This window comes from Hydractinia symbiolongicarpus, chromosome 15 (genome assembly GCF_029227915.1).
Source record: "Hydractinia symbiolongicarpus strain clone_291-10 chromosome 15, HSymV2.1, whole genome shotgun sequence".
Taxonomy (NCBI): domain Eukaryota; kingdom Metazoa; phylum Cnidaria; class Hydrozoa; order Anthoathecata; family Hydractiniidae; genus Hydractinia; species Hydractinia symbiolongicarpus.
Window position 1 is genome coordinate 9,921,186 of NC_079889.1, and position 72,089 is coordinate 9,993,274.

The 72,089-nt window shown below is 33.8% G+C and overlaps 4 protein-coding genes across 17 annotated transcripts in view; 2 read left to right on the forward strand and 2 right to left on the reverse strand.

Annotated features, from left to right (window-relative positions):
* The first annotated feature begins 1,509 nt into the window (after positions 1 to 1,509).
* LOC130629045 (neuropeptide Y receptor type 5-like) lies at positions 1,510 to 9,286 on the forward strand. Of its 5 annotated transcripts, none has more exons than XM_057442138.1 (3): positions 2,422 to 6,092; positions 6,295 to 6,413; positions 7,635 to 9,286. In XM_057442138.1, the coding sequence occupies exon 3, from the start codon at positions 7,648 to 7,650 to the stop codon at positions 8,974 to 8,976; it is 1,329 nt and encodes a 442-aa protein (XP_057298121.1). In that variant the 5' UTR covers positions 2,422 to 6,092; positions 6,295 to 6,413; positions 7,635 to 7,647; the 3' UTR covers positions 8,977 to 9,286. The 5 variants fall into 5 exon arrangements, with proteins under 5 accessions (XP_057298124.1, XP_057298125.1, XP_057298121.1 ...); XM_057442140.1 differs by having other exon boundaries at positions 6,308 to 6,413; XM_057442141.1 differs by lacking the exons at positions 2,422 to 6,092; positions 6,295 to 6,413 and adding an exon at positions 1,510 to 1,659.
* Positions 9,287 to 12,239: 2,953 nt separating this feature from the next.
* On the forward strand, positions 12,240 to 24,263 carry LOC130628793 (vesicular integral-membrane protein VIP36-like). Its single transcript, XM_057441802.1, has 9 exons — positions 12,240 to 12,441; positions 16,987 to 17,099; positions 17,519 to 17,633; positions 19,101 to 19,183; positions 20,086 to 20,181; positions 21,121 to 21,192; positions 21,348 to 21,462; positions 22,053 to 22,169; positions 22,746 to 24,263. The coding sequence occupies exons 1-9, from the start codon at positions 12,282 to 12,284 to the stop codon at positions 22,892 to 22,894; spliced, it is 1,020 nt and encodes a 339-aa protein (XP_057297785.1). The 5' UTR covers positions 12,240 to 12,281; the 3' UTR covers positions 22,895 to 24,263.
* Positions 24,264 to 25,338: 1,075 nt separating this feature from the next.
* Positions 25,339 to 46,076, reverse strand: LOC130628792 (uncharacterized). Its single transcript, XM_057441801.1, has 21 exons — positions 44,799 to 46,076; positions 43,936 to 44,137; positions 43,460 to 43,788; positions 42,030 to 43,125; positions 41,311 to 41,461; positions 40,015 to 40,319; positions 39,180 to 39,263; positions 38,176 to 38,457; positions 37,600 to 37,749; positions 36,387 to 36,623; positions 34,791 to 35,026; positions 34,351 to 34,530; positions 33,400 to 33,523; positions 32,826 to 32,972; positions 32,232 to 32,410; positions 31,443 to 31,988; positions 29,973 to 30,207; positions 29,452 to 29,649; positions 28,617 to 28,685; positions 26,919 to 27,145; positions 25,339 to 25,904 (listed from the first exon to the last, which is right to left on the reverse strand). The coding sequence occupies exons 2-21, from the start codon at positions 44,093 to 44,095 to the stop codon at positions 25,779 to 25,781; spliced, it is 5,061 nt and encodes a 1,686-aa protein (XP_057297784.1). The 5' UTR covers positions 44,096 to 44,137; positions 44,799 to 46,076; the 3' UTR covers positions 25,339 to 25,778.
* Positions 46,077 to 68,894: 22,818 nt separating this feature from the next.
* LOC130628912 (uncharacterized) overlaps positions 68,895 to 72,089 on the reverse strand; it is an 8,264-nt gene continuing 5,069 nt past the window's right edge. The window contains exons 4-8 of one of the 10 annotated variants that reach the window (XR_008981877.1): positions 71,948 to 71,986; positions 71,615 to 71,757; positions 71,275 to 71,459; positions 70,213 to 70,444; positions 68,895 to 69,245 (exon numbers count right to left, since the gene is read on the reverse strand). Coding sequence is in view for 4 of the 10 variants with exons in the window: in XM_057441968.1 (XP_057297951.1) it covers positions 69,234 to 69,245; positions 70,474 to 70,546; positions 71,615 to 71,757; positions 71,948 to 71,986 (267 nt within the window). In the remaining 6 variants the exon portion in view is untranslated. Of the gene's footprint in view, positions 69,246 to 70,212; positions 70,445 to 70,473; positions 71,460 to 71,614; positions 71,758 to 71,947; positions 71,987 to 72,089 lie in introns of all 10 variants that reach the window. The other 9 variants (XR_008981876.1, XR_008981875.1, XR_008981878.1 and 6 more) reach the window with 9 other exon arrangements.

A 72,089-nucleotide genomic window follows, 5' to 3' on the forward strand; every position in this document is an offset into this window, starting at 1 on the left:
AAACCCAAAAAACCCGGAGAACGAGGTTGATCTGGCTATGTCTAAAGGTGCGGGAGTCGGATGTAATTTCATTACCCAGCTATCTTAAATTCCGCCATTTACTGTAGTGATATACCCGCTTGCTAAGTAAATCTAATTAGCATTCCTACTAAACATTGCTCCTTGGTGATTTCTTCTAATGTGTGTTTTTTGTCCTATGTCATCCGCAACTTCGCACCTGGGACTGTTTCTCTCCTTTTCTATACTGAAGACGGCCTTGGTGACTAGGTTGATGTCACTTTTAATTAGCTCAACTTAGACTTGTAAAATTACAACCTTGATCCCACGGCCTGTAGCGTTTTTGATATGAAGATGAAACGCGTACGTTTCATCCTCTCATATCAAAAATGCGACAGGCCCTGGGATCCAGGTTGGTAAAATTATACATTTTTACTTTAGGATTGTTTTTTAAAAGCTAAGAACAGGAACAAGTTTTCAATTTGACTGTCCATTAAAAGCCTAGCGTAAGCATACTGGTGGCATATGCTGATTGTGATCGGAACTGATCTTTCTGGCATTTTAACCAACCGGTTCATGCAAATTCTTACCAGTTTAGCGAAAATTTAATTCCGCGAAAGGTTGACTTTTGCACATTTTACTAAAACTAGTCGTTAGCCCGTGGGAAAATCCACTGGTTCGCCCGTCCTTTTTATACTGCACTGCGTGCGTCTCGCTACCTGCGCAGCTAAGCTACCATTTTGCGTGACAGACGGACGGACGGACGTATACGGGCATTATAATATAGATGAATTTTTGTGCGTAGATTCCAGAAGGCACGAATTCTATCGAATTTGCGAGAAGAACTTATCTTGCGTGTTTGCTTAGTGCATGCACAGCTAGTACAAGTATGCGTACTCAGACCAGTCGGTAAATTACACGAAAAAAGTGAAAGGAACTGCTTTCACGTTGAACACTTTTCAGTATATAAGATTATTGAATGGTGTCCCATAGTTAAATAATATACAAGTTTGCCCGTCCTTTATATACTGCACTTCGTTTTTCCGTAACAGGATGCGTCTTTCGCGAACACACAGACAGACGACAGCTATTATTAAAAAGATTAAAGTTTGAGGTACAGCTGTCCTTGACCCTGTGAGCGAGATTAGTTACTCAAATTCATGTTTGCTGCGCAATAACCTTTTTTTGGCACGATAAAGGCATGTTTGTACCGTGATTAAGGCATGTTTGCACCGTGATTAAAGCATATTCATACCGTCACCGAAGCATGTTTGCACCGACATTGAAGTATGTTTGTGTGGAGATGGAGTAATCGTAAAAGTTTACATGCTTGCTCAAAATAATTAATTATTTTGTAATTTAAAGGCGGATCTCCCATTGGATAACAAAAACGTTTTTGTCTAAATAGATAGTTATGATTAGTCGAAATTTGCACGTTGCTATGCAACCTCTGAAATCAAAGACAAAAAATTAAGTCGTTTAATGAGTATTTAGTTTTTGTTGCCCTCCATGCGTGTTGTAATTATACTTGAAGAGAAAAACGCTTACAGAAGCAATTAATCATATAAAATCAATGGCTTGCTTTTTTATTCTTCAGCGCAGTTAAACCAAAACTTCTACTTAGTTAAGTTCCTGTAAGCTTATTACTAATGTCTTCACAAGGTAGGCCATTTTAATAAGCAATGTAGATTTTTAATACTTTTATTTTTTGTTCACTAATTCCAGGAAAAAGTGCGAACAAACTTTTAGTCGCGTTAAAGTTAAGGGATCTGGCGGCAGTAAGTTTGTCCCCAGGATTACTTTGCCCGTGTGCCGATATCACGGAGTTGGAAATATTTTTTCTTTCCCGACTTTCTCGGGTTAGTGAAAAGGAGAAGTGAGCTGGAAAAAAGGCTGCAGTAACGACAATTTGTATGGGAATATGTTATTGCATGTTGTGTCTGCTAATTTCAAACAGTTATTTTTGGAAAATATGAAAGTGCCGAGGGACCTGATCCCCAAGCTAAAGAGCTTAAGGAAAGCGATTTAACTTCAAGCTTATGCTCAATCTCGGCCCTAGGGGCGAATGACTTTTTCTATCGATATGGTATCCTAATAAAGAAAACAGTCAGCACTAAAGCCTTTCTTTCTAAATAAAGACAAGTTCGTCACCATCTTTCTTATCATTTATTCATTACTTTCACCTTCCAAGTAACTTGCGAAGTAGGAGGGCTTTGTCTTTTGTGACACAAAAACACCCACAGGAGGAGGGAATTTATAAGCATTTTAAGCAATTGGAAACACAACAACAATGTTTTCGATATTTTTCGCAATGAAGAATTATTTTTTGCTTCGTGTAATGAAAGTATTTTATATGACGATTACCGTAAGTTTTTTCGTTATTTATATATATTTTTACAAAACTTATATAGAATGAATACTTTATGTTTTTTATACAAGTTATTGTTTTTTTATCAGAAACTAATTTATAAGACACCAGTCGTCTTCAAAAACAACCTTCATTAGAGTTGCAGAACTACAGAAAGTGAAAGACTGGACGAATATCAAATAACTACTTAAAGTGGACGGCTTTAACTGTAAGACATTTTAGATCACAAAGAAATAGGGAAAACTGCATTATTATATCTTTTCTTGTACATATGCTGATGAAAATCTCCTGTTGAGTTAAAATCACACTTGATTGATGATTCCTCTTGCAGATGATCCCGTTAGAAATAAAAAAAACTTGCTCAGAGAGTGGTTTTAGTACATTGACGATAGAGTCTCTGAAACATGTAATCGTTGGCTGCTTTGTTTGATTTCTGCTAAAATAAAAGCCTAGATCTACATTGGCATCGTGCACGCTACAAAAATTTCCATAATCAAGTTCTAAAGTTGAGAATTGGGTAGTAGCGAATTAGCCACTTTAGGAAATTCATATAGAACTCTATAAGTCGCTAATTTGCAAATCAATGATTTATAGGTAGCAAATTTATCACATAGACACTAGCAAATTATTTTACAAAATCGTCTCTTTGCCAGATTTTTAGCTTATTAATAATCTTGTTTTATTTCTATGCCTTTTGGAAACACGGATCTTGTTGCGAACTTTATTCCAAGGATTATTGAAGGAAATCAAAATTCTTTAAAACAAATAAACAAACAAACAAAAATGGTGTATCTTTTACCATGTTTAAAAGAGATAAGATTTTGTTAATTTAGCGACAAGACCAAATTTAGGACGCCAAACGTCCAAAGTGAGGTGTTATCAGAGACTGGTCTCGTTTCAGTATTGGAAACGGAAAACATATGCAAGCATAATGATTTGTTTGAACAAATTTTTATGCTTAACTTTCTGACAGATTTAATTTTGATTAAAATGTTTTGCGAAATATGTATCGCTCCAATGACGTTTTTGAAGTCACAAATCAGTTTTGCAGTTGTGTGCATCTCACATTTTAGCTCACCAGACTAGCTCACCAGCGGATTTTCCTGACCGATTAAGATGGATATTTGATAAAATGTTGCATCGAAAAGTAATTACGTGAAAGCGATGTCAAAAAATAACTCACGACATGAGAACTCATCACGAACAAGCTGTTTTTATATTTAACTTTAGCCAGGTGACCAGATTAGGCAAAAAATTAGGTTAATTTTTTTTTCTTGCTATTGACCGGCTGGTAGCTTTGTGGTAGAGTGTTCGCTTCCAGTGCGGGAGGTCTTGGGTTCAAATCCGGGCCGATTCATGCCAGAAACTATGACAGTGTGAATCTATCATTCTGCTTAGCGCTCAGCATGAGAATAGGATTAATATCTTAGACGGCTCTCTAGTTAAGCGATTACCATGCTTGCACGACCTTTGTAGCTCAAATGGAAGCTTTAAATGCGCTAGGATCCCCTTCGCAAGTCCCTCGTTGATAGCAGTACCAATAGGAACTGAAGAGGCTATCCTGGGTAAACAATTTCAATTTAATAATAATTTTTCCGCGCAAAAGTTTCTTCTTAATGTAATCAACATTTTAAGTAACCTCGATCCCAGAACTTTTTTTTCCTTTTGTTATAAAGAACGGCGAGAAAGAAAACGATTTGGTTCAATGTAACCATAACCGCTGAAAATGTTTTTTTTTTTTGCTCCAGCCTAAATTGATTTCATAAAAATCCCTACTTGACTCTCCTTTTTTGGCTTAAAGATCGCGTTTCTCTAAACCTTCATTAAAAACTGGCGAACCATAACTAACTTGAACAAGCTTATTTTTTTTCTGCGTCTATTTTTCAATATCTCAGATATTTTCCTATTACTGTCTACTCTGCTTTTTGACATCAACATCTGGCTGGCCACATTTTTTTATAATTACAAAAAGACAACTGTTGAGAAAAAACGACACTTTTGATGTAACTTGTATTGTGGCTGTATTTAAATGTATTCGCCATGAAAAGTACGTTGGCGCTAGATATTTTTTCCTTTTTCGATGATAAGAAAACAAGGTGAAAGAATTTAACATTGCGTAACAAACCCAAGATAATGCTCTATTTCTTTTATATATGTTTTCCTGTAAAATCAGTTGTTGTGCTAACCACAGACTGCTACAGATTATGTAGTAGCTTCAATAAAAGGTCCAGTTTAAGTCGGTAAACTCTTTTTTATTTATAAATTCTTGTAGTATTTTTAAGATAATCTTTTTTTTTTAAATTTTTGAAGTTAAGAAATTAGGTCAACATACCTGTTAAGTAAACAGGTGTATTTAAAATAAACTTCAATTTCTGATGACGTCACAAGAAAGTGCAAACATCAGCAAAAATTTAATGTAATTATTTGGTTTCTTTATGGCATACTGTGCAAAGTTTGGCTCTTTTTCGGAAGGATGGTTGGAATTGAAAAACTTAATTCCAACCAAATAACACGCGAGTATTAAATTAAAATATTATTTCGATCAATTCGAGTCCTTAAATTTCCTCGCTTTTTTCACAAACATTTTAAAACCCACTTCAGTATTCTAACATTTTTTAGCAACAGAACGTATGTTATAAATTAACTGTTCACCCAATCTTCGCTAGATCTTTATCTGTTCAATAATTAATGTGTTATATTGAAGATTTTTTTATATCTAACACCTTCATCTTTCACTATAGTTACATTTTCTTGCATAACTGGGAACACAAAAATTCTTCACACCACTGCTGTAGATTCAGTAAAGATGTGAAACCCAGCATGATTAATGCTATTCAATATAAGTAGAAAAACATTTGGCAAATGCTTTAGGAAAATTTTGCTGTTGCTTTTCATGCTGCTCTTGTTGTTGTATGTGTTCCACGTTCGTTAATAAAACAGTCGCCTCCGTCATCGTCGTCGTTGTCAGCGGTGACGTTGTTATAAACTTGGTCGTCGTTGTCCATGGCATCATTATTATTATTATTTTTATTATTATTATTATTATTCTGAATATTTATACAGGATATAACCACTTCAGTTTTGGAAACACTGTTATCAACGTGGGTCCTGTGTTCAGAATGTATACATCAGGTATACACCGGCATTGCCTAGCCACTTTCCCTCACATGGCATGGTTGACCCGTAGCTGTGGTAAAGACACTTGCTAAACATGCCCGTGTTGTGGACTGAGCCATTGACCTTGTGATTGCAAAGCAAACTCCATAACCACAAGACCACACGCTATGGTGGCAATCAAACAAACAGAAAGTTCTCTTTAAAATTATAAAAAAGAAGTAAAGGCATGGAAATGAACTTGTTGAAATAAAAGGGCGTTTCCGCCGTATGTATTTAGCTAAGTCTATTATTGCAAAGTTTTTGTTTAGTTAAGGCAATTTCCACGCCAATAGTTTTATTAACAGTGGTTAATAAAAGCATAAAGCTTAAAATGTTGGATCAATTGATTAATCTAATCAAAAGAGTCGGCTTAGTTTAAGTTCAGTTTCGAATCTCGCCATCTTTCTTTCTTATTCTCTTTATTCGCCATCTTTTCTTCTCTCGTTTTGATTGATAGCGGCTTAAGATATATTACATAATGACATTCTCTGACAGGTTGCTTTTCATATTACAAACAAAGTCGGAGCAAGATGTACAGAATGTAGTGGTACACAGATGTGTGTTGGAAAATGTATGAATTTCTTAACTAACAATATTTCAACAGTCAACGGAAAGAAAAAGTTATTATTAACTGAATGATCTGCATTACGGATGTTATTATAATTTAAATTGGAGTTTTTGACCTTTAAGAGACACAGTGACGCCACCTTTTAGTGTAACTTGGGTTATATTTTCTGTGCAGTGAAACTCGAAGGTTTAATCGCATTTTGTAGTTAAAATATTTAGGTTTCAACAGTTCAAATGCGTGGTTTAAATGGATATGCTACCGAGTAACTTGTACTAAACTTTATTATCCGTCGATATGCTTTAATTTGTAATTTTGAGTTATAAAGTAAGTAAATATTTTCTTCTATCTTCTACATTTTAAGGAGATGTATACCAACCAGTAAGTAAATAAAATGCAGACCAGAGCCAAGAACATAATTTTTTATTTTGCAGAGACTTCTTTACTGGCATTAATCACGTCATCATCTAAATTTCTTTGACAAGCGTGTGTGTATCACGTTGTTCTGTCATAGTTTCAACTCATGCGAATTTGAAGCGCAGGTTCTCTCGATCGTGGTCATTGGGTCAGTTTTAGTATAAAAAGGTCAACAAGCGCAAACAAATTACTTAGTTCGAAGCCGAAAGGATGTTACCTTTTTTGTTATAAAGTCCCAAAATGTTTTTGCCCCAATTTACTGTTCTTCGTCACATTGCTTGTAATTATAGGCATAAATTTAACAGTGAATGTCTGTCTGATTTTATTTGTGTAATATTAAACATGATTTTTTAGAAGAGGATCCACCAGGTAGGCGTGAACCACCTCATTAATTCAGGTCATGCAATTTTTAACGCTAGAATCCCTTTATTTAAGGTTGTAAAAATGTGCTCTTAGAATAAGCAAAAGACGATATAAAAAAGATTTGAATGAGTATGTTATGTTCGTAGAGAAAAATACAGATAAAAACAATTAAAATCAAAAATCATATACTGAAATAAATAAAATAAACATTGTGGATTTTTATCACTTTTTTATATATAAATCAAACGTAGCGAGGAAACAAATCAATGACTTGAGTTTAAATAAGAAATTAGCACAAGAAAATAAATTTCACATGCAAAACCATAATTATTTACGAGTAAATAATTTCTTTTCGATCATTTTTTGTTAACACGGTGATAATTCCCCGTATTGTGTGTTTTCTCTCTCTTTTTCGTGTTTACTTGATTGACGTCGATGTAAATCCAAGGTAATTGGCGTCTGCATATTTAATTGAAAATAGAAGGATTATACGGTTTAGACATTTCACAAGGCGATCAGGGAGGGTGAATGACAGATAACTGATTTCACACGACATCATTTTTACTCATTCATTTTTATCCAGGGTGTTATTATAAACGCGCATTACTTTAAAGTATCTTTTCCAAATAAGGACATTCTGAATAATGTAATGTTTTATACTGCTACTTAATTCCATGTAAATAAAAAACATTACATTGTATAAATTTACCTTTGTGGTAAGTATGACTATTCAGAACTGAGTAAACCTAGTTTTTTGCTATTTTATAGGTGCAGAATAGCAATGAATAACAACACAACAAGTCTGGAGGTGCCTCTGCTGGAAAACCTTCTTATTCGTCACATATGTCAATATTTTGTTCTGGTGACAAGCATCATTGGAAACAGCTTGCTTATGTTGGTGTTAATATACCTCCGTGGTGTAAAAAAACTTGTTGATAAGTTAATTTTTAATTTAGCATTTTGTAACTTACTTTTGGTGTTAATTTCCATACCTCCTGGCTTAATATCCGATCTGCGTCCGGACTATCCGTTTGGTTTAATCGGGTGTAAACTTATAGATCCGATTTCTACATACTCGATAAACACAGGTACGTTCACGCTACTTGCCATTGCTTTCGAAAGATGGAAAGTTGTGTCGCGACCATTCAATGTACTTGAAAGTAAAAAAAAAGTTTTTGTTATGTTTTTCTTCATTCACATTTTGGGAGCTATCAGTGTATATCCGTATGTTCAAACGTTAAAGTACACGGAAGAAAATGGACTTTTAAATTGTCAGGAGCAATGGGACATAACGACAAGCCGAATATACACGGTCGTTTTGTTTGTGCTGCAGTACGGCTTCCCCGTACCTATAATGTTAGTATTTTACGGAATGGCGTGGAGAGAAATTAAAACTTCTAATGACAGAGTTTTTAGTTCATTTGCGTCGAATACCAGTAGTAATGAAGCTTCTAAAAAGTCTCAAAGTAAGAGTAATGTGTATTTGCCGGAAGAAGTTGAAACGTTGCAAGCGATATCTCCTGAAATGCCTAGTGTTGTTTTAGAAGAAAATGAAAGTGAGACGAGCAAAAATAATGGCGGTACCAGTCCTTTAACAGAGGCTAAAAAGAAGAGGGATGCGTACGGGTCAAAGAAATCGTTCAAGCGTGATAGGTCAGCATCACAACGGTTTATCTTGTCTGCTTCGTCTACTGTTAATAGCATTCGCAGTAACATAGGAAGCCTGAAATCCTCCTTTGATAGCTATACCTCTTCCATAAAAAGGTATGAAAATAATTGTCAAACTGAGGCTCTGCGAAGAAGATTTTCGCAAAGTCGAGATTTATTGAAAATGTTCTCCGTTGTGGTGATGGTTTTTGTGGTCTTCATGCTGCCTAATCAAGTGCTTTGGCTAATTATTGACTTTGACAGTAATGGCAACGAGTATTTCAACCCTTTAGTAAGGGACATTGTGTATATTTTGACGTATGCAAATTGCGTCCTAAACCCATGGATATATGGTCGCATGAATCGACACTTTCGCAAAGATTTTAAAACGTTGTTTGCTAAGTTGAAATGCGAAAAGAAGGAAATAAATATTCGAAGAAGATTGCGCAAAGTGAGGGTATAAGAACTACTGGCACAATCAAACTTGTTTAAAGCCCGTACTGGTAATGCGGGATAAAGAGAATTGTTTGTTATATAAACATCTCCGCCTATAGGATGTGGAGTATATTCAAAATTATATTTGTTTTTGCGTTGACTTCTAGGAAACTAACGGCCCTAAAATAGATAAGTAGACCGTGTGATTACATTTTAAGTTGCAGGAGGTGTCATTCAATTTTTACGAATCCGATGAAGAAATGAGAATGCTGAAGATAAATGTTGTATATTTTAATTAGTAGAAGAAGCACTTATTTTAATATATTTTAATTTCTCAATTATTGGCTTATTCACAAATGATGTTAACGTTTTTTTCTAGATATTTCACACCCCTCCCCCGTTCGCCAATATATGATAACTTTTGTTATAACCCCTCTTTCTAAGTTGCCGCCATCTATTGAAAAGAAGGCGTTGTCGACAGTGAGCCAAAAATGCTTTGGAAAGAAAAGCCAAAAATAGCAGCATAGAAGGGTTTCCACACGCTACTGAGTGTAAGCGTTTCCGTAAGAAACTTTTGGTTAATTAGGAAGAAAAATGTTTAAAAATTGTGACGGTTGTCGTCAACAGTAGACGGGATTTGTAAACAATCTCTATTGACTGATATTGTAGGTCATTTTCTTGCTAGGTCTGGATAATGTATTCGCTATTAAAAGTGTCCGCTACAATAAGTGTGCGTTACAGAGATTACTTAATAAATGTTCGATCATAATGCAGCAAGGAGCCGAAAAATATGTCTACTGTGGTACTGAGAAAAGTTGAGTGAAAATGATGAAAAATGTTTTGATAGTGACAAATGTTTTTCCCAACTACTTTTTCCTCAGCCCAGACCAGCCTCCAACTATACTGTCACTGCTCACTCTTACTTGTTGCGCATGTGTTGATTTAGTCAAAGTCAAAGTCGATTTAAATTAGTTAGTCAATTTAAATAATTTTTTTATAAACTAATGTAAAATTGACTGTAAACAAAAGAAAAAAAAAAGTAAAAAAGTAAAACATTTATCCGTAAGGACATTGTTGTCCCCAGATCTGTTTGAAATAAAACCTTGAAAATATCCTAGGAAGCTTTTGGTTCAGAATGGTCCGATACAACACAGTATTATAGAAAAAGGAGGTATGGGGAAGAAGGAAGGGAGAGGATCGTTGCCAGGTAATTTAGAGGCTCTTGTTTCTAAAATTTCTTTCTCGGAGAAAACGATGACTTGTCTTTATATTTAGCTGCACCCTTTCTTCTTTAAACACAAAAAGTCCAAAAAAGAAGCGTTAATATCAATAGATGAGTTTCGGTGTGACGTAAATGCCTTGACTTTACATCGAAAGCTATGGATATGCGGCGCGCAATCATATGAATTAAAATGCAAACTATACCGATGGTCAAAGAAATAATCCCGAAACAAACCTGTTCATGAAGGGAAAAGAAAAAGCTGAAAAAAGCAAGATCAGTAGCTTTTTCTAATTTTCCTCTATGATTCTAGCTGCCACTTTACTCCACTCCACTCCATGCCACTCGGTGCATGCGCATGCATATCATAGTTTTGTCAACAACCCGTTTCTAGTCTATAAAAAAGCAAGTTAAAGTTTCTATACTTCGCATCTTCCCAATATAATGCTTTGCTACGTCTTGTGGCAAAACAAAAACAAAACAAACAAAAAAACAAACAACCAACAAAAAAACAAACAAACAGAGACAAAGACAGAATCATAACGCTACCTTTCTTAAAAATTCTCCTAATGGACCTGCATTTCGCATCATTTTTCAAAGAAATAAGCATGGTATGTCATTATAATACAATTGATGAGTGTTTTTACACCTATGAAAAAAAGTCCAACGTAATAAAGGAAAATCTTAAACACGTTTGTAATGGTTCTTACTAAGTGCGCAGTAAATTTTGTACGTAAACGAGTAGCATAAATTTTTTTCGATAGCAGTACATAACAAATCAAGGACGAAATGCTTCTTCGTAGGCAAAATATGGCTCTCTGAAACGAAAATTTTGCACAATCAGCAGTGCACCAAGCGTAACTACTTCTTTTATGCTATAAGTTGCAAATTTTCAACTGTTTTTAACATTCCAACGAAAACATGTTTAAAAAAAAAAAAGCAAAGTAAGTCTAATTTGAAAGAATCACATCACGTAAGTGTAAAACTTTTTTTCCGTTCCGTTTCCTGTGAAAGTAGAATCGAGATCAACTTTTTCTTTGCGTTCTGTGCGGAAATAACAGGTAGAATTTTCTTTTTAAAGGGAAAACAGCCTCTACAACCACCTTCATGGAAGCACTGTCACAATTTGAGTTTTACCTGTATCTCTTTTTAACTGCATATTCTCCCTATTGTGCGGCTCAAAGTATGCATTACCAGTTTCAAGCGCTTAAGAAAGTAATTCTGATGAATTAGTACCACAGGTCTGGTCGCAACCAGTGGTGACACAGGCGCTCTGCAACGATTGTGCTTCCTACCGGGATGTTCCAAGATCTTAATAGTTCTAAGAAAACAACTTTTGGTGCATTAAAAGTTAGTAGAGATAATTCCTGAATTATTGCATAAGTGGAACGTATCAAGCGAATTATACTAAAAAAAGATGCAAAACTTTACTGGCAACTGGTGGTTAACCAATTTATATGGTCATATACTATTCCCCTTCGAAAGCACGTTCAAGTAATATTTTACGAACTTGCTTTATCTTTCTATAGACAACATTCATGACACACAAAATCAGTACAGCAAGTGTCTATTTCTTGCAGCCATTTGTAAAAATTATTCTTTCAGCCGACGGTTGGAAATGTGAAAGAAAAGTTATTCTAAATTGCAACGGTACCTCGATTATCAACAGATACACACGCCGCTCTTAATAATTTAATACTTTGTCTACTTAACGTCATAAGTTTTTGAATCCCTCCTACAGACTTGGGAGAATCGCAGGTAGCACTGTTCTGCCTGACTACGAAGTCACTTTAAAAAAAATATCTGAAATCAAGCTGTGAAATAATGCAGAATAAAAGACAAAACCAGAGGAATAGTGGAGATCAGATAAGAACGTGTTCTTTTAAATTCATAAAAAAATAGAATAAAATCATAGATTTTCAGTCAGAGAATGTTTGGCTGCTCCAAAAACACGCGCGACTACCCCAGCGCAAAAGGCGGAAAGCATGTCGCGGCTAAATCAAATACAGCGTGGAGGCTACGTAGTGGATTGTTCTTAGTCTCGGTTACCCCTATTAAGCAACTAACGTTTGTTTCATAATGTGAAGCCGATCAAGACAAACATTTATTTCAACATGGCGCCTACCGCAAGTTGGCATGTTTTCTTCATTTTGCATGTATTTATTTTTTTTTTTTTGTATTGTACTGTTATATCAAACGAAACAGATGAAGGTGCTGATAGCGAACCTGCTGGTTACATGAGAAGGGAATTTTCCGTGATAAAACCCTTCGTTGGTAAGTAATCAATATGGAAAGGGTTGCTGAGATGAGAAAGATAGCTAGAAATGTGCATATTTTTACATGACTTGCCTCACAAGTATCGAGGGATATACCCTGTCTATGTACCCTGGAGTTCCAGGAGTATTTAATGCTTATTTTAAGCTACGTAAAGCCAGGTAGGGTCCACACTCTGCCCAACTCTCTGCAACTACTCTCAACTGGCACACACCAGTGTGTCAGTCAGGGATAACTGCAAATTAGTCTACAATAGCCTATTTAGTCAATTTATCTCTCCTAATTTTTGCTCTCCTTGTTTTTGCTGCCTATCGCTGTTCTGTCGCATAGTCGCAATGATTTTATTAGCTAAAAACATTCTATAGAACCTCCTTTTAAAAGGAGGTTCTATAGTCTGTAGCTAGTAGCGCGGCGTTGGCGCAAGGTTGGAAAGATGGTATGCTTTCGCCAGAAATATATTTTTTTAATTTTGTGTGTTTTGTTTGAGGAAATAATTCGAAATCCATAACACAAATGTATAACATATTTCTATATTAAAAAAGTAGAAAAGTAGATCGTTTTAATACTTTTTAATTCAGTAAAATTAAAACAATACAAAAAAAGTTTCAATAACTTAAAAAATGATAAAAATACAAAATTTCAAAAAAAAATTGTGGAAGTCCTAACTAGTCTATGGAAAATCTCCTAACTAAGCTACTATCCTAATTTGGCGTGACAGCCTAATTTGCGGTTATCCCTGACTGAGTGTGCTTTCTGCCCCAATATTTCCACCCCTCACCTGGCTGGAGTTAACCCAAGCCTATGGTAGCAATCACTCACCCATATTGCTCCCAAGTTTTATCAAACCCCTGTCTAGTTTTAACTGCTAAGCTACAGCGCCACAAGATGGAGTCCCCTAGTGTACATTAGTACAATTTAGCCACTTTTTACGAAAAAAATAGTATTTATCTTGTGCTTTGGGTTTCGCCACTCTGTTGTGTCTTATTTTGGAGATTAAACATAGCCGGACATCAACAAAGTTAAATCCTAACCACCCGTGTAACACAAATGGCCTCAAAGAATGGAACCCAGGGTGGTACAATTTCGCCAGCATAGGTACAATTTCGCCAGCTAGGTTTTTAGCTGCGAAGAAAAACAAGATATTCTAGGTAATCTATGTAACTTGGCTTAATACTTAATTCTCTAAGTCCCTTGTGACGTGCCTAGACTAAAAAATTGGGGTTACAAAGTAAATCTGCTTAGATCTATCAAAATGAAGTCTGGCAAAGTTGTACCACAGTCGAGAAGAAAAAAAGGATCAGCGAATCACAAGGCTGGAAAAGATACGGTGTAGCCGTCCACGCAAGTCTGCTTCGCTTATCCAAACCTTGTATTTATTAAAGATAATCCATAGAAGAGTTGTAAATTAATAAAAGTGTAAACGCCGGACTGTGGCATGCGCACATAATTTATTTCTTCCTGGTGAAATTGTACCTATGGCGAAATAGTACCTCTGTACGCTATAGTTTCGCAAGCAAAAAATTTTAGGTTCCACTTTCAGTCAAATCATATATATAAGAACTAAGTTTCTACGTGCTTCATTTGGTTTTATTTCCACCAAAGCAAAATATGTATAATTTTATGAAATAAGCTTAGGGCCTTTACATTACCAATTCCACAGTCTGTTGCACACAATATTCCAAGCCAGTGAGATATTGTGTTTAGAAACAAGAAGGGTATCCAGCATCAGTGTACAGTTTGTCAAGTTACAGAAACGGAAATTATGGGGAAATAATTTGTATATCAGAAAATTAAGTAAGAAATACCGAATGATAACTATACACAAATTTGATATAGCGTATATATATATACCGACCAAATTATGTGAACGAGAAATTATGTGAAAAAGGTACCTGGTAATGTTTCAAGCAGCTACTAGCTCCATCTGAGACAAGTCGCCAAGTATTGCAACTATTTTAATCATAAAATATATATATATAGTTTTAAGAAATAATTCCAGTGGATCTCACATCAGAAAAAACACATCACGAAATTAGGATGCAAATCATGAAAGTATAGGACGTTTTAGTCGAGTTTTCTTTCGTTCTACCCTGTGCAAAAGGCCCACTTTATATACCAGCATTTTTGCAAGGTTTTTTCTAGGAATGGCTTGTAGTCTTGTAATTACGCTATATATTCAATGATTCCCAGTATGTTTTAACGAATGCACAAAAGGTGCTCATCAGAATTTAATAATAAAATATGTATATAGATGTTAATGTACAAAAAAATTCCCAATAAAAAAATAATTTCTGTTTTTTTAATTGACTCGAAAGGGTTAAAAAAGTAGATTTCTTAACATCTAACATGGCAATATGTAATTTATCAGGCCCTACAATATGGCTACAATTGTCCACAAATAATATGGCTCTCCACTGCCCTGTACTGCCTTTCAATTGAATAAGCTATGTAATTTAGCCATTCCTAATCAAAGTAGAATTATCTTGCTTACTATGTAGCAGGGCACGCGCACACACCCTCACACACACAAAAAAATTGTGTGCAATTTTGTCTTTAATATTTTTTTAGTCTTCAATCCATGTCCAACGTTTTTTGCCTTCCATACGTCAAATATAGTTTACTGTGTCAACTTTGATTAGACTAAAATTATAAGTAGGTATATATGGTGGTACATACACAATCCTAATCCAACACAATGCAACACACTAAAACAATGAGAAAAAGGGACCCTAACACTAAATTAATTTGCACTAGCTTTTCTCATCGCTTAGGATTGCTCACACAGTTCAATTTAAATGGGCGATTTAGCCACACATGAGCTCATGGGGATAAATCTTTGTAACCAGGCCTGCTGTAGTATATGGAGCTAGCTAGCTAGAAAATCTGTCCGAAAGAATTTTTCCATGTATGCCAGTCTTTGTCATATAAACATTAAAGGCGAGTGACGAGCCATGCACATAAGCTTTAATTTATGAAGGCAAGACGTGTGATTTACAGCACGTCTAAACTATCAAGGCGTGCGATCTCAAAGAAGATAATGCGGGTAAAGATAAATTGTTCATCTTCTTTTATCAGCTGTGGAGATAACTGGGAGGACACAACAAGAACTCATGATACACTTTCTTCACAGCCCGTTAGCATTTTTTTATGTTGGCAATAAAACTGTCGACGTGAGATACATTTTAACTGATTTATGTCAGCAATATTTTTATGTGGTTAAATTTTTAAGCTGGCAATAATCTAAGAAACATTTCTATTGCCAGTCTTCTTTCTTTAACTTTTAAACCTCCATCTAAAACAGCATTTCTCTTGCCGTTCTTTCTTCTTAAACTTTTAAAACGCGATCTAAAAGAGCATTTCTGTCGCCGTTCTTTCTTCTTAAACTTGTTTAAGTCGCTGCTTTTCGTTTAAAAACTTTTGAAATGCAATCTAAAAAAACATGCCGCTTTTCGTTTTTAAACTTTTAAAATGAAATGTAAAAAAGCATTTCTATCGCCGTAGACAAGCAAAAACTACGAATATGCTTTTTTAACTTGATGAAACCTGAAACAAACAAATTAACTTTAATGAACTTTTTTAAAAAGAAAAAGAATTATTAGCTATAAAAATCTTGGAGCTCGCGAAAATAATCATTTACGAAAAATAATATTTAAAAAAATAATATTTAACTTGCGATCGCACGCCTTATATGACAAGGCCTGATACTATGCAGCAGTCTTTGTAGCCATATGCTATCTAAGTTCTAATATTGTTCTAAAAGTTGGTATTTTTATGCTAGCTAGCTTTAGGTGTGAGTGAGAATTGAATGATTGAGAATTTAAAAAAATAGTGATATATATACTAGCTACTATATGTACTCTTTCTTCGGTTTCTTGAAAATGCCCTTCCAGCAATTGCAACCAGTGACTTATGGCTTAGATTAATTTAAGTTTAGTTTAAGGTGCTATATGCATGCGAAGATAAGATTACGTGATAAAAGGTGGCCTTGAATCATGTATAGCTAAAACTATTGACGGACTTGGGCTCAATTGGAAGTCCCTGCTAGGACATCTTTACAAAACGCTTGTCATCTTTAATCAAACATTTGGGGGAAAATGACCAGATTAAATTACTGGGCAACCCGGTGTTCAAAAAATTACCAACTCAGCTCTCTTTTGCTCCTCTCCTCTTCGCAATTATGCAAATGAATTCCATTCAGTTGCATAATTGTATCGTGATTTATCTATTTTAATTTTCCTTGTGACGGTGGTACAATTTCAGAATTCTTTTTCTCTATTTTGGTCCGTGCTATCACAGGGTTTACTAACTCTATAGAACATTTAGTATTTGCTAGCTTTACTCGGCCTTTGCTTACATAAGCACTAGGTTTATTTGTGCCAAATTGTATGTCACAAACAGAACATCTTCATCCACACTCTCATATGGCTGTTCAAAGATAAAAACATGCCAGAACCAAAATTCACAAAATATATTTTCACTTTTTCCTAAGAAATTCATTACTGTACCCATTGTTTTAATCTGTGATTGCTTTTTGATATGTTGTAGGAGGTAGCTCAATGCAATTTTGGGAGATTATTGGCCACACCCTTGTATCGGATGACCATATACGTTTGACCGCTGACGAACAAAGTAGATCTGGTGCAATATGGAATATTATGGTAAGTTATGAAATGTTTTGGATTGATGTAAATAGAGTAATCCGCTTTACGTAACTGCATGTATATAATATTTGGTTATACTGCTACTGCAAGTATTAGATTGATCATGACATGTGGGGTATAAAACATTCTCTAAGATCATAGTCTTAGTCCATCAACCTGTTAAAAGCACTCTTAGAAAAAGCATTCCTTCCTCGCCCCTCCCTGCAAGAATGAAGGGTTGTCAAACATATTTTTAAAAATAAATTTCCGTGAGTTTTTGGACTTTTAAAGAGGGATTGGAAGAGGGGTCAGTCAACTTCCAAGGACACCATGGCGAGCAAACCAGAATCGATTATTTAAAAGAAATAAGTTGTGAACAAAACAACAAAAAAACAAGTATAATATATTCCTCATTCTTTTACGCAATTCCATTTAAGCCCTGCTTCACAAGAGATTGGGAAATCCATTTACATTTTAAAGTACATGGTCATAGTGCTAGATTGTTTGGTGATGGCTTTGGATTTTGGTATACGAAAGATAGGAGTGAGCAAGGTTTGTTAATCTTTTTTTTTGTGTGATTTTTTTATTATTAGTTTTCTTCTTGGAATTACTTTTGTATTTATTATTTCACAATTATTTCCCTAATATATTTAACATACGCAGAAGTGCCTTAAATATGCAAAGCATATAAAAAAAGTAAATTGATGACATTTTTAAAAATTCTGTATGATTCAGGAAGTAATTCATATATCTTCAGACTCTATCAAAATTGTTTATCACAAGAACAGAAAACTGAATTGTGACTCAGAATGATAATGTTGCATGATAAAACAAAAAAGTTGTTGTACGAAATAGTTTTTGCACTGATTCCCCGTTCCCCCTATACGACTTTCTTGCAATGCATTCTGGTAGTTGTATTCAACTTTTCGCAAAAAACATAAACATGGCTGGCGCAGTAGGGGAAAACAAAATTATGCAGCATGAACAAATTTTTAAATTCCACCGCTATAAACAGTTTTTTGAAAGCTCAAAAAACTTTCCTATTTCAAGTGAAAGCTCTTTATTTGAAATTACTGGTTAGCACATCAAGAAATAAGACTGGAAATCCTAGAGTTGGAATAACATGTTGTGTGCCACTCTGCTACAACAATTCCAAAAGAAATCCAAAGTTTTTTATATAAAGGACCCTGTGTTGCGAAAAAAGTAGCTCATCAAAATCAGCAGAAAGGATTTTAAACCTGCTGCATCACATCGTGTATGTTCAGATATTTCGTTGATGGCAAGAAAACATACAGGAATAATGTTCCCACTATAGTTCCAAAAAACATTAAACCGAAGGAATTAACATCAAAAAAACCCAGAAATAGTTCTGGGGTCAAACGTATTATCTTTTCTCCCATACGCAATGTTGTAGCAGATGCTCCAGAAAAAAACTTTCAGTTGAAGAGGAGCGTGAAATGTATAAGCTCTGATTGAGATTTTATTATCTCCATAAGAAAATGAAAGCATTTGATTAAAACACTTATTTACAGATTTTATTCTTTTCGGGAAAGTTTTTCTAAATACAACTACCATAATGCTTTGCGGATTTCTCGAATATAGGGAACGGGGAATTTGCTTCTGATTTACTTGAACTAGATATGATATATATGTAAATTCCAGTCTTTATTTAATGTTGTGTGCATAAACGCCCTGAAAACGATATAAATTAAGAAACAAAATGTCATCAAATCCTTTTTTTCGCAAAATTCGCGAAATTTAATTCTCGCGAAATAATAGCACTTGCCAACTTCGCAAAAATAAGTCCCCGCGAAAATTAGTTCTCGCTAAAATTGGTTTTCGCAAAAATGAGTTCCCTAATAGGTAATATAAGACAATATAAAATGCATAAGTGGCTTTAGTTTCTGGCCGATTTTTTTATTTATTAAAAAATGTTTTATATGGTTAGATATTATACGAAATTTTTTTTACAACAATTTTGTTATTTTATTGGGTTTCTTTCTCTATTATTAAATACAGGTCCAGTTTTTGGTGGTAAGGATTACTTCACTGGACTTGCTTTGTTTTTTGATACATACGCGAACCAGAATGGAGAACATGCTGTAAGTCGTGTTTTTAACATTTGGAGATACGAGACATTTTAAGTTTGCCTTCTACTTTAAAACAACTTAATCTCAGAACACTCAGCATTCGTATTCATGAAAAATGTGTCTTTTTGCTTGATATACTTTCATAGTGCTTAGATAAAATAGTCTAGATAAAACTAGCTACTTGCATGCAAATAATGCGATGGATGTCTTAAATAACAGCTCCTATGCAAAGCGGTAAACATCAGTTATTTTGGCATCGTTGTTCATCAACGGAATGATCGAGACTTTCATAGGGGACTCATTGGGAAAGTTTTTATCAACAAATTCTGTAAAATTTGGATTTGAAAAAAAATTGCTAATATGGTTATCTTAGGTGCGAATTTAAACAAGGATGAAAAAACCCGTATATATTTACTGCTTCATGTAACTTTACTAAAAAAGGGATCACTTTTTAGTTACCCTGTAATTATTATTTTTTAAACTTTTTTTGACACCATTAAAATGAGTATATTTAATTTTACATAATTTATGGTGGAAATAAACCAGAAATCGTCGTAATTCGCTTAAGAGCCACATGCCAAAGATAAAGCATTTGAGAAAGGCGAGACTTATTTTTCCAGTTAGCTATCGTCTCCGATGGTAAAAAATAAACAAATTATACTATTTGTCAAGAGAATAAATTCAAATTTTCTTTTTTACGGTTGTCTACCCCTGTAATATTTATTACTTACATGCGGCCATCGAATGTTTTTTTTGTGTCTTTATGTATGTTATCTTTTTGCGTGTAGTTTTGATCGCCCTTTAGCAGACATAAAGCGTCGATTCTAGTGATTTCTTTACTAGCTAGCTAGGCGAAATAAGGTTGCACCATATTTCATTTTTAATTTATTAACTTTTTTCTTCTTCGTCCTTAGCATGAGCATCCCTATATCTCAGCACAAATCAACAATGGGACAACACATTACGATCACGACCGAGATGGTACACACAGTGAACTTGCTGGTTGCACAGTGAGTTGACAATATACGTTCAAAAACAATATTATAGTTTGTTACACCTATTTTTGTGCGTATTTGTTTATCGTGCTATTAAATGGTGTAGTAGGAAATCTTAATTTTCAAAGAAAAGCGAGAAGGGCAAAAAAAAAAAGAAAAGAATTTGACGATCAGAATTATTTTTTTGTTTTTTAATAAAATATTTGTCAACTGAAAATGAAAGCTAAACTGCGATTAAAAAGCGTAAAGGAAAATAAATTACGATCCTGGTCATCTTATGTTGGAAATTTTATTCAAAGTTTGATCTTTCAAGTAATTTTATTGCTATTTCTACTTCTATATTGACACAAAGATTATTTGTCAATATCCACAGCGGACGTTAAAATGCAAAATCGCAAAAATGAGTGACTCTTGCTGACGTTAGCATGTCCCTTTATTGAAATTTTCAGATCTTTGTGGAGCCTGACGTAGGTTATTTCGTTGTGGGGTCGTGTTGAAAGTGCACCTTGCAGATTTTAAACGATATTTTCTCAGACCTGTGCATCTGCAATAGTAGAGATTTTGTAGACCATCAGCTGCAAGGTTTGGCCATTTTCGACCACATTTGACACTTGAAAAATGACTAAAAAGCTACCAATGTGGCAACAATATTGACCTATATTGTAGATTGGTCTTTAACATTTTACACCTTTAAAATGTTTTGGCCATGGTAGGTTATTTAAACCTTACAGTTTGCAAAGGGTGGTGTTTTTAAACTCATTCTTAGGGCATAGTGGTAGCATGACAACCTAAAATCCCTCCTTACGCACACACTTCTGTTTGTGAATCAGTATATTTATAGCACCACGTGTTTTGTTTATACTTCTGTAATTCCGATCTACTTTCAGAACTCTGTTGCAATCACAGACGGGTTTTTGTTTTTTTCACATCAATACTCTGTATATATTTATTTAGTCACATTTCCGTGGCACTGATGCTGAGACTCATGTGGCGATAAGATATTTGGGTACAAAAAAACGACTTACGGTAAGTCAGATGACAATGTCTTGAAGCAAGTCGCTCACATAAATTTTGTTTGAATCAAAGTGCTGCTTAATATCTGATTTATCGGAAAATCAATTTGTTTTCTCTTGCATCTTTTGTGAAGTTTGTTTTTGCATCCTTCTGTCATTTCTACCTAGATTCAGTACGATATAGAAGATGAGAATAAATGGGTGGAGTGTCTCGATAAATATGGAGTTGAACTGCCCACCGGTTATTATTTCGGTTTGTCCGCCCAAACCGGTGACCTGTCTGGTATGTCTGTGTGGTATTTGTTTCACATGCTTTTTAAAAGAAAATGTACCGTGTTAAAATGTTTACAAATTTATAACATAGGAAGTATATTTAAAGTAGTTTTTTTAAAAAAAGAAATATTTTTTCCTACCATGTGATTTCGAACGTCGTCGAGATTTTATCCGTGCATCTGAAAAATGCGTCACGTGTCAAATGAAATTATTTATTTACGACTCCCGATTATACAAAAGGCTAGTTAGTAGCCCGACGGTCGCCCCTCCTTTACACATCACATTTCGTGTTTTTGCGGACAGACAGAATACGGCTGTCAGTGAAATAGAAAGACATAATACCAGAACGGTGAAAAGTAAATTAGCGAAATAAAAACGTTTTAAAACTTTTTATTCAGGAAAAATATAGGTCATCTGAACTAGAGTTCTGTTTGCACACCAATATTTGGAAATACTTGTTGAATTTATAAAGGATAAAAATATATGCAAAAGCCAATAAACCAATAAAAAATAAGCGAGCAAAAAATAAAAGAAAATATGGTTGGTTGGTTTGTTCAAAATTTTATTGCCGTTGTAGTGTATTCTTATTTGTATTTTTAGACAACCATGATATAATTTCTATGAAGTTTTACGAATTGGACGCCGAGGAGGAGGGTGGCGATGGGGAAGATTACTCTAAAATCGTTCCACGAGCACAAGACGCCGAAGGGGAAAGAGGTAATCCGATATTCCGGTCTAGTTCCGATTTTTTATTCCGAGCGCGCAAGGGTGTGCACACAGCCAAACAAGACTGCAAGAAGGAATAGCTTTACATTTTCTTTATTGTCAACATTTGAATGTAGAATGTCAGGGCGTGTAAAGGCCCTGACTACCAAAATTATTACCCCCCACCACGCCCTTCTGCTACCTCAGACTTTTGTTTAAATGTGCCGATTAAGCTTCTACATGTTCCGACTTTAGGATAGTACGTCTGGAACCTCGATTGTTTTTTTCATAACTTAGGGCTGACTTTCACAAATCTTTATTTCGCATTTCACCGTATTTCTGACTCATTTGCAATTTTTCTGTAAGTTCAATATAAGATTTATATTTTAGGCGAACAATAGCTTTACGAGGTCACAAATTCGCAATCTTCAATTCTGCAATTTCATTAAAAATGTGCGCGTTCGCAAAATTTTATGCCGCATTTTCCACGATTCTGCAGGTCGTAGTCGCAAACTTAACTAATTTCACGATCGTTTCTCACGCAAACATGTTCTTTTTTGAAAGCATTTTGTTTTTCTTTGTTTCTAGAACATACGGAAGATTTACCAACCACCACGCGTAAACAAAGAGCTTTCAATTGGTTTATGGTCATTTTAATCATCATTGCTATTGGTGGATTGATAGGCTTCTTTTATTATCAAAAACATCAAAAGGATTCCATGAAGAGGTTCTATTAGCTGGCTAAAGTATAGTTTTAGAAATTTTTGCGAGGGAGTGTTAGTTCTCCTTCGTAGAGCTGTGCAATGATGAAATTATTTATTAGACCGTTTGTATATTTTTGAAATTCAATTCAGATAATCTCGTGGTTGGGATTTAGGTACAAGACGGATAAACTTGTCATTTCACTTTTACAATTTGTAGTACGCAATGATTTTTTTTTGTAAAAAAAATTTTAATGGAGGCCAGGTTTCATTTTCCTAGCCTTAAAATACGGGCAAGAAAAAATCAAGGTAATTTTAATGTTATAACTAAATCGATTAAACCTAAGGATTTTTTAGTATATTTCGAAAATATTGCAATAAGCAATGAAACTCTTTTTTATCTGTTTCTCTAGGCTTCGATTACCTTTTGTGTATCCCTGTTGTTTTATGCTGACTCAGCATTTTTCACCTAATTTTCACATTTGGTCACATTCATTTTTATTCCTTAAAAAGAAGTTAAATCGATTTGTGAATATATATTCAATATTTTGGATTTAAATATTTCAAAGGCTGGTTGTCAATCTGATTTCTTGGTGTAGGAATTTCTGGGAGTTTTTTTCAAAAATAAAATAAAAAACTGTTTGGTAAAGTTTTCCAAAAAACAATAAGTTTTTTTATTTGTGACAATTTTACTTGAGTTACTAATATTTTTACACAAAACCAAGTGAACCAGAATAAAAATTACAGAAAATTAATCACAAAATACATTATTTCGTGTTGAAAAATTTCATTTTGAATTTTAACTTTCAACCCTCTGTCTAAGAACTTTCATTGCAACCTGTACAAGGTGTGCGTTACCTTATTTTTACGGCGGCCCTGCTTTTGGTAATGCCATTTAGGGCTGTCAAGAGGTGGAAATCCAGATCTCGTTCAACTTATTTGTAAAATCATCTATAGTGAAGCTGTGACATTTTAGTAGGTCTGGAACAATGCTTGAAGTAAAACTTTTTCTTCTGTACTTTTCAACAAATTAACCTTTGTTTTTTAACCTTTGTTTTGCTTTTGCTTTTCACTCCAGTAGTTTTGCAAACGTTAAAAACTCTAAAACACGTTGAAGGCTTGTTGTACGGCAGTTTTATTGTAGTTTGGAGACTAACTTGTAGTTTTTAATCCGCAATGTATTTATATATATATATATATATATATATATATATATATATATATATATATATATATATATATATATATATATATATATATATATATATATATATATATATATATATACCATCATGCAACGAGAGAACGTTGGTACGCACTTTTATATAAAGGTTTTGTGCATTCACAAAGTTAAATATTTTGATGTAAACTTCATAAGCTTTAAAAAATTTTATGATGTGAAAAATTTTAGTATTCATTGCCAACCCTGTTTATAGTTAAACGGTACATAAATAAAGAGATTGAGGCGAAAGGTTTGTCGTGGCTATTTTGTAAACAATGGAATGAGTTCTCAAGTTGGACGATCACACGATCTTTTAAATTACAGAGCTTTCCATAAATGTTACCTGTCTTGTCTTGCAATTAATTCTTCTTGTTTATCCCAAATTATCTTGTTTCAAATTCATGTGTATTTACAGTAAAGCAGGACATATCAAAGATTATAAATGTGCCAACCAATTTTACGAAACGCCGTTAAAAATAAACTGCCAGACGATCATTAAGAACAGCGTACTTTTGTTTATTAAGAATTCTTGTGCTTAACGCGTTTGTCCCAAGCATGACGTTAAACTGCTGTCCGTGTTCACACTTCCGAACTTACTGTAAAAACGTTGGATACATAACATCTCAAATCTTAATTTTTTTTATCAACATGCATTCATCTAAAAAAAGGTTGAAATTTCTCATTAGGCAGAAATCAAGAAAATAAAAACCTGAAATTTCGTCATAAAAAACTCGCGCAGGTTTCTTAAAAATGACAGTCTGAAAATGTTTGCCCCTATTTATACTGGGTGGCTGCTACTTAATTTTTTTCATAACTTTTTACGGGCTTATTGCTACACCTTGACATTTTGCTATTGTTTAGCTTTATTTAGCGGAAATTTTTTTTGGCAATATACTGAAGTGTTGCCATGGCAATCAATTTTAAGAGTTCAGTTGCACTGACCGGATTATGAACGCTGGTATGTTAGGCTGCCCTGTGCAGGTTTTGTTCCCTCGTCCAAACATCTTTCGATTTACTATTATTTTATTATATTTTACAGGCCGTTGCTTATTATACCAAATATCTTTAGAATCGTAAATTTAAGTTTCATAAATTTGAATTTACCTATTTTGAGAAATTTAATGACGTAATTAGCAATAATGTTGATATCAGCATTTTTTTTACCAAGTTGTTACTTTAGGCCTGAGAAACTGTCTGTTAAACAACATTAAGGAATCACTAAGGGAGATGGAGAGCATTAAGGAGCCCCAAAATAGCCCAGCAAAAATTGGGTTACAGTTCTTTTTATCGAAAAAATGGTCACTGGACGAAAATTTCGTCAATTTGCCCCGGTAACGGTCTCATTATCCCTGTTCAGAATTCGACCCAAATGAAGTGTTTCTGATATGCAAAATGCGCAAATTCAATTGAATATGGGGACTAAAAATCACACTATGTAATCACAAATGTTATAAAAATAGTAGTACTAAAACATACACTCTAAGTAAATTGCGCTACAAATGCAATTCTCTTTCACGGGTCCTTTTAAAAAGGATTCCATGCTAACATGATTTTATACAAAATAAATATGTTTTAATAATCCAACAATAACCCCTAAAAATGAAATATAAATTCTATTTTTGCTTGACCAGATGTGGCTTTTAAAATTGGAAGATTTTTTTTCCATTCGCACATGCTTTTAACCGTCAAACTTTTTTGTTACGCAGCCGCACATGAAGCACCCATCGCTTTCCGTAAAATACCAACGTCTCTTTGAAGCTGGTCAATCGAGGCAAGTTTTGAACTCAGAGGTGCGTACGGTCCAGATAATAGATCGCGAGTAATCTATGAGAGAGTAACAAGAATTATAATAACTTTACTTGCTTCAGTGTATCTATATAGATAGCATTGTAAGCGAAAACGAATTATTGATTTTCTGAATTCTATTTTATCAGTATGATTACTGTGCATTTAAGGCAACCTCATTCCCAGGGCATCTTGTATCATTCTGACACGCGGATAGCAAATCGCTGTCTCGGTGTCAAAAAATACAAGATGCCCTGGGGTCAAGGTTGCATTTTCGGGACTTGACCGAAAGTAATGTGAGACATTTTAGTCCAAAATGACAGAACAGGAACAATCCAAAAAGAAAATAACTATTAACGCTATTTGGTCCGGGTTTTTTGATAAATGACCGGGTGAGAGCGCTCCCCACCCCATATCCATAAACTAGGCTTTTCCCAAAATGGAATCAAACTTCACTGAGACTGACGACAACACAAACAGAAGCTTCAACTTTCTCCCAAAATGATTGTCTTGGTATTATTGAAGGAGCTACAAAACGATTTAATAAGATCGATCCCCGCAATTTCCGAAGAGTGGCGTGTAATAAACACACCAACATGCAAAAAATTATACGCTTTTTTTAACCACATACACGTCTTAACAACCTATTATTTTTTTTGATGAATTTGCTACTTTTTTATTTTTATTTTCTGAAAAAGGAAAATTTTCCTTTAGTATTACTTGGGAGGTAAAATAATCTATGATGTTTAAAATAAATTAAATATCGGTAAAATCAATAAAGTCGAAAACCAACAGCCATCTCATAGCCCCTTTAATCTGCAAATTTTATCTAACTACTAATTTTAGTTAGATTTTACAGTAGCAACCACGATTGTGTAATAATCTATACAACAGAATTAGAAACATTTGGACACCTGTCATAGAAGAAAACTACTCATTTTGAGAATCAACTAGTAAAGAACACGGAGAAGGACGGAAATTGCTAGCCGTTTGTGATGTGACATGCTATATGGTGATCTATATGACTCACTTTCAGGAAAAATGTTTACCAACCTGTGATACAGCAGCCATTTTGTTATTGACTGCGTTGCTTTTACGTGGTATGGAGTGCCGTTTCGCCAGTTTTGTTGACACTTTTTGGAGGGATTCCATAAATGTTTTCATGTCGATATTTTTGTTCGCTTTGACGATCTCATTGAAAGTTTTCCTCCACATTTTCAGAAGTTGCTCGTCTTGTTGTCGAAGTTGACCATCCACTGTTCGCATCCACTTGGCTGTTCCTATAAATAAAACATTACAACAATATCATCTGAGCCTTGATTTAAGAAAGTTGAAGTTATAAACATGTGTAAAGTTAACATCCATTTTATTTTTTATGTTCATGCTACCTACCCGTTAGCGTTTGTTGAAAAACATTATTTTACTAGTCGGTCACCCGTAGAAAAATCCACAGGTTCACTAGTCTTTTATATATCGTATTTCGTGTTGTTGTAACACGAAATTTTTTTCTCGCGCGCACAAACAGACAAATTACGGGTATTATTAAAGAGATTGAGCATAAACACGACACAAGGTATTTCAAAGATAATTTCGTAATACCAAAACAAACTCTATAAATGAGTGGCTATTGCATAAAATCTAGAACACTCAATTTGTTTTGCACATCTAAGATTGATTATACATTTTTACGTTTTTAACAAAATATATGAGTTGTGCATAGCTCACTATTAACACGTAATGTTATTTTGAAATATGCCTTAAAATGGCCGTACGGTGTTATGCCACCATCTTTGTTTTGTTTTGTACGATAAGGTTTCCTGTTATGTTTTAAATTATAGAAAATGCGTCTGTCTGTGTTTTAGCAAGATTTAGTTTCTAGGTAGTAATTTCGTAAGTAAGTTTTTCAAAAATTTGCTTCTTTAGGGTCATTTTTGATTGACAATGTAGTAAGAAATAAACGATCGAGAGGATTCACTCTTATGAGAGTATCTTTAGCGGAGTAAAGATTTCGTTGCCTTTTTAGAGATCTCTCAGTTCAATCAGGAATTTTCTTTCGATTTTTTTATAATTAATTTTTAATGATAGAGTATTAGTATCTCTTTTAATCAGAAGAATGAAAAACTTTAAGATGACAAATTTGAAAGTTGAAATTACTGCTCATAAATTTCCGTCTGTTAACTGTGAATTTATTCTTCTGCAAATTTAAAAATTTGGCTAAAGTAGAATTATGAGTAGATTAATACTGGTTGCTAGACCGTGCGGAAATATTTTGCAAATTCATTAAGTAGTCATTTGGCAGCCATTTTACAACATCGTCTCCCAGGAATTCTTGCCATTAGACATCGAGGCCAAGCCGTCAAGTAAGAGATAGCGGTTTTGACATCAAGGAACAAATCCTACATAGAAATTTTAAACGAAATTGCTATGTAGCTACTACGTTTTAAAAAGTAGTCTTTAACCTTTGGACAAACCTATAGGAAGTCACCTGTCGCACTTTTTTTACCGTGTCAATTTTACACGTTTCCCCCGCCTGTTAAGGTCCAAAGTAAGGCTGCGTGCAATCATTTTTAACAGACAGACTGACGACTGTTATTAGAGCCAGATTAGTCGCTAGCCGGTAGATAAATTCACGGGCTTGCTTGTCCTTTATATATAGTTATATATGGTATATTGCGTGTTTCCGTAGTACGAGTTTTTCTCACCCATGAACAGTCGGAATACAGGTATACATAAAAAAAGCAAAATATCTACCATTTCTCGTCTTGTGCATGAAGAGCATTGCATCATTGATTCGGTCCTCGCTTACATTGCTCTGTCTACCTGTAGGGAATTATAAATCTTGATTACAAACTCGTTATTCCTACACACACAGAAGATTCAATAAAATACTTTACCTACTTTTTGTAATAATTCTCTTTATTTTCACATTGTACCTGATGCTACCTTATTCGCCATTTCCAGTGTGTTAATTTTCGCACATCGAGAAAAATTGTATTTCGCTCAAGTTCAAATCCCCCTCATACAAATTTCAGAAAAAAATAATAAAAATCAAGTTTTTAGACAAAGTATAAATGTGTTAAAGGCACTCTTTAGTTTTTTTACTGAAATTAAAAAAATTTTTATGCGTAATTTCTGTGCTTATTTTATTAACTAACGAATTTTTTGCGCAATTGCTTCGCCCTTAGGGTTTATTGATATTGGGAGAAATATGAAAAGTCCCAATAAGCGTGATAATTGTTATCCTTCAACCTCAAACTCAAGATCAATGCCGAGATAAAAATAAAACGTCAAAGAAGGTTGTCCGCTAAAAACGCTACATGACACCAGCTCTGGTTTATTTTCCTGAATGGACAAAATATAAAATATTACAAAAATAAAAAAAAAGAGTTAGAAAAAGTTAAAAAAAATATTAATTAAGCATTTTGCACACATTAAGTACATCATCAGCTGTTTATAGACGGGTGATGTACTTAATGTGTGCAAGAAGCTTAACTAATAATTTTATTTTAACTTTTTTTCAACTCGTTTTTTTCTTTTTTTGTCTTAATTAATGTACTATGGCCGTTATTTTTAACAAAAATCCTACATTTTTCAAGGAAGCCTCTCTCCACGTTATTAATCCGCTTTACATAACGACTGGCTTCAAGTAAGTATTTCTCCTTTTCTTCCTTAAATTTGTCAGCAAACAGTCCAACTGTCTCAGCTATCGTCGAGTATACACCCATCACTTTTTTTGATTTGATACAATCGTCTTCATCTTCGGGATCTTCCAACGAATCAAAATCTATAAAAAAAGTCACGTGCCTTGTAATATAGTATCAAGACTCTAATGGGAATACGCTATCAATTTGTAAGGGGATTGCAGTTGTTTAGAATCTGACGCAAATGGAGATGAAATGATAGTTGGTTACAGTGATCATGACGGCGATTTAACATCTTTAGTTGGTATAGCTGGACTGTAGCAACCTAAGAGGGAGTAGCATATCCCTTTACCCCCATCCAAACCCAAATTCTCTAGATGAACCTAACGAACCTAACTGAAAAGTTAGCCCCAATCACAGCGCGGCGTCCTATATTGGCAATCAGATCAGAATGTTATATAATTACCTAGAGGAACTGTTTCCTTTAAACTGTGACTGACTTGCGTCTTATTCTGCACCCGGATTGAATTTCTGCGCGATGTGAATGGTGAGTCATTTTGTGAAAATGCCCACGGTGATCTCGTGTCAAAAGCATCCATGGTCAAATCGTCATGGATGAGAACAGGTGGTAGGTCTGTGTACGCCTGACGGCGTATGTACGCCATACTTCTGCTTCGTCTGTCAAATTTATGAATGCTTTCCTATAAAGCAAACACTGATGTTATAAAAGACCAGCCGTTGACCTGTGGTAAAATCCACAGGGTCCCCCGTCTGTAAATAACACGTTATTTCGTGTGCACATTGCAAGACGTGTTTTTTGCAAACAGACAGAATACGGCTGTTAATAAGGAAACAAAGTAACATCGTCCACGATCTCACTCTCTGCACTCTCTCACACGACGTGGTAATGAGACGGTATTACGAAACCAACATGCCCTACGTATCATAGGCGCAAAAAAGAGCTGTGAGCAAAGGTTGAGTCGTCTATTAAGGCGAGTGTAAAGGAAAGTGCGCATGATTTTTATAATCCAAATATCATCTCTAAGTAACATTTTCATAATGTGATATGTAGATATTTTGGAAGCTCTTATTTTTCTCAATTAAGTGATATAATCTTTTGGGAAAAATATTAAGGTCGTTTGAGGTTTAGGTGTATACAAAATTTACCCCAGTCTCTCCTAACTTATGTTTCTCTTACAAAACGGCTGGATTTTTTTTCAAAATTTTTTGACTATTCTTCCCAGCTGAGCTGTATCTAAAAAGGGTTTTTACTATTTTGTTCCAAATTTTATAGTTTTCTTACTATTTCATATTCTTCCAAATGCTACTTTTTCAACTTGTTTTCTTTCACATAGACGGCTGTAAAAAAATTTAAACACGTTTTTACAAAAAATAAAAAAAACCTTTTTAGATATATTATTTAGCTTTCAAAACAGCTCTCCTACACAAACGTTATTTAGTTTTGTAAGAGAAAGTTCAGATGTAGATACCATTTTATCAAAAAATAAACACTGAGAAAAAGAGTTTTAAAGTTTTGAAGTTTTTCTCACATGCGGCTACTTGCTGAATTGAAATTACACTTGACAGGTTTTCTATTTTTAAAGTGTGATATTCTTCTCTTTGGAAAGTGAGAAAAACATTAGCTCTTCAAAATTTTTTTTTGTTTTGAAGGAAATATGCGCACGTGAGCACATATGACACAGAAAAAGTGTTACAAAGATCATCACAGCGCTATTAGCGAGTAAACATAAACAAACAAAATAAAATTAAATCCAGATGGAATTTGTGGAAAAAAAACTCATAATTAAAAAGTTTAGTATATTTTGCCCTGATTTCACGGAAAAAAACGAAAAAAAAATCATTTTTTTCCTTTACACTCGCCTTAACTTTGCTTTCTTTCAAATCAAAAATCATCAAAAATAAAAATGATTCACACCTTTTTCAAGACTTCTTCATCTTTTTCTTCTTCCTCGTCTTCTTCTTCTACTTCTTGTATTCTTCCTTCTAGCTCCTTCTCCTTTTCTTCACTTTCTTTAGAATATTCTTTTAAATCTTCTTTCCGTTCCTTTGCTTTTTCAAAATAATCCTTAGCTTTGTCCAGCCTGGTTTTGATATCCTGTATACCTGGAAACAATTCTTCTGTGATTGCGCTACCAATGTTTTTAACAAAGCTGACATCGAGACACGCATCTGTGTCAAGCACAACATTTTTCCTTCCTCCCAAAGTTACGTTAACCGAAATTCCAAAACATGCTGATTCAGCTTTTTCCAGCGTCGTGTTAAAGCATATGTGATGAATATCGATGAGATTTTCCTTGGTGTATTTTGCGATTGCATACATGGCTTTCTTACCGGCCGCTGCCGCTTTTTCCACTTGGGAGGCTGCTTTTTCAGTTGTGTCAATTAAAACTTTTGATCTTTCCACAAAACCTTTTGCAAGTTCTAGGATTTTTTGGATCACCTCAATCGCGCTTATTAAAATCTAAAACGAGAGATGGAAATAACGATTAAGGTGACCGACTGACCGACCGACCGACCGACCGACCGACCGACCGACCGACCGACCGACCGACCGACCGACCGACCGACCGACCGACCGACCGACCGACCGACCGACCGACCGACCGACCGACCGACCGACCGACCGACCGACCGACCGACCGACCGACCGACCGACCGACCGATCTACCAAATAAAAAAAGAAAAAAGAAGAAGAAGAATATACTTGTATGGTCACTTTCTTCTTCATTGCTTTCCCTTCCAGATAAATTTCATCACCTGCGCATTTAGCAAGACAGACTGGGTCTTCTACCATTGTCTTGCAGTCATCCCATTCAACACAAGGATAAGTTATTCCAAATTTTGTTCCGCAATCTTCAATAACAGTTGGACCACCCAGGCACACTAAAAACAAAAAACACGGAGCTTAGTTTATATAATCGAGATTTTCGATATATCAGCGTTATATTCATAATATTGCCTGTGTGCAGTGGCTTAGATAGTGTTATTAAAGCATTCACTATGCACATTTTTAGCATCGTGGCAACTGTCTTAATTTTAATCTAAAGGAAATCGTAAAAGACATTGTGTGTATTCTTCTTTTTTTCACAAAAACTGGTTCCAGTTTTAATAGAGTACACCAGTGAAAATTGCTTTCTTAAATAGACGTGAAAAATTATCAGAAATTAATTCTACTATCATGCTGATACCTAAAGCAGAAAAGGATCGATTCACACTTTTATAGTCTCTGGCATAAGTCAACATAGAATTGAATCCACGACCTTCCCAAGGCCACTAGTCGATAAAATTACAAGCTTACCATCATCGCACTTGTCCACACAATCATCATCCAATACGTCTTCAATAACTTCCAATTTATTTGATTTCCTTTGCACTGCAGCTTGTTTCTCCTCCATAGCTGCAGACCACTTTTCTAGTTTACCATGCGCTGCATCGTACCAAGTATCTAATAAAAAAGAAAACATTATGCCGGAGAACTTGTCAGTAATGTGGACACAAAATATATCGGCAAAACTATTAGATCACATGCACAGAATATAGTCTTTATCGACTAATCGACTATCTGAGATGATGATTTAGGTTAACTTTATTATTCACCATTGCTAAGGTCTTATACTTGTTTTTATTGCATTAAGAATAGCAGAAGAAAGATGCGACACATAAAATGTCGGTGAAAATGATTGGTCTGTGTAAGCAAGTTACAAGTAACAGAATCTCCATTACTGGGTAAATCAATTAAAATTTTTGGAAATACAACACGAGATATACTTTAACTAAGACTCTTGAAAATCGCGAAAGCCTCGCTCACAAGGGTTTCTTTGGTTGAAGTATTTTGGACAATTTCATAATGTTTTGGTTTATTACACTCGTACCTGCCTTCTCAGCTTCTTTTGTAGTCTTCGAAATTGCTTCCTCTGTTGATTCTGCAGCATGGGTAACTATATTCTTTGATTTTAACGTGATGTCAGCAATGGTTGTCGAAAGGCAAGCGCCTACCTGAAATGAATTACGAGGCTTACTATCTTGATGAAAAGAATGGTAATTTCATTATAAATTGGCTATTAGATTTAACATTTGCACCTTTCTTTTCACATGCTGATGAATTGTCAAAGTGGTAGCGATAGCTACAAGAAGTGTTATCTACCTAACCAATAACTTATTGACTCAATTTGAACCCTTGGTCTCTCAAAAACTATACTGCAAAACCACCAATTACTCGTAAATTGCTCGTAAATTACTCGTAAATTACTCGTATATTACTCGTAAATTTCTCGTAAATTACACGTAAATTACTCGTAAATTACTCGTAAATAATTTAATTCCACAGGACTTACTAAATATAAATCGCACTTGCTATTTTTGGTCAGTAATACATTTTTCCGTATTCTTTAACCCTATTTTTACCTGTACCTGTGTTTTTAGGGGCGCAGTGAAATTAGATATCTACAAATATTATACAGCACATCTGAAAGAATCATTAAAAGCGATTATAGTGGTTGAAATAAATCAGATAGGGCCTAAATAAAACGAATGTTAGATTTAGAAAAATAACAAGAAGTGTTATCTACCTAACCAATAACTTATTGACTCAATTTGAACCCTTATGTTAGATTTAGAAAAATAAAACGTATGCTAGGTTTGGAATTAGATGCTTTATGTAATCCAAAGGATTTGAGAGTGCGCTTTGAAAGCACCGTCCCGGAGCTTTCAACTGAGAACGAACTGGTGAAAGTAAGTTTAACACGAATTGATCTGCTTGATAGACAACATACAGATATTGCAAGACGACATAAAAAACATATATTGCGTGATTGGAAACTCACCATGAACTGTGATTCTGATATCTCGCCATTTCCATATGGTGCTGATATGGTAACGTTAGCTTCTATTAGGTTGAACAGATTGCCATAGATATAAAGGAATATACCTTTGTTTGATATGTCAATCGATGCTTCAGCTGCGATACTTAGAACTTGAACATAGCCTTGTATCCTTACCGCTACCTAAGTGAGTAAAATCGTAAATAGGGGAAATTATGAACTTGTTGGTGTTGAAGGAAAAAGTATTTTTTGCGTTTGGAGACTTTAGTGAATCGATGCTCTGAAAAATCTCGCGACATAAATTTTTGCAAATTTTATTAGAATTCTGCGCTTAAAGTATCCCTGTCTTTTTTATTGTACCAACCAGTAATATTATCAGTTTTTGATAGCCACAATTTACTAGACATTTTTTTCCCCGTTTTAAGATTAAACAGCCTTTATACCTCTTTCAGAGATACAATGACATAAAGCTTCGGTCCATTTTCTCCATCTTTTTTAGATCGTTGGAGTTTGATCAATCCTTTTCCAATCTTTATTGGTGACATATCTGCAGCTACTTTTATCTCTCGTGGAAAATTGACATGAACGTTGCAGCCCAATTCTATTCCAAGAATTTTGACCTTACCACGTAGAAGAAAACCCATCCCGATTTTCTGATTTAAATGTTTGATTTCTTTTCCTATAAAAAAGAAACAAAACTGTTGTCAAAACTGTTGACTGGTGGCAATAATTAAGAGAAGGCTAAGTAACAAAAGTGACAAAAGGAGTAGATAACATTTCTATCCGTTTTGGACAATACAGTTAACAGACGATCTGAATCCGCAGAAAGGTACTGGAGCTTACATGGATGCATAGCATCCTAAGACACGGCTTCAGATCAAATTCACACGCGCCTAAAGTAATTTTCGCTAGTCCAAAAAAAAAACATCGTCCTTCGATTTTTAAAACATTTTTTAAAGCAAATATATGTGTTATCTGTAGAAATAAATAAATGATAGATTCTCGAAAATTGAGTCAGTAAAATATACTTTCGCGAATCTCTCCTTAAATATTTTGCAGGCATGACATTTCGCATTTTTAAGTTCATTTAGCGAAATGATTTTACCAGAAAGTTTAACCCTTTAGTACAATATATCTAACAGCCGCATGTTAATCATGTGACTGTCTATTTTTGTCGGTACTTATGTCATTATGTTTAGCACTGACCCCAAAATGTTTTATACTTAAATACTAGCCTTTGGTAATCTGAAAGGCTATAATCGGCGGTTACATGTCACTATTGAAGTGAATTTTAAGCACTAATCATGCGACAGTATTTGGATATATCTCTGCTAGCTTCGCCTGTCACGCCGATTTCTTGATACCAAGCTGCTATCATGGTTTACCATTGTTCCGCTTGTCGAAATACAAAGTACATTATTGCAACTGGGTATTTAATTATCAAGTGAGGCGTAAGAGAGTTTATATATGACCACCATAACTAGTTGAGCCACACACTGTAAAATACTTTCTCTATTCAATTGTGATAGGGTGGAACACTTCACGTTTGCTTATAAACATCACTCAGGAGTATTGTCACGGAGGGAAACAAACCAAACTCATTGGAGAATTCATTTTGAGCAGGAGGGCACAATAAATGTACAGGGCACAATAAACGTGACTTTACTTAAGGTCACAGTTGCAAAAACAAGCTATGCACTAAAATGCAGTTTAGCTAGATCACTAAGAAAAAGTATTTCAAAAAACATTATTAAAGATCATAACTAGCGGTATTCTGTCATTGCAAAAAGGCATTGAAAACAAACTTAGAGACTCGTATCTAACGATTACAATGTTACTTATTTTGTATACGACATCATATCTGATGTGAGATGACTTATCTCATTGGTCGAAATGAGAAATATGAAGGTTTTCTTTCGCTTCTTCGATATCTTTCTTCGGATTTCACAAAAATCCGAAGAAATAAACCCCCATGAAAATAATAGTGTAAAATAAACAAACAAAATAAATACAGATGACGATTTAGGGGGCATTTTTACCTCTTGGATTTGTTGAAAATGCAACGACTAGTCCTTCTGGAAATCCAGAATCCAGAACAGCTTTAGGTAATGCTAAGTTGAATCCGAATGCACTGAACAGTTCCGATAAAGTAATCCGTTTGATTTCTGCGTAGAAGAAATTATCTAGAGGATTGCCCGGGTGGAATCCGATTGCACTTTTTACTTTAATTTCATTACCACTACCGATCTTGCCAACATGTACTTCTGCAGACAAACCTATAATAATTTAAAACATTACGTGCAACATCCAGCGGCTGTGTACCCGCTCAGTGAGATTTATGAGGAACAGGGAAGCAGCCTGGGACGTGATTTATTAATCTTTATTTTTGTTAGAATTTATCAAAAATTCAAAGAAACATGATTTGGCACAGGTATAGACCCTTATTGGCAAAAAAAGGTAATAAAAAGGGGGACTAAAACTTGTACGGTTCAAAATCTTTTACTGATTTTATTTTGACCATCATCACTGGCTTAATTCCTTGATCACTTAAGCTTTACTGTTTATAGCACATCAAGTGCCTCAAAAATAAGAAAACACAAAGGTTGGGTATTTTCAATTGACATTTTTTTAGTTTATAATGTGATTTAAAAAAGAGAATGTTGCAAAACTCCACTTCATGTGTTTTATATCTTACGAAATAAACAAAAGTTAGTCGGTAAAAAAGTATTTATGATAATTGAATTTAGTCAGTGAAAAATGACCAAATCTTGCGCAAGTTATTAATATTACTGACTCAAAATATTTAGCGAAGGTTTTTGTTTTATTTTTTTGGATTTCAATGTGACGTTATCACAAGGATAACATTTGTTTATCCCTGCGTTTGTTTAAAATAATTTAGCTAATTTTTGCAAAAAAAATTTTCTGGTCAAGTGGAAAAAATTATCTTTTGAAGTTACCCAAAAGTCGCAAAAAGCACGACCCTTTCTCTCTGATTTTTGGTAAAATTCAAAGAAATCGAATAATTAAATTAAATATACGGTCTGCGATAATCTCAAGTTATAGACCTTCACTGTTACCGAAACTTTCTTCTAGATTTGGGAATTTCATGTAATATTTGAAGGTGTTATGTATATTTCGCTGAATTGTATTAGATAAATGGACAGTGCAAAGTAAAAAACATGTTACCAATATAGAATTTATACAATAAAAGGCCAAAACTTGTAGGAAACAAAGGGAACATTATCAAAATACCTAGTTTTGGTACGGGTACTGTGGGTAATATTCCAACTGATGCTTCGATGTTACCAAATGCGACAAACTTTAAACCAAATGGACGTTTCCACATTCCCAGCATGGATAAGGTTAGTTCCACACGACCTGTGACTCCCACAGCTAGCTTGCCTAAGTATTAGCCAATAAATAGGGTTTGAAAATAATGTTAGAATTTTAGTTTGGGAAAAGAGTATTGTAGCCAAGGTTTTTAAACATTATCAGTGAAAAGTCTACATAAGAAACACTACAAAGAACATAGCTATAGCATATATCCTTTACACTAGCATGTACGACAGGATGTCATCGAATGATACGCAGTCGGTGCAGGGGACACCGATCAAAAATTGCAACACTTTTAAAACCTTATTATACGCGGTAAAGGCGTACAGCAAACAGAGTCCCGTTTTGGGACCGAACACCATAATCACCCCGTAATGTAAGTGCAACAGGACATACGTGAAGCACTTCTCACGTATATTACGATGTTGCGATGCTCACCTGAGATTATTGCAATTTAACCTAAATATTGTAGTTGGTATAGACAAGCTAACGTACCTTTAAAAATTAATGGTGGGTCTTTTATTTTCAATTCTCCTTCAATATACACCTCTGTTACCACCGCAATTTTGATCACTATATGTGCTTTATGTAATACAATATTATCACCCAATTGTAAACCACCACCTCTGTATCCCGCACGTAGTTCCATCCCCCAAGTGTTTACATCACCTTCTAGATATAACTTAGTTCCTGGTAACATCTTTTCCCTCGCTACCTCGCATAACGCGTCGCCTTTACAGTCTTCCGGTATGGTCAGTTCGGTGGTGAAATATATTCCTATGATAAATTACAAAGCAGGAAAATTATTGAAAAAAATTTATCAGCAAAAGTCCAAAGAACAATGTATTGCTTAAAAATACTCGCTAAGAAAAAAAAAACAAAGAAAGAAGTGGCAAAAGTTGGTGAATGGTGAAATTGAAGTAAAGAAACGTGTTTAGTGACAAAACTAAGTCATAAAACGCTTTATTTATATAGGCGAAGTGACGGCGTGACGTAATGTTTTGGTATTGCATCGACAACAGTGGACATGTGCGCACATATGCACAGGCAAGAAACAAAAGAAACAGAAGACAAAAAAATGGCGTTAAAATTAATTAGTCTGCTATTAAACAGCGAAGATCATAGCCAAGAAAGACAATTTTAATGCAGTTTCAATCTTGTTTCTTAACAACCTGTAAATAGCTGATTTGACTTTTGTCGTCCTTCTTGTTGCCTCAAGAAGCGCGCACATATACTAAAAATTGCAGACATTTGCAATTCAGCTATAGGAAAAATAACAGCCGGATTCTCTAATTGAGAGACATCTTTAATACTTAGTTCCGAATATCTTCAGCTAAAGCTTTATGGTCAGCTTTTACAAACAGAAAGATTCCATTTCGGTAGTGTGTATAAAAAATTGAAGTTGCAAATATCTTTATTAAACACATCTTTTTTTTAAAATTTAACCATATTATCTTCTACTACTGGCTACTGTCACACACTGCGTCTAAAAGACATACCTTTTCTCACTTTCAAAACATTCTTCAGTTCCGAATAAGTGAAATCAATCTCTTTCGTTGCCTTTGTGTTGGAGATGGTGAAACCTAATGGAAATTGATATCAATTTAAATTTATTATAAATTATAATTATAATTTATTATACTTTAAATTTATTATAAATCAATTTAAAATTTGACGCGAATTTATAAGCTTTATAAGTGGTATATTACTAAAAAAGCGAATTTTCTTAGACCTCATTAAGGCTAACTGGACTTTTAAGGCCTGTGCAACACCGAGAAGGGGAACTAAAGGTCTATAACTTGAAATGTTCACGAGTCTATGTATATATACATAGAAAATGACGTCATAAGTACCAGTAAGGACGTTATGCATGTGAACTGCAATATAATGCTGGTCCAGAAAATACAAAAATTTTGGTCTGTGTTATATACAGACCTACGTATCCTTGGTGAAAAAAAAAATTATTTGCAAAGCTATTTAGAAGAAGTATATGCACATAACAATTTTCTTAGGATTATCTGAAAAGAGGAAATTGAATCCCAGGTATGATAGAAATAGAATTATGTTGATTGTAATGATGGCTAAAAAAAAGGAAAAGGGTTTATGGATTGCCTTCGTGTATTATCACAGATTCTAATCCCCCATGCAGCATGTCCTACAGTTGTAACTGTACGTTCTTTGGAAGTAACGAACAAGTACCAAAATTAACGTTTCGAAAATGTACTTAAATATCAAGCGTTAGCTCCTGTCTTTTAGAATTAAACAATAATCAAAGAACACCATGAATTTCTCTCCTTCCTCTACGTTATCAAAAAAGAGAAAGTAGCATTATACTTGCACGCAGATTCGACAACCAATTTCTCCTCAATATAGTTTTATTAAACAGTTTCAAAACTATATCGTCCAGTCGGATGTTCTTCATGACGATTCCAAAAGCCATCTTTCTCTCGTACTTTGATTTTTCTGGAATAATTGCTTCCGGTTTTGCAGTCTCCTTTGCTTTCTCTTCTAATACACCATCTTCAATATCTTGCCTTTGTTGTGATTTAGACACAGCATCAGTTTTCTTCTCCGTATCAAAAATGAATCCTTCGAAGTGTATGTCTTCCCAGCCAAAGAGAATTGGATTTCCTTTAGCACTATGAAGAACGAACCGTTCTGGTTACAGGACGTGATAGGTTTAGCTGTCCCCTAAGTTTACATTTAGGAGGATTTATTCTCAGTTGTAGCTACATAAGATTCAATGGGACGGAGCCAGTTTATTTTAAATGTTATTTTTAAGTTTTTAACTTACTGATCATTTTTTGTAATTTTTAATGTGTTTGGCGCAAAGTTATTATTATTATTATTCCGAATATTTATACAGGATATAGCCACTTCAGTGTTTGAAACACTGTTATCAATGTGGGTCCTGTGTTCGGAATATATACATTAAGTATACACCGGGAATACCTACCCAATTTCCCTCACATGGCATGGGTTGACCCGTAGCTGTGGTAAAGACACTTGCTAAACATGCCCGCGCTGTGGACCGAACCACGGACCTTGTGATTACGAAGCCAACTCCATAACCACAAGGCCACGCTTTAAAAATTGCCTTTTAAATATATTTTTCAGTTTTAGTAGATTCCATAATTTTATTGACAGTGTAAGTGTTGTAGTATTTTTTTATAAGAAACATACTTTTTGGATTCAATCTAAATGTTTCTGGAGACCTTTATATTGTGCCTCTTTAAAGAGTCTTTTTAAAAAATCTTTAGCAAGATCCCTTTCAATCTATCAGTATACTGTCTTCATTTTCCTTAATATTTCGCGTGCTAGCAGTTGAAAATACATCTTGTCTTAGACTTCTTCTTTTTATTTTAAAAAACGCACATGCTCTACAGTAGAACTATCCATTTGGTGTCGCGCAGCACGATACTTTAAGTCCCAAATTAAAAATTAATACAACGGATTTTTATCTATATATCAGTTTTACATATGTTATCCTTTCCTTTATCTAACTGTCTCTTTTCTTTAAATATTGCACTTGCGTTTATTTGAGGAGGACGCCTCATGAATTCATAACAAAAAAAAGGTGCACAGTCAAAGATTAAGTAAACCAAAAAATAAAGCAGATAGCAAACTTACTGCAATTTTAATTTATCACCAAACTTTGCATTGACTTGTAAATCTCTGATGCCAAAATCAAGAAATTCCAACTTAGACAACAGCGATGCGTCCATGTCTTCACCACCAAATTGCTTGATGAGCTCTTTGCTTGATAAGTCAGCTATCTTACCTGAGGTTGTTGAAAAATTATTACAGATAGGTAGATAGGCATTACCATATACCTTTCTTTTAGAAATCTTTTAAAAATCTTCAAGATTCCGAGGGGAAATTTAAATTCCCTGTTTATTTTTATTTGGATTATAACTGGATTATATATTTTTTTGGCCTTTGGAAACCTGTAAGAAATTAAAACAAACAAAAAATTCATTCCGCTTAATATGTAACGTCGCTTTGAACTTAAGCAATTACAAAGCTGTATATCACTGTTCCCATAACTTTGACGAACTTATTCCAATAATCCCTACTATTCCTACTTCTTTATTACCATTTTACGACGATTTTTGCTCGAAATACATCAGTTTGCCGAAAAAAGTCATCCGCAGATTCGTAAAAGTTGGTTGTCGGCTGAGAAGCATAACAAGATTAAATCAGTCTTTCTGATCACACTGACTGAGAATAACAGCCAATTGTTTTTAGATTCTCAGCCCTAATGTGTCTTAACAATTATTGATAGCTTACATAATGTGTTTTACCTTGATATCTATGAACGCATTTAAAATAAAGTAGAATGTCCTCACCATTAAATTCATAATTTTCCCCTTTCTTTTGTACCAAAATATGAAGAATAGCTTCACCTATCTGCTGCTCGGCTTTAACCCTAAAATTCCACGGTCCATCTGGGATATGCTTCAATTCAAACTCGGCTGTCTTGAGTTTGATCAAATCCTCTCCTAGTACCACCTGCTCAGGTGCGACTAGGAGCAGGTCAACTTCCTTCGTGGCTACATTCACATCGAACTTTTTAATGAGAACTTTAGGAGAAGATTTGAGGATTTTGTTGAAAACAACATCAGGGATGGCAGGGATTAACGCGACGGCGATGTTGAGGAGATCCATAGTTGCGTTATCAGGAAACTTAAAACAAATTTTCCCTTCATGGATGAAAACTTGAACATACATTGAATCCGGCACGTGTTTCAACGACGCTGCGCTGTTGACTTCCTTTAATATCTTTTTGACGGGAATGTCGAGTTTAATTTTCGTACCCTTGGCAACCGTTTTAGCATTGGCGATGTATTTTGCTAATAGTTTGTTTAGTTCGGCATCTTTCAATAACATCATATCATTGTTGGCAAACTCAATGGCAACATTGACAGTAATGTATTTAATAATTGGAATATCATTCAGTTTCTTGCCAGTAAGCGACGACAAAAGTTTTGTTGGACTGATTTGTTTGACGTCAGCAACTATAGCAACAGCCGTCGGTTCGCTTTGAAATTTCTGAACAATAACAAACAATGTGATTGGCCCTAACCCTTTGATGCCGTCGACCTGGCCTTTAACGACGATCTCGAAAGAACCGTTGACGTCTCTGCTGCCGGTAATACTTGGACTTTTAATGACAGCGTCGGTAAGCATGCTGGTGTTTTCAGGCGCATCGTCCTCGACAATTTCTTTCTTAGTGAATAAGGCGCCAAAATCAGATGCCGTGATTTCGTCAATTTTTGCAGAGAATTTTCCTTCAGGAGAACCACGTTTCTTATTAAGCGCAATTGGAACGAGTTTATTTATGACAAGTATTTCTCCCTTCATGTCAATTCCAATATTATCAAAAGAGAATGATTCTGACAGCTTCTTATAGTTAAAAGACATCTCAAGTTTCGCCTTCTTTACCTGTAACACAAACATAAACCACATTATAAACATAAAAATATCGAACAAAGTTAATGTGTCCTAAAATTGTTTTTTTTTTTTTAATTTTCAAGTATTTTGTAGTTGTTAGTGCAGGCTGCATGACTGAGAAAAAAAAATTTGTCATCTCTTTCTCTTTCTCTCAGTCTGTTGTGAGAGTGATCACAGCTAAAGGCATGAATTGTAATGAAAAAATAAAGCAGAATCCCGATGGACTAAAATCCTTTTTTTTCACAGCAGTATATTTACTGCTAGGCTAAAAGTACGTGAAAGGCAAATACCGGATCATTGAAGGAAACACTTGAGACATATTCACCTTCAACTTTTCTCTAACGATGTCAAACGTTTCTTTAGCAACAGCTCTGAATTCGATGTCACCTTCACATTTATCGACCAGAAAATGCTCAATTTGAAAGTTCTGCAGTGGCAAATAACTTCCAGTGATGTTCTGCAGCTTTTTCTTCTTAAACACAAAGTTAAACAATCTCGAGATGGATAGTTTTTCTTGGCATGTTTCGTCTTGCGGAACAAATTTTATTTTGCATTGTTCTTTATCCACATCCAATGTGCATCCAAATAGTTTATACTGCGTTCCTGTTGCTGTTTTGGTCCCAAACAAAGACATTAAATCAGGAAGACCGTTTTCTAAATTGATAGTACATGGAGGATTTAGAAAACAAAAACGTCATGTTATTTTACGTTCCTATCACTTAGAATCCTTATGAGCAAATATATTTAATAGTCGATAGCCCGTGAAAAAATAATATTTATAACTAATTGAAAAAGGCTTGCCTGTTAGTTCTTCTTTTTGTTTTTTCTCGTCATTTGCGATCTCGTCTTTTTCATGCAAATATTTTCTGGATTGTGTATGACTGTTGGGTCGTCGATTTTGTACAGTCAACGGGGTTAAGACGGCAAGTATGCAAATCAATTTGAACAGACAGGTTGTCATGATGAAGTTGCAGCGACAGTATCGTGTATGTGTTACAGCACACTATATAGAAGAAACTATTCATAACAAAAATAAAAATGCAAACAGGGTTATTTTCTTTTTCTTTCATCGATTGAACGTTTTGACTTGCGAATGTCTGGAGCACGACATCCGCTGGAAGCCAAGGAGGTACATTTTTCCCTTCATGACGCCCCCTACTCCGTCCACTCCGTCTTCTCTAACACATCTGTTTTTGAGAGATCCATTTTAAGTTTGAATTGGTGGAAAAGACCTAGAAAGTTCATACGTGGTTGCTAAAACATATTCCTTAGGAATTAAGGTGGCCCAACCGTGAGACTGTTTTGTACTGTATATCTACGCGGTCGGTTTATAGTTTAAAGGTAACCATAACTCATCACATACAAAAATTAAAAAAATTAAACCGCTCTTATTACAAGAATTTTATGCAGAAACATTATTTCACCCAAAAGTATTTTTTTTCTTTGTCTTATAAAGTATAAAAATTATTAATCAAAGGAAATAATGATGTAAAATAAAAAAAAAGTTTGTTTGTTTTGATATCTGTTGTCATAACATTTTAGAAAACAACAATCATTTTTATAAATTTCTCAATACTTAGATTTAAAGTTGCAGAATTGTGTTTTACTGTCAAACTCCTGCGAGCACTGCAAGGACAGAGATACGGCTTCGCCCTCTCCCTTACCTGTGATTGTTGTCAGTAATCACGCCACGCATCGTGTTGCAATGGATTAACGCCTCTGAATAAAAATAACCACAGCGTTTGTTTCTCAGTCATGCTGAATGTGAAAAAAAAATTCGGCATGATTTTTATGCCTCATTGCTTTATTCAATTTCTATTCAGTTTGTTTTCGCTTTTTCTACCATTTTTATGTTTGTATTGTGGAAACTTTTAAATGCATCTTATTTTAAATTTTTTGAATCTCAAGCACATGTTTGCTTACAGAATGTTGCAGAAAATCAATATAATGATCGATTAAAGACGCGATCGTCTGTAAAAATTTGGATAATATTGGCATCCAGAAAGCAATGGATTTTATTGGTTGCATAACCTTTATTTAAAGAAATGGATAAGAATGATTTCAACTTGATCAGTAACGAGGGCATAGTCTTTTGTACAGTGGAACCTCTAATAGCGGCCACTTTGGGGGACCCAGCTTAGTGGCCGTTGCATTAGAGGTGACCGATGTATGGAGGTTTTATATGAATATGCTTTTTTGTCAAAATGTCTGGTCGGGAGAGGGGCTCAAAGAATGATTCATGATCAAAGCAAGGGGACATGTGAAAACGTTAAAGTGGCTAGAGTAAGTTACGAAAAAGATCCTTTCGCATACTACTGACCTCGGTACAAAATTTCAAAAAAAATAATTGTTTTTATTTTTCCTTTCGTTTGCTTGCATAATGATATTTTTTGACCGTTAATAGAGGTGAAGTTAGACATCGGCACAATAGAAAGTGGCCGTTGATTGGAGGTGACCGATGTATGGAGGGTTTTTTATAAGAGTTTGACCATGAATTTGGCAGGGATTTTCTTTTCTGGCCGCTTATCAGGAGGTGACCGATGTATGGAGTTGAACGTTAATATAGGTTCCACTGTAACAGTCGTATTCTATCTGCCTGTCCACGCGAAGGGTGGGTGAGAAAGGGTGAGAAATATTACCAAGACCAGAAAATATTTAAATGGGATATGTGAAAGATGAGACCAGGTTTATCTAGCTATGCCAGTACAGACTATCTCTTCGTATTGCGACATTTCGCATAGGGAAAAAATATAATAAAATGTACAGAGATTCACCGTGTACTTTACCGTATATAGTTACCCTATTGTAAATCCAAATTTTAAATAGTTAGAGTATATCTTTTCTTAGCCAGGAGACCAATCGTGATTATTCTTACCACTAAGAAATTAGAAAAGTCCTTAATTTTTATTTGCTTTAAGTCTACAGCCAAAAATAAGTATCAATAATCAATGAAAACACTTCGTGAAAAAACAATTTAATGAAAATAAATTGTTTTTAACCAAGTGTTTTTATTGATTATTGATACTATATTTGCTTTGTTTAGACCATATAGACATATTTAAGTGCTTGATGAACCCTTTCTTGTTAGGAAAACACTGTATTTTGCATCTATGGAAATAAAAAACCTCTATGTGGAGTACATTATTTATTCTATTCGTTGATATCAAGGAATTATTAAAAAAATCAAAATCGATGCATTGAACATGCTTCTTTCCCCCATCCAAACACTGTCCATATGGGAAATGATATCGGCACAACACCATTGATTTTTTCCACTGTTTGAACCAACAGTATGATTGATTCTTATTTCGAATGAAAGCGATGTTTGGGGGAGAGGCCGAATTAAAAATGTACAGTTAATGTTGGCGAGCATTTTAAGATCGCCACAGAGTTTTTAAGGCGTTTTGTAATCACGATATAACTGGCATTAACTACATAGATGTATACAACTTCACGCCATTATATTTTGCGGCATGAAATGGTCCTGTTTAAGCTGTAGATAGTTTGTTACGTCATAGTAATATTGACCCCACCATTAAAGATAGGCAAAGAATTACCACAATCGTGAAATAATTAAAGGTACAATTAAAAATTAAAACATAAGGAATATTTGAATTTAAATTTAAAAATTATCCTCATCTGCCATAATAACAAAAAAAAAAAAAAGAAAAGAAAAGGAAAACAAATATTTGCAATTTTAAGTATCAAAAATTCTTTTTTATCTTATCAAAATATTTAGTCCATCTGTCTACAAGGTAAAAAGCCATGCAGCGGACTCACAGAATAAGGACTGCGATGTCTGTCTGCTTTCCTGCATGTGTGCATATTATACATTTTCTGAATTTTATATGATTTACACTGAAATTGGTAATTTTTGTTAGAATTAAACTTTTTTTCAAGTATTCCCTTCTTTAGTCAAATTATAAAGCACGTGTTGATCTTTCACTATAATTACTAAAATTAGTGCTAAAATTAAATATGCCTAAATTTTTAGGATCTGGATGTCTCAAAATAGCGTTTAAATCTCTTAATTTACGCTGATGAAAGTGATCAGAAATATGATACAGAAATAAAGAAGTTATGTAGTGATGAGAATAAAAAGTTACACAACATCATCAATTTTTAGCCCTTCTTGAGCAACACTTTGGGATAAGTTTGTTGTAAAATACACCCCCTTTCTAGTACAAATAGACTTAATCTCTTGTTTTGGATGTCGATGATTCTATAAATACATTCACAAGAACCAAAGGTGGGCATTATAAAAATAACATGTTCTGCAAATAAGCAAAAAGTGATCTTAAATTCCTATCAAAATACTTCACGAAAGTAAATATTTCTTGAAATATTTTAACAGAAGTACTAAGATCTGAGAAACACCGATATGATAAGAAAACACACTAAAAAATATACACAAGGGATGGAAATAAAACGTCTGTACGAAATTACGGATGTAGGAAACAAAAATCACATTCACAAGTGGTAGATATAGTACTTTTTAATCTAAATTTGAAGAATTTCGTAAAAAAAAATTGGTTTATTTTGAAAACGCCATCTGTATTAAGGTAGGCAGTTTTTGACGAATGCTGCCTCCTTTCCAGAGATAATATTCCCTTCACATTTCGCAATTTTTTTTTCTCTCAGATTGGATATAATTATAAAACAGCATAAAAATGATTTGCCGCAGTAGCTTTTTTAACGTCGCATTACATGACCTCTGATCGATAACGAGGCCGGTTATTTGTAGTTGGGAATATAAAAAAGGCTTTCACTGCGTCAATACTACCACCAAAACAGGAATTTATCGTTAGTGGAAGGAACTCGGAATTAACACACATACAAATTTAGTGATGCTGAAAGAACATGAAAATCTCATTTTTTAAATGAGGAAGCTTGTTACAAAAAATGCGTACTAACCTGTAGAGAATAATTAATAAGAAAAGGTAACATTATAAACAATTCTCTTTTAGAGACAGTGTTAACGACTTGCCTGGTGAGGAAAATCTTATTTAGAAAATAAAACACAAATATCAGTGAGAGTAGAACTTTAAAGCATTAAAATTTCCTTGTGAACTTATCATAGTTGGAGTATAAGGGGTAAAAATTCTGTTCAGCCTTTTTTTAGTGAAACGAAAAAAAGGATGCAAAGAGTTGCTCAGAATGAGAAATATAAAACAACTATATGACCAACGTAACGTCTATAATTAACATTTCGATATCCGCAGGCGAAATATCACCAATTTTTGGTCCCAGGGGCGAAATTTACGCCCTTTTTCGATTTTTTTAATAACTCTTTTTTGTTAGGGTGTACATTTATGATGATTACTGAGTTTTCATATTTATATATTAGACACCTGCGTCCCAAATGTTTAGGTCCCATACGTGTCATGGCCTTAGATATTGGCCATTACTCGAAACTACTCTTTGAAGTTTTTATAATTAGGAAAATATAATAACTTCCTTTAGGATAATCCTTGGAACATGAAATTCACCACACATCTTTATTTTATCAAGGGAAATCTTGGTATAAATTTTGGTTTTTAACCCCATATCAGGTAAAATCAGATTTTTGGGAAATTTTACACACAGCAACTTTAAAAAGGCTATTTCGATATTGTTCAAGCTAAGATATCAAGAGTGATTTTACCTGCCTTATAAAAGTCCAGAAACTCCGGGGATTGATGTTAATGGAAAAGGCTTCACCTTCTACTTAGGTGGCTCCACTAAGTTGCATTATCACTGACCAATATTTAGATGATATACATATTATGATCTACATATATATCCCTAAATTAGAATGTGATCTAGTTGGGCGGCTATATAATCTGCTATACTGTCATTTTTTTGAAGATTTGTACCCAGTAGCTTTACAAAATATCCAACCATTGATTGGAACAATAAAAACCACTATGTTTCGTTTTTATTGTAATACCAGTGGGGAAGAAACATTTATTTGTCAACGCATAAATTAGTGACATAGCCCCGCCCAATCACAGCACACAATCGAAAGCCTTACGGCAAAGTCATTTTCATATCGGTGTACCTCATGTCAGAAAAGATGCAAGGTTATTACATTATATATATCACTCCTTTTTTGTTTCTGCTTGTTGTCATAGTTATGCTGACGCCCTACCCCCTCTGCAGCTGTACATAGCGAGCCTAACTATCTGCATGCACCATAAAAGAACTTCCAAATTCAAAAAATACTTCAAGGTAGAAAACAAATGAAAAACTGCTTTATTGTTAGTAAAATCTGCCGCATCAATGTCATTACATAAATGTTATATTACCAGGGTAGTCATTCACGCGATCCTCACGCATAAGTCACCGTTTTTTAATTACGCAGTCTCTTTACATAGGATGACGTAATATACATGCCCTCTTCAAAATCGACCGTGAAATCTGATGGCCAAAGAGTTACAAATTGAAGCGTGACGGATTGCATTTCATGAGACAACTTAACGGTTCTTGTTTTCCAATGTTCGTGGATTACACGAAAGTCGAGTTAATTTCTGTGAAAATGTCTGTAGCACCGAGTACAAAATGAACATCACAAAATTTGAAAGTTAAATACCAATTGTTATGAAACTTTGTGAGTATTAGAGTATTATAACTGGCACATTTTTCAGAAATTTTAACTCCACCTGTAAACCAACAAACCAACCAACCAACCAACCAACTAACTAACCAACCAACCAACCAACCAACCAACCAACCAGCTAACCAACCAACTAACCAACCAACCAACCAACCAACCAACCAACCAACTCTATAAAAATGCAACATATTCTCATCTAATGGTCATATGAGCATCAAAGTTAGACAAAGTGTACTTAGCCATTTTTATGTGAGAAAAAACAGAAGATATGTTATACACCATCTATATTACAATTAGAGATTTAAAATAAAATAGAAAACTACTGCGGGACGTACTGAAACGCACTTTTATAATGTAAATTAAAATAATTCTAATAATAGGGAATAATATAATTATCCGATTTTAAAATTGCTTATGATGTCCTACAAAAATCACTAACGTCAGCAAAAAAAAAAAATTAGGATAATTTATTCCTTTTGTCTGACAAAAATTATATAGTGCGATCGCTTTCTTTCCAACGCATACTTTCAAGGCCTCAAAAAACTCATATTAAATATTACATTTCACGATTCGTGGAAACAAAATAAAATATATTCTGTTAGTTGTCGTAACAAAGAGAGATTAGGAAGATGACGAAATAAGAGCGGGGATTACCAGCAACGGCGTTGTCAATAACGTTTCATGAAATCTCATCATATGAAAAGCGCGCCAATAGCTGATTAGGAAAAATTAAACGAAAGCGAGAACATGAAAAAAAAACCAAGACACATATGGCTACTGTCAAATGTCAAAAACCTGAACCTGACCACAAGCTGTTAAATACACGAAATACAGAGTAGAAGAACTTATATTCCCTTTTTTGCTTTCTTTTATCACTAGTATTTTCAAATTTTTAGTTCGTTTAAATATTCGACGTTCTACCCACAACCTCAGGATAATTCTTTTCGAGTCGAAGGGAGAACAACAACCTTGTTTAGTGGGTTTACTCTGATCTGCTCATGCGCATTAAATAAAACAATAATATTTTCTCTGTCGTAGATGGCCCAGTCCTTTTTGGTAAGGTCGCTAATACCTTTCCCGCCCCTCTAGCACAAACATTAAATATACAAAAAAATGACGGCGAATTCGTAACTGAACCTCATAAAAGTTCAATTCTAAGCTTTGCACTACTACTGAGAGCAATCTAAGATAATAGAATGCCAAAGTAGAGCAAAGTTAAAGATATTTTCACTTAGCTACATTTACAACTTATTATGTATACCTGATTAGGAAATCAGTTAAACATTTTTGCGATAAAACAAATAAATATTAGTGACTTATGCAACTTCTGTACCCTTCTTTGTTTTTCTTTCGGTGTATAACTCAAAACTATCTACTAGGTCACAGTCAAAGTACTTGTACCTGCAGACCTTACCGATATCACATTCACAGTCACTGTAGCATTCACACATGTTGCTATCATATGAATCGTCGTAACCAAAATAGTCGTTGTCGTAATCATTGCTGGAAGAGGATAACCATTCATCCGTATCATTGCTATCTTGATTTGAATGGCTGCTGTGAGTAAGTGACCATACTTCATCAGTATCATAGCCATCGTGATTTGAATTTTTGTTGGGAAACAATGAAAATTCCTCGGGAACAGTGCAGTCTTCACGATTTAAATTGTTGCTGGAAGAGAATGACCATATTTCATCAGTATCATAGCCATCGTGATTTGAATTTTTGTTGGGAAACAATGAAAATTCCTCGGGAACAGTGCAGTCTTCACGATTTAAATTGTTGCTGGAAGAGAATGACCATATTTCATCAGTATCATAGCCATCGTGATTTGAATTTTTGTTGGGAAACAATGAAAATTCCTCGGGAACAGTGCAGTCTTCACGATTTAAATTGTTGCTGGGAGGTAATGACCATGATTCATCAGTATCATAGCCATCGTGATTTGAATTGTTACTGCAAAAGCTATTGTAATCGCTGTCCAAAAGGCTCCAGTTGCTACTATGATTTCTTCTTACATTGCTATATGGTACGTCCACTTTTCGTTCCAAGTCTGGAAAATAAATAATAAGAAGATGCAAACGCTGCATAATATTGTTATGGAAAGTGTCAGCAAAATATTGACAATGGTGAAACAGTTATTTTTTTTGTTTAATTGATGAAATTACGATTATTAAATGTTTTTTACATTATCGAAATTTGGTGACTTTTCAATATTTTTTAGTTAACTTCGGAATACTCACACTGAACTTTGATACAACGACAAACTATTATTAACCATTACAAAACAAATCTCACCAGAGATTATTTTATTTCTGCAAAATAAATCTATCCCATAATATGATGAATATAATTAATCTCAAAACTCACAACGTTTATCCTTTTAGCATTCCGTCGTTTCGTTTACTTAAGATTTGTTTGCGTTTGTTTATATCCTTGCAGGTGTACGTCACATAAGTTAATAATTTACCGAACAGAAGATCCTCATCGAAACTGTTTTAGCAGCGACCGTGTACCAATTTAGCCTTAAGATCTCGAGAATTGAGCCTCAGAAATATAAAAAAATATGTCAACAGAAGTACTGGTAACGTCAGCAATGTCCCTTCGCCATAAATACAAAGAAATTAGACATTTGTTACCTCTCTGAATAGAGCTTAAAATGCTGATAAAAAACATTTATAGGATTATGATGAATTCACGAAACAGGTAAATTAGGCCAGCTAATACCCCAGGCTGTCCTCAATTACTTCGGTGAAAACGCCATGTTTTCTATTTTTGGACGCCTTTACCTTTACCGCTTATTTTAATATTGATACTTTTTACAGTAACCTTCCTATTGGGAATGGGGGAAATATGACACTAGAGTGCATCGCTTCTCGTTGGGAAGTATTACTTACCTTGGAGTTTTTCCTGAATAAGAATCTGTTGTTGACGTAGATGTTGGATTTCATCTGTGTTCTCTTCAATATTTTCTCGATTCTCTTGGATCTGATCTCTATTCTTTCGGATGATAACTCGTTTTTGAACGATGTTATAGTGATTGTGACTGATATTGTAGAATACTATCTCGATTTTCTTGGATATTGCTTTTATTCAGAATAATATTAACTCCATTCTGTTGGATAATGGCTCGTTTTTGGTTGATATGAACTTTATGTTGATCAATATTATTTCGATTCTGCTGTATATTGTCTCGGTTTCGATCGATATTATTTCGATTCTGATCGACATCATCTCGAATTTGTTGTGTGTTTTCATGACATAATTGAATTTCACTCTCAATTTGCAAGATTTCATTCTGATGAACTTCGACTTTGGCTTTTAGTATAGCAATCTTAAGATGTTCCATATCGTTTAAACTACCCGTTTTTAAACCATTTACTTTCTCCACATCGTATCCTAGTCTGATCATAACTGCCTCAATCGTGTCCCATAGTTCAATATATTGATCCCTGGTTAGTTTTCTTGCATACATGACACCATTCCGTGCATTTCGCAATCGAATGATATCAGCTCCTTCGCTTAAGTCATATGTCTTTGGTGTTTTGATTTTCCATCCTCCCACAGGTGGCTTTACTTTTGTACAGCAGTTAATTAAGATGTGACACAGAATGGTGACATCAAACTTTTTAGAGTTTGTGCGTTTATTGTTTGGGAAAACAATCTGTTTTTGGTAGTCGTTGAGATTAATTAACTTTTCCTTAAACAGTTGCAATGTGTTGTACAAATCTGTCTCATCGGTTGGTAGGTTACCACGAGTTGGGTCATGCAAAATCGTCCTCAGGTAATCAGCTCCTTCATTAATATAAGTGACCAATCGAAGTTGATATTCATTCTCCGCAATTAAGTTTTCATGACCTGATTCTTTTGAGGCGGCCTTGCCCATATTAGCATCAACTGAAAGAATGAATTTCTTAAATTCTTAAATGTAAAAACAACATCTTTTGAGATCCAAACAGAATCCGCAGGGTTGTTTTTATCAACATTACATAAATTAGTGCAAATATATCCAGGGTACTTTTTAAGAACTTGCATTTTATCTTAATACTATTAACTTCATAAAATGTTGAGGCTGAGGAATTGCACAATTATAGGTTCATACTCAGCCTGCATTCATCGTAGATTAAAACCAATTTCTCTCATATACATGTTTTCCTAATAAAAAATTTCTGAAATTGTTATTCCTAAAAATTATTTTGATTAAAAACCAACTGTAGCGTTCAAAGATCTTCGAGAATGTCTTTTACAAATCTTAAACTTCTTTTTAAAATTATCAAAATACGTTTATTTATAAAACATTATAAAGTGGAATAATTCTACCTTTAAAACATACCTTTTTACAGATCTACTTTCCCTTATTTTTTCTTAAATTTAATTTCTTGTCATCCTTCGTAGTCAATATTTAAAAGCACTATCGTTTTCTTCTAGTTGAAGAATGTTTACTCAAGTAGGTGCCTTGATGACTTACAGCTCTCCTTCGTTGTGCTTTCGTTTCTCATAACTGCACGGTGATGCAATTAATTTGATTCCCTCAGAAATATTTTTATTATGTAAATGAATACGGTAGATGAAGTAACCAGTAGAAAACGCCAATGCGTTACCATTTTTCTTTTTTCTAACTACCTTTAGAAACTCTAAATTGCAACTGCAAATCAGTCATTTTAAAAAACTGCTCAAGGGAATTTCCCTAAGAAGGCTTGTTTAAACAAGGCTTTTTAGGGAAATTACCTTGCGAACTTAAACACAATGGCGAAGAGCGTCATCATTCTATATTTGTTTGACATATCGGAAAGCACTACGATTATATAAGCTGGTATCTGGAAAATTTTATTGGCACAGAAAATACAAGGTTTAATCGGGGTCAAATTTACTACTAGTTGTTAGCCCGTGGAAAAATCCACGGGTTCAGCCGTCCTTTTTATACCGCATTGTGTGCATCTCGCTACTTGCGCAGCTAAACTACTATTTTGCGTGACAGACATACAGACGGACAGACGTATACGGGTATTATAATATAGATTTAAATAACCATACCTGGGAGGGTAGTTTCAAATAATATACTTTAACACCAGTTTAACAAGCGATGTTATTTCTATGAATAAGAGACAACTTTATAAAAATCTCTTATAAGATAGTCTAAATAAAAGTCAACTTACCATAGAAATATTCGAAATATTCGACAGCAAAATACCTATCTGGAAGGAACGGCGACGCATATAGCAAACTTTGGAGTAAAAAATTGTAAAACCAACTTCTGCAATACAAAGCATAAAAATAGATTCTCCCACCTGATTATGTTGAATGTCTTTCTCATGTTGTTGATTCGTCCACTTTGCATCGTTCCGTCTGTTTTATTTTTTGTCGTAACTTGCAAAGTGGTTTAACAAGGAGTGTTTATGTATTTACTTATTTTGTAAAAAGATAAGGAAAAACGTCCTACACCTCATACAATAAATCTGTGGGGAGAGAAGTTGGCAGAGCGTCTGTGGGGAAAAAGTTGGCAGAGCGTTGAGAAAGCAAATCTATGTAAATTAAAATAAGAAAAAACACGCGACTATTTGTGGTTTTTTTCAATCTAGCAATTACATTACATCATTTTTGCTATTGTCTTATTTATTTCAAAATGAGACATTGGATATTTTTGGAAAGTTAGTACCCAGTTGTTGTCACTTTTGCGAATTTTTGCTTGCATTAGGTACAACAAAAATATGCAAAATGTGCCGACTAGTAAAAAGGTGCACGTTTTAAATAAGAGCCTTTCAATCCATATTTTTTTAGGAAATTATTTACTTTGATCTTTTTATTACGCTCAGGTAAAATTTCCTCCCTTGAAGTATAAGAAGATTTCAGTTAGGTAAAGAAACACAGTTTCTGTGTAAAAGATTGTCAACGTCTCGAACCCCTAACACGTTTTCACGACTCCACCTTATCCCAACTTTAACGAAAACCTTTGGAAAAATAAATAAAAAATAAAAAACTAGTATAAAAAAGTTAACATATTTATCACTTAATCTTTTCATACACTATATAAATCATCAGACTAGTCATAGTCTTAGTCTGATGATGTACTTAGTGTACGAAAAGTTTAACTGACAAATACTTTAACTTTTTTAAACTCCGTTCTTATTTTTCGCTTAATTAATATACTATGGCTGTTCTTTTTAACAATATCTTTGATGAAATGCTCTGTTTTAAAGCTGAAATATCACACTCCTTAAGGTTGATTTCTTGGTTGCCTCACCCGGAAATGCCGAATTCATTAATAATTAGAATATGCTTTGCCTTTAGCTAACATTTAGTACGAAAAATAAAATAGCCATTACACAATATTATTGACACCAACTACTTTATTTAAACTGGGGCCAGTATTAAAACAGTTTTTGGTGAACCATGAAATTTAATTTATCTTGATCTGTGGTTTTGTTTGAACCGATAATGTTCGAAAAATAAAAGAAAAATGATTGCAGTAATTGACTGTAGTCACATGAAGTGTACATTATGTTTTTCCAGAATGGACAGGAAATTAAATTTTTAACTGTAATATAACATATTCAAATATCTCAGTCAAAGATCGGATACAATAAGGAGTTAAAAAAATCTTCCCTTAACATATCAACAAAAATTTCAAATATTTTTTCTTCTCAAGATTTTCATTCATTAACCCTTTTCGTACAGGAAAGTTGTGCACTTTCGAAGAAAACTAATTCACAAGTTTCGCTGCTTCGCCTCGCCTTGAAATCATTATATACCCCAAAGTTCACGATTTCAAGATTTAAATTTTCATATAACATTCTTGTTACTTAAACACTAATAGTTTTATTAAAATGACAAACAACAAGGTTAAATTAGCAAAGCTTTGATCAGCTTTAAAATTATATTACTTATGTGCTGAAGTCAGCCAATTGTTCTAAAAATATTTTCAATCAACAAACCTCCATAAAGCTTTACACGTTATATTCTCATAAGGCTACACACCTTTCTAACGTTTAGAAACTGTGTTTTGCCTAATTCTGTCTTACAGCAGGTAGGCATTAGAAACTTTGTGTAGATAGGTGCTATACACAAAATTATACATACTCATAAATAAATTGCGTTAGCTAACTTTCTTAATTGCATAAAAGTACTGGTTCTATTCTAAGTTTATCAAAAAGGCAAAAATCAAAAACGTCCGCACATTTAGTACGTTTAAAAAACATAAAATCACAAAAGGAAAATATTAGCCCTTTACTTTCAAGCTGTTTTCGAAGAGCCAGAAATTTCTGTCGCTTTGAGACTGATTTCTAGCCACCTGCCACAGCAACGTTGGGAAATTGGGAACTAGTAGGATGGAAAAATTAATTTTCCTTTACATGAGCTTTCATTATGATAAAATTTAACAATAGACAGCTAGTCGGCATTTCGTCCTTGCTGCGACACCAATTTGATTACTACGGGTTAGACAGGCTGCAAAACGACCATTGATTTTGACTCCAGTGCCTTACACGAAAGTCGAGATAAGGGCAGTAAAGGGATTAAAAGAAACAAAGAGAAAATCATTATCATTAATAGTTTTAATATTATAACTGCATATCACAAAATAACTGAAAATTTAAGAAATTTCCCCGTATATATATGATATCCCTAATTTAATCGATAACTCACTGTCTCTGTTTCTTTGTTAGATCAATTTCTATTCATACACTTTGTCAACATGGTTTCGAACATAGCAGTTTTAAATTAAATAGTGTTTTGTCTTAACGTTTCAAGTCCTTCTAACCAGCTTTTCTATTTGTGGCATGATTTGTCAGTAGCGTAACCACAAAAAAATCTGAGGAACGAAACGTCTATGTAGCTAGTATGTTTACGACTCCTTATCCTATTTTTATGGTACCAATTAGGCAGCCAGAATATAACAACATATACAAATTTTTAATACTTTCAAAAAATATATTCTCTTAGTTCATATGTTTTGCAATGGTAAGTGCATGTATATTCATTTCCCTTGTTAAAAAAACTGCGTTTAGTAAAACTGTTTAGTAAAAATTCTTTTTAATGGCACAAATGTCTTATTAATGTCGATTCCTGAAAGGAGACTCGAATCGATGGTGTAATCATTTATTATTATTATTATTATTATTATTATTATTATTATTATTATTATTATTATTATTATTATTATTATTATAAAATGCACCATCGGGCTGTTTTGTTACAAATCGTGCGATAATTAAATTTGTCGCTAGCTGCCTCACGCGTCGGTTTTTTTTGTCATTGTTTACTTTTCTTTGTAGTATTTTGTTCTTCTCAGTAACTTTAATTGTATTTGTGATTTGTTTTTCTCTTGAAATGGTGATTAGCTGAAAAATTTAAGAAAATTTCACCCAAAACATGCCACTTTTTTACATGACTATTTTTACGTTTGGACAAAAGTTTTGCTAAAAATCTTTTTGTATCATAACACTAGTGTAAAAAACCTCCTTAGCTATCACTTTTAAAGGTGTTTCCACCCAACCGGTGTCAAGAAATTTTCACTGTCACGTATTATTCTGAAATAATAATTAGTGGTTATCATATTAAGTGGTAATATTAGGTGGTAGTAGAACACAACCGAAATTTAAGAATTCTCAAACTCAAAGAATTAAAGCGTTTTTAATAGTGATTTAAGCTTTGTTGAAACAGCTAAGAGGTTAAATCGGAGGAATTACTATAGATATTATAAGATACAGCAACCTAAAGCTATATGACATGTGATATGTCTGTGAATAACGGATGAGATGAGCTAAAAAGGCGGTTCAGAAAGACATATTAGCGGTCGTTCCAATCTTACTTCCAATCTCAATATTACTTATTGTAATTTCATGGTTAAATAAACTTCATTTCGGTAACTTCATGATGTTAGTATTAGCATAGACTCCCAAGATCTTTAAATTATGGAAATGTGTTTAACAAACCCTGTTTTGAGAGCATTAAAACAATGTATGTGTTTACTTTTGTACTTGTTTGCGGATGTGTTTTAGGACAATTGAGGCAATCTACCAAGAAAATCAAAATCTTTCACTTCTTGTATCATTTGCAAGCCTCCGAATTCTTCTGAACATCTATTAAAAACTTTTCAAAAACTATCTCACCTTAAATGATAATTGTTAAAAAGGAAGATATTGACGAAACCACGATGTTCGTGAATATATCACTGATTATCTACAAAATAGTGATCATCTAAGAATGAAAGACAATTTTGAAATTAAAGACTTTAAACAATTATTAAAATACGCATTTATTCAACTACCAAAACACTGATTGATATTGTTTTAACCAACAATGTAACTAGCATCGGTAGTAACATAAATGCCAATTGCAACTTTTTAATTCAACCTCGACGTTCACAACCTTGAATTATCTAAAAAATGTTTTAGCAGATGTGTTCAATCAACACGCTCTTTTTTTCTTTCTCCTTTAAAGCGATGTGTCAAGATGAACACATGACCTTGCCTAAACAAAGATGTGAAACGAAAATGAAAACCCGAGATCAGCTCGTGTACACAGACCGTAAATCAAATAAACTGTCGGAACTGGATGCCTACACACGAAAACAAAACTTTAATAGAAATGAGTTGAAAAGATCAGAAAGAAAACGCATATAACTTCGTTCATTTCTAGAAAACAGGAGATTTTTCGGACACAGCTCAGAACTAGCAATCAACCAACCACGTTTACTATTGACATCTCAGTGATACAGATTTCTGTAAATATTTTACAAAATTTTTGAGTTGATTGAAGCGTATATCATTCACCCTCACGAACTTACATAACGAAACAAAAAACACTGTAAACCTAGTCCACAGCGACAGACTTTACATTTCAGAAAATCGCTAAGACTGAAGTGAAAAGTCATCGAAAGGAACTTCAACTTAAATGGGCTACAGGGTTAGACAATATTTCCAGGTGCTTTCTAAAGGTTGCTTTAAGCGTCATTGTGAAGCCACTAATGTACGTCATAACGATATCACTGGTTTCAGACAATTTCTAATTAGCACAAATTTTTCTGATACTAGAAATTATTAACTAAGGTATCCAGTTTAACCTTTTACCGTGTTCAAAAGGTAAGTTTTCTATCCGAAAAAATTTCCAAATTTTTTAACCCTTCCGATATTTGTTCCTACATGCAGCCGACAAGTTTTTTATTTCCATGGTTTTGTAATTTTGTGCTTTTTGATTCGTTAGTTTAAACAACAACCGCGACTGCCCATCGTTCGCCCGAATGTGCAGAAAATGTAGATTTAATTTTCGCTCTGTTTACAATATGTTACAATTAAAAATGTCTGGAAATTAAAATACTCGGTGTCTTAGGTATATCACGGATGGCCTGCTCACAAATACACCTGACAAGCCATTTTTTGTATTACTGGATGTGACACATTTCGTTTAAATATTTTTATCTGTAGGCATATGTAACTAAATCTGAGGTTTATTGTGAGGTGACTACAAAGTTTCTATCCATGTTTTTTTTGAAATGACGGATAAAAATGCATATTTTTTTTTTCAAAATACAAGAATCTTATCTTCCATTTAAAAGGATCGCGTATTTAAGCCTTTAACTGTATTTAACCATATTATAATGCCATGAACTTAAATATTCTGCGTCAAGCCTGAGAAAACACATGCAATTTCTCCAAACTGGTTAAATCATTCGATCTTAAACCTAGGACATGTTTTGTTAGACTATATCTGGCTGATTTTAATAATGAGAAACGCTTCATGTTTTTGTACGTGAGGCTTTCTTAAAATTAATATGCAGTCAAAAACAGTTTATCGTTTTCTTGAGGAATGGGTCACTTCAGGAATTCAGGTACAAAGACAATAGTAGGAAGAAAATCTTGTCTATTGCACCAAACCAGTCTAAAACATGATACCATGTTTCAATTCATTATTTTAATTTTTACCAAAGTTATAGGGCTATGAACATGACGCAAAATTATGGTTTTTTATACTGCTGACAGCGAAATGGTCATAGAGGCTAATCGGTATGAAGTTATTTTGTAAAACCTGAAGCTGATTTCACTCTAATGATAATAAATGTTCTTTTAAAGATGATTTATCATCAAGCTGTTCAATATATCAAGATATTTAATATCAATTGATTTTTTTATAAGACATTCCCAAAATACGACATGATTTAACTTTGCAAGGCCCTCAAGCCGGTGTGTAATACAAGGTGGGTATAAGGTCTGACATAAAGTAAAAACCTGTGCTTTTATTTATAATGGACTTGTGAAAACATTATAGACACGGTGCAACACTGTAGGCAATGACCAACCTACCTATACTAAATTCTCAGCCTAGGGAGCCCTAATTTGCGTGGAATTGGAACCTAAAGAATTAACTGCTGCGTTAGTTTAAACCTTAACATATTTTTATTAAAGCAGATAGCTATATGTTTATGATGTTTTCAACAAAAAACATGTCTTCATAAAAGCATGCATTGTAGGTCATTCTTGTCAGCATATCGTACATATTTTCCGCATTGTTATTTCGTGCATTCATGCTCACTTGTTAGTATGATGGAATGTAATTTATTTGAACGGGTGTTATTACTACGATCATATGTGCGATTATAATGAGGTTTTCTATTTATCAACACCTTGTTTCTAAAAAAATACGGAAATTCACAGGTTATAACGTCCTTTATATATTGCTTTTCAACTGTATACAGCATAACATTTTTCTAGCGCATAAGTAATATACGGGTATTGGTATTATTATAGTGCATCGAAACTTTAAGCGACATCATAATGTTTTACCAAGCCTTTAACGGCAAGTTGACTGACTGTTTAGTTGCAGGTAAATCGTTCACATATGTTGGTTAAACTTAAGGACAGATATTCTGCACACCCAGTGGGGCGCGTGCAGGTGTAATGTCTTCCGGACTTCGAGCGTTGAGCGCTTCAATTATGTTGCGCAACAAGGAAGACCGCTGTAGTATTAGTGTATGTTACCTTGTAACATAAAATTAACGAAGCGTAACTTTAACGTAGTTATGAAGTTATGAAATTTATCGCTATTTTTCATATTATTTTAAAACTAAAGGCACTAATTAAACGACTACGACGAAGTTACTATTTTTGAGACCTAAAACTGTCGTAAGGCTTACGGGCGTCGTAAAAAGAAAAAAAATATTCATATAGTTGAACTAAAATTATGCAGAAAAGTGTTTTAGATTAGAAGTATTAGCAGTAGTAATCTCTATTTAACGTAGTTATTTTTCAAAACTAAAGTGCCATAACCACAATTTTAATATTGGGGGGGGGGTGGGGACTTAAAGAAAATTACATATGAATTTCGCCTTATATAGCGGCCATTTTGAAAGTTTACACCTCTAGATTGGCGGAAAATGTCCTTTCAGACGTCAACGATCTGATGGTTCAATGTTAAAAAAACTGGAAAAAAAAGTGCATTGTTTAATTGCATCCATATTTAGATAAAAACTTCCATCAGAAACCAAAAGATAAAGAAACATATTTACATTACACGACTACAAGAAACATATTTACATTACACGACTACAATAATATAAAAAATGAATAGTACCCTAGAAATTTTAAGAGTAATGGCACTTTTTAGAAAATTTACACCGCATTTGCACTTTTTAAAATGTGCTGGCATCCACTTGAAACATTCAGTGGTTTTGATCATGAGTAGAACATCTGTTTTACGTTTTTCATTTCTCTCTGTCTCTCTATTTCTCTGACTCTCTTTCTCTCTTTTCTTTCTTTCTTTCCTTCTTTCTTACTAAACTCCAACCATGATACATAAAATATTAACATAAACCGAGTAGTTAAAATAAAATTAAACCGAAATAAAAATACTATTGACGACAAAATAAAAATACTATTGCCGACAAAATAAAAATACTATTGACGACAAAATAAAAATACTATTGCCGACAAAATAAAAATACGATTACTGACAAAATAAAAATACTATTCCCAAAATAAAAATACTATTCCCAAAATAAAAATACTATTGCCGACAAAATAAAAATACTATTACTGACAAAATAAAAATACTATTACTGACAAAATAAAAATACTATTGCCGACAAAATAAAAATACTATTACTGACAAAATAAAAATACTATTGCCGACAAAATAAAAATACTATTCCCAAAATAAAAATACTATTGCCTTGTAACATAAAATTAACGAAGCATAACTTTAACTAGTCATCAAGTTATGAAATTTAGCGCTATTACTTAAATAGAAACCGAAATAAAAATACTATTGCCGACAAAATAAAAATACTATTCCCAAAATAAAAATACTATTGCCTTGTAACATAAAATTAACGAAGCATAACTTTAACTAGTCATCAAGTTATGAAATTTAGCGCTATTACTTAAATAGAAACCGAAATAAAAATACTATTGCCGACAAAATAAAAATACTATTCCCAAAATATCTTACACGTACAGTAAACGTTGTCTATATTGTATTCTCGAAATCTCAAAACAAGATAAGCATTTTATTTAAGTTAGTAGAACCACCTACGGATTAAAATCACGCGTGCATTAATTTGCACCTTCGCAGTAAAACATTTCATTGATTTAGCTTATAACAAATGAATATTGGGAAAAGAGGGGAATACTCTATTTTGTATTGAGTAACAAAAATAAACTGGGTGGTACAGACACAGACTCTGCTAATGATATCGGTAAAAATATCAATTCGATAAATTTTTCCACTGTAGTTTTAATTAACGTAACAGGATATCTTTGGGAAATGCACCTTTCTCTAATTTCATGCATTTTTAAACCTGTTTAAGGTACATTATGTATATTATGTCCATAAACGATAATTTTTAATAACTGTTTATAAAAGAGGACACATAATTAAACAAGCCGCTAAAACAAGTTAATTGTCTGCAGCGGAACAACAGTATTAAAGTGGTCATTATATACAAGACTTAATAATGCCTGAAACGAGATTTATATAAAGTTTGCAAATAACTGAAGTAGAAGGAAATTTATTTTCAACTTCAACTCTTCTTTTCTTCCAGGTTCCTTTATAATGAGGTTTGCTGTTTACGTCATTACTAGATTTGAGTGTCATACGACTCTCCGTTATTCTCTTGTCAAATACACGAACATGAGCAGAATTAATACTTTCATAAAAAGATTACGTAATCACATGAAAACGAGACAAGGGGAGCAAAAACTTTGTTCTCGCGTAAGAAAACAGCGATAGTGAATACCAGAAAGATTGTATAAGCTAGAAAATGGAAATCGACACTTATAAACAATACGAAACCTGTATTACGTTCTTAAAACAATATTCAATAGGAAAGGCTCCGAAAAGCTCCAATGTAGCGTTTATCACCAAGAAAATCATGTAAATTGTCCGTTGAACCTGAAAACAATGCTAGTAATATTTCTGAAATCGATTTTGACATTGTTGTTAGTAATACTAAGGACAATAATACAGGAGCAGAAGACCTTATTAAGAAGAAGGAAGAACTTGTTACCAAACGCCAACAGTATACCAACTACGTTATGCAGGCATGCCAAGTATAGAAATATTAACTGCGTTGTTTGGTTTCATTGATCCCGGAATTGATGGTGAAAGTATTATTTTACATAATAGTCGTAAAATCAAAGGGAATGATACAAGAGACAGGAAGCAATTTTTTTCAGGGCCTGTAGCGTTTCATTGTCATATCAGAAACACTACAGGTCCTGGTATGGAGGTTGCGTTGTCGTGTGAATCTTTTTTATTACTTACTACTTATTTTAACTAAACCAAAACATAGATATTGAAACTGTTATGTTGTTGGGAACCAACAATGCCCAAAACACTTTCACAGGATAGTGTACTGACCACGGCAACTCGCATTCATGTTTTTTTTTACAGCATTATATATCATGTTCACGACCAATATCGTAAATAAAAGGCAAAGTGTTGAAAGAACTATTAACTTTATATATTATTCTAGTTTGTATCACTGAGACAAGTTTTCTGTAATAGGAAGTAGTAGGATTGTATTAGTTGACTAGTTCAGCAGAAACTGACTTTTCGTAACAGGATTGATGGTTTCAAACCAGGCGAGATTGTTACATGTTTGACCAAAATCACTTAAGACAAGTATATACGAGATAAAATGATAAAAAAAATAGCAGGATTATATTAGTCCATTAGTGTCTACTACTGAAACTGACTTTCCGTAATAGGATTTCCGTAATAGGATTGATGGTTTCAAACCGGGCGGGATTGTTACATGTATGACCAAAATCGTTTACGACAAGTAAATACGAGATAAAATGATAAAAAAATAGTAGGATTGTATTAGTCGACCAGTCTGTGCTACTGAAACTGATTTTCCGTGACAGAATTGATGGTTTCAAACCGGGCGGGATTGTTACATGTATGACCAAAATCGCGTACGACAAGTAAATACGAGATAAAATGATGAATAAAAATAGCAGGGCTGTATTAGTCCATTAGTCTGTACTACTAAATCCGATTTTTCGTGACAGAATTGATGGTTTCAAACCGGGCGGGATTGTTACATGTATGACCAAAATCGTTTACGACAAGTAAATACGAGATAAAATGATAAAAAAAATAGTAGGATTGTATTAGTCCATTAGTCACTACTACTGAAACTGACTTTTCGACATAGGATTGACGGTTTTAAACGGGGCGGGATAACATTATATTAGCCGACTAGTTTGTATTACAAGAATAGTTTCTTGTAGCAGGGCTCACAGTTTTGTATCAGTTGTACTAGTTTATTGTAGCAGGATTGATAGATCGGATGCAGATGTTGCATAACCAAAATGCCTACACAAAGTACATATAAAACGTATTGATGACACAAAAGCAAAGAGTACATGGATTGTATGCCTCAAACTAATTTCATGTAACGGATTCAATAATTTTAAATTTGGTTGCTTGTTACAAGTGACAAAATCTAAGCCCTACATACGCGACAAGAGTATTTTATTTTGAGGTTGAGAGTATTATATTCTGCTGTGAGTTTTTATTTGCAAGTTAGGAAAGACTGATATATATTTGACTTGCGTTTTTTAACATTAAACCAAAGCGAATTTGCTATCAGAAGTCTTCTTATAGTAACAGGAGAAAGAGAGAAAGAGTTAATAGCAAATGCCACTACACCTTCCGTAGCAGACTTGGACAGTCTTCGTAAAATTACCTCGGGTTTATAAGCAGTCTCTTAGGCGGCGGCTTGTTACCTGAGGCGGCTGCCCGCATACCACAAGGGCATGGCTAGCGATTATTAAATTAGCGTAAGTTTTGTTATCATGCAATTGTTTTTATGCGATTTTTATATTTTAACTTGTGGTGCAACTTTTTCGATTCGGTTATTTGCGGACGTGTAAGTTTTTTCACAACAGCTCAAGCGACGGCCTAAGAGACCGCCAGTTTGCCTATGGTGTGCGCCAGACTTTTTAAATTTTCGATACTGTTAAGAATATCAACCGAAAAGAACAAGGCCAAACCAATTTACTAATATCATATACAAATACTTTTTTGCTAAAATTTTATTCGTCGAAGAAAAGGCTTCTTGACCAATGACTCTACCTATGATACTTTCAGCAACAGCAATGTCGATATTTTCAGCAACCATTACTTTAATAAATAGTTTAATAGTTCAGGTATGCATGTCGGAAAAGTAGTAGACAAGTTCAATAAAGTGTAGGTAGTAGTTTACGTGTCCCGGATCCATATCTCAATTTAACCGGGGCAATTTCGTGTAGACACATTATACACAAAATTTTCCACTATAAACAAACAAGAGATATTTCAGTCTACATTAAAGCTAATTTTTTCTTTAAAAACGTGTGGTAAAAAGTACAATAATAATGCTATGAAGCATGCTCTAAAAACTTTAAATTGAATTCTAACTTTTAAACGAGTTCGTAAAACACGTGCTTATACAAATTACGAAAGTAGAGGGTGTAATAACAAGAAGATTCAAGTTTGCTAAAACAGAATCATACATAGGATGTAGTAGAGAAGACCAATGCCTTTACAGCTCATAAACAAAATATAAACTTTAGAAAGCAGTGCATCAAGCGTTATATACACAAAATGAAATTAAGCAAGAAAACACATTTTGTCTAATCAAGGTTGTATTTAAAGAAAATGTCAGCTTAGCAAAACTTAGTTTCATTAATTAAAACTAGTTGTCAAAAATTAACTCAGTATTATAATCGTCGTCAAAGTTAGGAAAGTACAGTATCGTGCGTGATAGCAGTGCTGCCTCTGGGATAACATGCAACATCAATTATAAGAACAATTAGTAAAGAAACAAAAGCAGAACATTAACATGTTTAATAATTTTAACGAAGAGTTATTTGTTTTAATGACTGACATAAGTTCATGGAACAGATGTGTTCATAGTTGTTTTCTTTCGTAGTGCAAACGAGTACGAATTTGTACAAAAGTAATTTTTTTAGTATATCTTCCCCTTCCAACGCCTTAGTGACACCTTGTTTCGTTAAAGGACCATTAGCAATAATATCCGACCACTTTTGACGTAGCAGTTGAACATCTTTATCGCAAAATAAACTTCTTCTCTTGCCCTAGTATAACAGAAAGAAGAAAAAATAAATATTTTTAAATGATATTTCTTCAAAGAACATTCAGGGCAATACATTATACACATTGTACCTCTGATAATCTTTGGAGAGTGTACCAAAAAATAAAGCCTACTACTTACTCTAAATAAAGATTTTTGCTGTGGCACACTACTTGCTGTACTTACAGTTTCCTGAAAAATGTGAAAATGTCATTTAGTTAATCTCAGGTTAAAGCTAATTCTCAAGTTTATTTGCCTTCCATGTGAATAGCACAATATGCAATGTATGAGCGGTGCTAAATGCGTTTTTTATACACCTCCCATAAGTTGTATTTACAGCTTACCAAAATATATTTTCTCAGTTACAAAATTTTCAGGATTAATCAGGAATCGCGATTAAATTCAGAAAAGGTATGATTATTTAACGTCAAATTAAGGAAACGAAACCTTAAAAAAACTAGCATCTTATAAAAAGAATCAAAAACTGCAGATTTAAACAGAAGCAGATCCGCTACTTACAGTAATTAAAAGTCGCTTAACAGGAGTATATCGCATGAAGCTACGGACTTTATACCTGGATTCAATATTACAGAAGATACATCTAGGGAGAATTTTGTTTGGATCAAGAGATTATAAGGGAAGGATTATTTTTATGCTGGCCAATGTCAGTGTTAATATAGTTGTTACAAATTAAGAGCCATGTTAATAAATACTACCAATTTTAAGTTATATTTATCGATCACTTAATAATGAGATAAATTCCATTGGGAAAAGTGTTGATTGCAAGAAAAACCTCACCTTATAAAAACTAAAAATTTCACGTATAAAAGACTGGGCTTTTACTTGTGCGTGAAAAAGAATTCGTGTTGCGAACATTTGCCATTTGTCCATTGAACTACATACTATCATGTGTAACAAAAATCGCTAATCGTGCGTTTCTACCTAAAAACGCCTTGAGAATTCACGAGTGATGTTGGGATTAATTCACATCATCACTCGTAGATTTCCAATGCCAAATTCCAGGATGGAAAACATATTTGACTATTTTTGTTAAAGAATGAGAAAGGGTTCTGAGCTTGCGGGTAAACTTGAGGAAGCTAGCCGCCTAAAAGCAAACTGAAAAAATAGTTTCAAAGTTTAAATGTTTAGCTTCTTCTTTCATCAAACTATCAAAGTCGATATCCTTTCGTGCAATATCTACTAGGAATCATGGAAAGTTTTTCATACACTAATACAATCATTACAACAACAACACCACCAAACGTAGATTTCATAAATAAATTATTTACTAAGGAATCACCTTTACGTCTACATAACGTCTATAAAAGATAGGCGTAAATTCTGTAGGACAACTTTTCAAAATACTTGCTAACGGAGGCCCTGAGGGGAAGCTTATAGCTACACCATCAATTTGTTTTTAAACTTTGTTAAAATGCTAGCAGGCTAAATTGGTCACAAGTCCTAGGTAAATTGTTCTGGCTACGAGGTAGTGTTTTAGACACAAACGTGCGAGATCATAAAACATCATTGTTCCTCACTCAAATTTTCTGACATGCGTGACAAGCTTGTCTTTGTAAAGAGCCAAAAATATATAATAAAATATAATCTTTTTTCCAATAAGAAGAAATATGAATTACAATTAAAATGCTATGTTTTGTAAATAGAAAAACATTTATGGCATAACCTAACAATAAATTGAATGTTCTATAATACTTTTAATGAATTTCAAGCCATGAATTGATCAAGTCAATAACTTGTGTAAATTTATTTTCATCTTATTGCGAATGTTTGATGCATGTTTGTTGCAAATGTTCAAGAAATATCGTGGATGGAAGAACAGATAAATTTTGGCAGCTCTGAACCAGATGTTCCTATTCCATATATAGTGTTCTGACTCCCTACACTTTCGCTAGTGAATCATCTTTGCAATTAAGCCAGCACCTAAAATCGATGTAGATTATAATACGGATTATCAATTTTTAACCGATAAGTGTATGTGGTCATTATATATTGTCATATAATACTACTACTTTGAGTTTTTAACACCTTTAAACTGTACTAAATAATAATAATAAGTTCTAATTCGTATTGCAACTACTGTTTAAACTGTGTAGCTGGTTTACTAACTAGGTAACTTAAAGACTAAAAATACTTACAATTAGATTTATCACTGTAGACGCTTTTATTTAAAACCAGCTTACTCAAAAGTTAACGTCCTATTACTAACTAGCATCCTAGATTTTCTTTTTACTCTACTTGATATAAGTGAATTTGCACGCGAATCTGAATGCTAGTCCAACGATGAGATCATCTTGTCGTTAGCAGATTAACTGGAGTTTGGACCAATCTTCTTTCATACACAGCACCAGAAATTTTTATTAAAAACAGATAGGTACTTGACATGATGCTGATGCAAAAAGAGCGAATGTAACAAATCATAACTCTAATTGGGACATATCGCTTTTGCTTATGAACTACGAAACGACGGATATGACTTAGAAATCAAAGTAAAAAAACTGACGCCCAAAAACTATGAAGCAAAAATATTAGCGTGAGATGAAAAAATATTAGCGTTTTTTCACATATATTCGGAAATGCACGCAAAAAATGATAGCTAATTATTTATTTGGAGAATGTCCTGAAGATTTATTTTTCTTTATCAAAACCTAATAGTTAAAATAAAAAGACTATTATATATTATGACTGAGAAAGAATAAAACGTATCTGCTTCTAATACTTTTCCTCGTAAGAGTTGTTCTAAATCACTGACATTCACTTCTGTTAATGTGTCATACTATTATCACTTTGATGAACTAATACAACATACTAAATGTGTAGTTTCATGTTTCTACTTATAATATAACATACCTCTCTAAAATCACATTTCCTATTATTTCTAAGTACATACTTTTTAGCAGCTTTCTTCTTGCATGCTTCGACAAAGTCGCCACAACTAACTTCTTTAGCCATCAACTGGTCTACTTTATCATAATTTTTTTTTTAGTAACGAAGCTTTTATGACGATCACTGTCGAGGGGCTATCAAAACAATAACAATAGCTAAACGAGTCTTTCTGTCAAAAAACTATCAACTTTATTTTTTCATGGATATAATTCTTGTATCCAAGAAACAGATTTGATCTACAAGAAAAAAAGGTGTCATAGCATACATATACATGTTGTAGTGATGTGTAACGTATCTTGCAACATTCACAAAAGCCATCATCGGCAACATCTTGAGGTCTAGGAAGAACATATTTATTACGTGAACATTAATAGAAAGGATCTTAAGAGACGTTGTTGGAGTTATGATAAAACGAATACTTTTGCGCTTTCTTTTACAAATGTGTAGATTATTAGATGACGCTCAAAAACCTTGAAATCGTAAAAACATTTTAGGAAAATCCCCGGTTTCAGCTTGTCAAGATTCAATTTTTAAAGACCTTGATATTTAGATTTACAGTTACCAAAATATCCGTAATTTCAGAAGAACACAATCAAGTTTCTTTTTTTTCCGTAAAGTAGCTATACAGCATTCATGGATCTCTGGAGGCAAAATGTATTCAAAATTGTGGAATTAATTACTAACAAAGTTTTATCCCAAAATAACAAAAGAGGTCTTTTTTTCTTCAATAAAAATGTTATTTCAAATGTCGATAAAATATCGTAGTTATTTATAAAGAAAACAAAGAGGAATAAAAATTAGGAAAAAAAATAAGAAAATTTGAGCCTATATTCAGTCATTTTGCAAAGAAAATTGAGGCTCAGGTCAAAATACGGTTATCTTTCAAAAAACAATGTGTAATGCAGGAATTGTAGAAAATACATCTAGGCATTTTCTACGTTGTTGATTTGTCATACCATAAAAAAAGTTTTTTGCCGCCCACTAGCTGCAAAGCACCAAGTAATACTTTTCCAGAAACAGTTAAGAAGTTGTAGCTAGCATAAAATTAAAACACACAGACTCTTACTTTAAAATAGTGACCCTAGGAATAAAAAAGAGCACCATAGAGAATACTAATTTAGATGTGAACTGTTAAGATGCCTTGTATCACACGAGTCATGTCTTGTGATTTCCTTGTCGATTTCAAACAGACAACCCTTTTCAAAGTGAAGATTAGGGATCTTCGTCTTATATATTAATGGCTTGAACAAACTAAAAACATAATAAAGAAACAGGCATATTAACAATACGTTAACGGTAACAATTCAAATTTAATCATGAGATTCAGGTTGTAATAAAGCCAAATCATTATTATTTTTATTTACTGAACACGTTAAAACTACACAAGAAAGAAGAGCGCTACTTACTTTTCACGATCTCTGATAATCATGTAAGGCTGTTTTAATACTATAAAAATAATTGTGTCACAATACACGTTTATTGATGAAAGGTTATACTTCTCATTGTAAGTGTGCTCACCTTCTACCTCAATTACAGTTTTTTGCCCTTCCTACAATGAAATCATTGATAAATTGAAATAACAAGCAAAACTTTTAGTTATTAATTAAGCAATCGTACAAAAATTCAATAAACAAGAATGCTAGTTTTATATATTAACATCTCAGGAAATATGCAACATAAAAACAGCGCTTGCTACTAGTTTATTATTAGGAAATGAAATTCAGAGATGTAATACATACCTTCAGTTTCAGAATACTTGCATGGGAGATCTTTTTTAGCTAAGAATAAAAGATAAACATCATATATATATATGATGTTTATTTTTATATAACTTGTAGTGGAAGAAAGAACAGAAGCAGAACCTTGAACACACTAATTTTT

Excerpts from the sequence above, each read along its gene's own strand:
- LOC130629045 (XM_057442141.1), top strand. The coding sequence starts at position 7,648 with ATGAATAACAACACAACAAGTCTGGAGGTGCCTCTGCTGGAAAACCTT.
- LOC130628793 (XM_057441802.1), top strand. The coding sequence starts at position 12,282 with ATGGCGCCTACCGCAAGTTGGCATGTTTTCTTCATTTTGCATGTATTT. Across the intron at positions 17,634-19,100 it reads GAAAGATAGGAGTGAGCAAG|GTCCAGTTTTTGGTGGTAAG; the intron begins GTTTGTTAATCT and ends TATTAAATACAG. Across the intron at positions 22,170-22,745 it reads AGACGCCGAAGGGGAAAGAG|AACATACGGAAGATTTACCA; the intron begins GTAATCCGATAT and ends CTTTGTTTCTAG.
- LOC130628792 (XM_057441801.1), bottom strand. The coding sequence starts at position 44,095 with ATGACAACCTGTCTGTTCAAATTGATTTGCATACTTGCCGTCTTAACC. Across the intron at positions 36,624-37,599 it reads AGTACCCGTACCAAAACTAG|GTTTGTCTGCAGAAGTACAT; the intron begins GTATTTTGATAA and ends AAATTATTATAG. Across the intron at positions 35,027-36,386 it reads ATTTTCAACAAATCCAAGAG|GAAAAGAAATCAAACATTTA; the intron begins GTAAAAATGCCC and ends TCTTTTTTATAG.